Here is a 72,089-nt window from a genome sequence, read left to right on the forward strand (position 1 = left end):
TTCACACAGAGCCATCTTCTGAGAACTGTTGAGTTAATACAGTTTTTTAAAGTTCAGGCTTTCTCCTGTAGAGGAGTTTCAATTGGCGCAATATTTGAACAACCGGCGTGGAGGTGTACCGCCCGGTATAATAATAATAATAATAATAATAATAATAATAATAATAATAATAATAATAATAATAATGTGTTCTCGTGTTTTCTACTACCATCAAACTTAAATGACTACCAACTGTCCTGAGTTTCCATTCTGGAAATTGCAGATAATCTCTTAACCTGTTACGCTATGGTGTCATCCATCCTGTATTTACACGGTACTGAAACAACAGAAAACATTTGCGAGATGATCTATTCGACCACGTATATCTCCTGCATAGTTCCTCACCTTATTCTCAGAGTTAACAGTGTATCCTGCGATCATTCTGCCACGTGACATACAGTATCGCGTGGAATGAGGACCACAATGACGTGTTGTGGAAGTTCAAAAATCCTACATGTACTGGTCGCAGTTCGAATATCCATGATTAATGACAGGAAGAAGAAGTAAACTACGTATTTACTTGTTTTATAGTTTCTCTTCAGAATGCCGTGCATTTATTCATTTTTCTATCATGAATTCAGGTTTGAGGGACTGGAACGTAAACATAACATTATTAGCAGGAATTTAAACCACTAGCTGACTACTACTACTACTACTACTACTACTACTACTACCCTCCGCACCTCAAAAATAATTATTTATTTTTTTTGAAGGAAAACATAACGTGGCCAACGGTTATTACACATGTTATTAACATTTCTCAGTGAATAAGGCATTCACTGGCCAGGAAAGCAATGTTTTACTTACGCACCATGCGCTATTTATAACTACTGTAGTGAGTTATTACAGCGCGTGCCTGTTTTCTAGAAGTATCCTGCAATGAATAGATACGGAAGAGTCACAAGTTACGGTCACTATATATTACATAGATGGCTTCCTTCCGTACGTCGGATGTATTTCTGCATTTGTAGCCATTTCGCAGGCGTTCCGATGTAATGATTACGTATAAATAAATCAACAGCGTCGGAAACATTGTTGGACAGCTGCCAGCGTGCGAAGTGGTCCGCACCGGCGAGCTGTGCCATTCTGAGGCTTGTTTGAAACAGAATGAGAACTTCATTTTACTGCAAAACGTTTCGACTTTTCAGCGTCTTCGTCTACGGTTCTCGCAGTCCCTCGTTCGAATTCTGCCCGGGACGAGAAATTATAATCTTAAACGATTCATTTCTTAGATCCACCGGTCGGGTGTTTGTGTTGTTATAAACGTTCCTCTCATTCACACATCACTATCCTCACCACACTCATACACAATTTCACAAACACAGCAGATGCCACCCACTTTTGTAGGAGGGTCTGCCTTCCATGGGCTGCAACAGGTTAGGGATAGTCACAAAATTGTTTATATAACTGTATACTTTCAGTAACATTCACCAAAATCTAACAATTATAAAAACAAATATCGCATCTTGGGGAACCATATTCCCTGTGACATAGAGATCGCTGTGAATGGAAATGTTTTTGAGAATTAGTGGAGTCCACAGCCGCCTATTTCAATTAGGTCTCATAGTACAGGCGTTCCCAGAGAAGCACAAGAAAACTGTATTTTGTTTTGCAATGTAATTAGAGACCATCTAAACATAGACTCTCGAATGGGATATTTAATAACTGGTTCATCAGTTTAACCGGGATATTCAAAATTATTTTTTAGACGAAAGCCAAACAAATTTTTAATTTTTTATAAATCTTTCTTTGTTTCTTTCTTTCTTTCTTTCTTTTTTTGCTTCTTTCTTTATTCACTTACCGTCCAGGTTGGCTTCTCCCGCAGACTCAGAGAGGGATTCCATCCCTGTTGCCTCGAGGACAGTGTCCTGGAGCGTGAGACTCTGAATCAGGGATACAACTGGGGAGAAGGACCAGTGCCTCTTGAAGGCGGCCTCACCTGCTATGCTGAACAGCTGCCTTGTGGTTAATGGGAAGATAGAGACGGATAAGGAAGATAAAAGGGAGGAAGCAGCCGTGGTTTTAATTTGGGCATCATACCGGCATTTGCCACAAAGAGAAGCGGGAAATCACGGAAAATCACCTCGAGAATGGCGGAGGTAGTAATCGAAACCCGTCTACTCCAGTTTACCTCCCGAGGCTGAATGTGCCCCGTTCAAGTCCTCGTATCACTTTTCAAATTTTTTGGCAGAGCCGAGAATCGAACAAGATCCTCTGATCGTGGCAGCTAATCACACTAACCACTACATCTTAATTCCTACGAATCGGATATCTATACCATTCGCTTGTGCCCGAAGTATCACCCTAACTACTGTGGTGAAGATTTCAACCACAGTTGATTTTGTAATAGTTGTAGGTGCTCCTTGAACCCGTTACTGTGGGCAGTTCTTACTAGTTGCTCGAATCTCCACCCGTCGTGTGTTAGTGCGGTGGAAGATAGTGTAGTGTGTGTGGTAGGAAATTTTGAGACAGTAAAAATACCTAAGAGCCAAAAGAATTCAATGTTAAAGATTAAAATACTTCGATCGGCAGTATCCCTAGCCTCCTGAGACCCAACGTAGTGCAGGTTGAGAGATTTTGATAAAACTTGTTTATATATATTGAAATAGGTTAATAAAAAGTGTTGTGGAGTAATTTTTTATATTGATGGCCTAGGGCTTAAATGAGGACTGTCCATTTAAATAGACATTGTTTTTTTTCGGTAGAAAAGTAAGAGAACTTACTGATTTCTCAATTTGTATTATTCCACTATTTGTTGAATTTCAATAGATATTAATCAATTTACAGAAAATAAAAAGGAAATCGAGTGAATATACAGGCGCACAAAACGTCAAACACCAAAATGTGATACAAGACATTGGTCAAAATTTAAAGAAAAAGTTGGAAACAAGACATTGGAGTCACATAGTTGCTACAAATAATTGTTATTGTGACTTCCCCTCTTTTAGAGAACAATAATTGAACGAGAAATGCAACTATGCAAGCTAAGGGCGCCAATCTTTAAGTTGATGACTTAAAAACAAAAATTTATAATAAAGCTTGGACGGACTCTCATCACAGGAGAATTAGAAATCAAAAGGCTAATTAAGGCAGACTGATTAAAATGAACCAAGAGAATAACATTTATTATGCTGAATAAAAATGACGACGGTTTAACGAGAACTGAATTTAAAATAGGAAATTAATTTAACAAAAGAAATTGAATGACTCTACTTCGCGAAAACTTGCAATATTTTTAACTCTCTTGCTCACCATGTAGTCTTGTTCTGCTTGTCCTTAGAACGCCTCCATTCTTGTAGCTGGAACATCACCGGTCGTCTTTGAGATATCTTCATCTGCAGCTAAGTACCATTCCTGCCTTGCAAATTGCATCAACCACTAATTGGATGATGGCTTTGAAACTATCACTCCCAGTTATGCCCTATCCCATATATTGGAGATGAGCCCTAAATCATAGTTAGAAAAACCTCCTTGGGTTATGTGGAGAGGATACTCAATTAACAATCCTTCCAACTTTACTGAAAATGTGCACTGAAGTTTCATTTCTATCTAGTTTAATGCTACCTATTGTCTTAGATTGGTATAAACTGGTCTAATACAGAGCTGTTCGTACTTCCTGATGAGAGTGGCTATACACCCATCATTCAGAAATTCCTAAGTACCACGTCGTGGTAACGAAGTAATGAATGTAGAAGTGATAAACTATCACACTAGTCCACTATGGTACAACAACCATAAGACAAGTTATCAGACCTCAAGCGAAATACAAGATAGAAGAAAGAAGAATGATGCCAAGAGCTCCAACACGCCCTTTTATAACCTTTTCTGGCTCTAATTACAGGTCGCTACACGTGGTCCAATCAGTTGACACGTCTCTCCCCACTCCAGATATTAAAGTTGATGGGTCCCAACCATGATATCAACTGTTCTTCTATTAGCCCTTTCACTCAGTATCCATGGCAACATGACGCTCCTTCGAAAATATAGGCGGTGATCAGTTTGAATTATTCTGTTCGAAATACAGTAGCTGTGGTTACAACGCTTGAACACGTGCTCGCTTTTCCCAGAATTTGATGTCTAAATTTGTCCTTCCTTCTTCCTCGGTGATGTGGCAAGATAGAGGAAAATCTACTGCAAGTTAAATTTAAACGAATGTCGCAAGAATCTAAGTTAATATTAGGATATTCAGCCCTCGTTTACAAGTCGTAGTTCCAAAGTAATGAAATGATAGTGAGCAAATGATCAAACATGAATCATAATAAAATTACATACGAAGATAAATATCATGACGTTAAATTCCTGAATTAATTACACATAATAAAATTAACATAATTACGCTGTTACGTCTGGAACGTTACATTATCATAACGCGTACTTTAAAATAATGAATTAGAATATAAATACTGACCAACGAAAAGAACGAATATTACATGGAGCACACGATAATATGAGGTTTTATAACTTGACTTTTCCCTTCAATCAGTCATCACTTTTCGTGGAACTCTGAGAAATAGTCTTTTTTGTAGTGATGCAGAAGTACTTTTCACATCGCCGGCAGATTATTTTTTAGTATCATCTATTTATTGGGTTAAAATCTTACAATGGCTACTAAAGCATCAGAGTTCAGCATAAACGTTGAGATTATGGCAGAACAACAAATATCCACACCATGTCCCCTTGTCCAATAAAATGGAGAACCATTTTAATCTGTATTTTCATCAATTTACTGCATTCAAATCTCATAGTAATTACTAAAATATGCAGTTATTACTTTCATTTTATACCAAGAAAAGTATTTTAGAACCATTAATTTATTTTTAATTCCATAGAGGATATAGAATATTCACTATAATGATGATGCTCCATGGAAACACGTTATTCTTGGTTTGTATCATTTCATATTTCTTCAACAGATAGCACCACCATACAATCCATTTAGCTGGACACTGGGTCTCAGTGCCAATCCACGAATATTATGAATATTAGAAGGAATACGACGATTTCCATTAAAATGGACAGGAGGTCTCAGGAGGCTAGGGGCAAAAGCTAAGACCCTAACCTTTTATCCTTGGGGCCGACAATAGAACAAATTACGACTAGAAAATAGTGGTGGTGATGGCGATGGCGATAAATTGTTTTGAGGGGAAGGACAACTGAGCAATTCAGTTTCTTAACACGAACCAGGGGGTAGGATGAGTGCATCGGCAGAAGAATTAGAAGAGTCACAAATACTTCGCAAAACTAATACCGTCAGTGTAGAAGAGAATAAAAGCAAGATGAAAGCGAGGAACGTAGCACAAGTTGGTGAAAGCAAATCTGTATTTAGCTAAGGGTCCTGAGGTCTCCACCTTACGTTGAAACATTGTAACGTGTAAATTACTGAAATTCACATCTATATAAATGAAAACGTATTTCTGTCTGCAAATTTATAATTTAACCTAATACTTGGCTTTTACCCCGAACAGGACAAATAATAGCCTACGTTGGGTCCAGTTTCATTGTCAGTCTCTCAGTGTGACTGTCTGTTTATTTGCCTTTTACGGTATTATGGTAGAATGGATTGGTAAATTTCCATTGAACTTTGTATTTTTGTTTAGGATAAGGGAAAGCAGGGTCTTATGTATAATTTGTACAAAAAACAAATACAGCAGGAATGAACCATCACGTGGGGCCTCACACATAAAACTCGATATATCGCTTTTACAGGGAAATTGTTGAAGAAGAAATTTATTTTCAAACAACTATGTTCTGCACATTTCACCAATGATGTGAAAAATAAGAGATATATCAGTACCGATCGAGTGAAAATTTAAATCCTAGAACCGTTAACTACCTCTATGGGGAGTGACTACGGAAATCACCCTGGTAACGTAGAAAGGCTTTGCACATCTATCTATAGTCTACTTGCTGAATATTCACGTAACACTTGCTTTCTATACAAGAAGGAAGAGATCAAATGAAGTGCGGCGATAATGCATAAATGATGAAACTGCGAAGGGCCACTGAGAGCCAGGAGGTAATAATAATAATAATAATAATAATAATAATAATAATAATAGTGTATGGCTACCGGAGAGGCCTGGTGCGGGTCTTTTTCTCGTAGACGGTCTATTAGGCAACCTGCATGTCTGTGAAAATGAGGGCCCTATCTAGGATGATTTCTAAAGCTGAATACGCCACACACACTGAGCCCCCGAACCATTGGAATTAACTAATTAAATTTAAAATCCCCCACCCAGCCGGGAATCGAACTCAGGACTCTTTGGACTAAAGGCCATCACGCTAAGCATTTATCCATGGAGCCGGACAGGCAGGAGGTGACAATCCTAAGTAATGACAAATCGCTGATAGTCGCATGTCTACTTACGAGCCTCGCGAGCAACTTGGGGAGGTAGAAACAATGTAATCATGCACGTGCTAAATGATTGTCCCGTGATCGATGTGTTAACTTCTCTGACTCAAGGACTGTGTGTTTATTCTACCACACTGTTCTTCACATACAGACAATACTCTACACTACCAGCCGCTACACAAGCACGCAAAAGTGAATACATTCCTCTACATTGGGTTGGCGTCAGGAAGGGAAACCGGCACTAAAACAGGACCGATTCCATATGCGTGACACAGATCATACTTGCCTTTTCTGTTTACAAGTTACATAACATTGTATCGACACAGAGAGTTCTTCTGGGGACGATGGGATCAGAAAGGGATAGCAGAGTGAAGGAAGCAGACATGGCCTTAATTAACGTACAGCCTGCCTGGTGTGAAAATGCGAAACCACGGAAAACCAGTTTCAGGGCTACAGACACTGGGTTTGAATGAATGCTCACAGCTGAGGGCCCCTAACCCCACAGCCAACTCACTCGCTAGAGAGGTCGTACTTGAAACCCTCCTAAGGTGTGGAGAAAGTGGTAGAATAATAATAAAAAGAAGCTACTAAATGAAAAATCCGACATTCCGATGACATATATTTCAAATTAAATACTTCTTAAATAAACATACAGAAATATAAAACCTGTAAACATTTTAAATAAATAAATAAAACCATTTTATCTTCATTTTTAAACAAATGGCAGAAGTGTTTGTAACACGCTGCGTCTCTCACTAGAGCGACAACAACTAAACCTTTCACATAATCCGTTGAGTTTTAAGTGGAGCCGCTTATAAAATGTTTTCAAACATTTTATTTCAAAAAACATATTAGATAACTAAAAATATAGCATTTATTGTTGCTATATTTCTTCTTTTGTAAGCCCTTCCCCAGCAAAATGTCCTATCCCCGTTCCCTTAACCCCTACCGCCTGAAAAATAACATCCTGGTAAGGCCATGGCTTCCGTAATATTTAAACTCTGACTGTGTAGATTTAATTAACCACTGGTGTAGGAAGTTAATTAATGTTATTGGTTTTACGTCCCTCTAACTAGTTGTAAGGCTTTTGGAGACGCCAAGGGGCCAGAAATTGTCTCTAGGGAGACTACTTACGTGCCAGTAAATATAGCGACACGGAGTTGACATATTTGAACACCTTCAAATACCATCGGACTGAGTCAGGATCGAACCTGCCAACTCGTATTCAGAAACCTAGTGCTATAACCGCCTGAACACTCAGCTTGGCGGTAAATAAAAGTACCCAGTACTACACATGCGGAAGTAACCTAAAGTAGTGCTCAGTTATATACCTCCACACATGGTCCAAAATATTTGCTCAAAATTAAAAGACACTTTAATTTTTGAAATTACGCTGTTGTTTTATTAGAGTGGTAGAGAATGGAATATTCGTAAGGTGTGTAACTGGCCGTTATGAGGGATTTCGTTAGGTCAAGTGGGGTTACGTATAGCTCTTCACCTTTGGGGTGAAATCTCTACGAAATATTCAACAGAGAAGACTGGCAATAAAAGTGTACTCCACTCGCTTCTCTATCATTTCATCTAATGGTGAACTTCGCGACGCATAAAATTGGAGACATCTACGTCCACGAGATCTGGTTAGTCATCATAAACCGCTAAATTGTTTTGAGATAGAAATGCTGTGCCTTATGTTTGTTTTTCTCGAGTTTCCGTCTTCGATGTTCAAAATGCTGGGTGGTTTCATGGACAAGGCAGTAGGATGTTGTGTCCTCCCAGTTACGGGAACTGATTTGGCATTTTTAATCTTGCTTTTTATGACACATTTTTAGCAGACTCTGTCCTTATTGAGATCTTTGGAAGATGAAATTTTGACATACGAAAACGTGACCTGTTCTTCGGAGATGGCCTTTGATGATACTGGCAGTAGGTCAATTTGTTTCCACCAAGACACTAACGTATGTCCGCCAATCTTGCTACTTCATCCTAAAGGTTCTCCTCGAAGAACTCTGATGATATTCCTCCACGTAAAGAATGAAAGAATGTTCCAAGTAGCAAAATTCATAGTCATTAACTTTCTATTTGCTTTACGTCGCACCGACACAGATAGGTCTTATGGCGACGATGGGACAGGAAAGGCCTAGGAGTGGGGAGGAAGCGACCGTGGCCTTAATTATGGTACAGCCCCGGGATTTGCCTGGTGTGAAAATGGGAAACAACGGAAAACCACCTTCAGGGTTGCCGACAGTGAAGTTTGAACCCACTATCTCCCGGATGCAAGCTCACAGCTGCGCGACCCTAACCGCACGGCCAACTCACCCGGTTTATTAACATTCGATCGCACATTCTGTGCGCTAAGGGTGTCTAAAAAGAGACTGTCTAAATAAAATACACGTAGTTCCCAGTCACACCCTGTTAGTCGGCTCCAGAGAGCATGGCACGGAAGATTGGTTAGGAAAAAATAATAGAATATTTTTTAAAGAAGATTGTGTAAAAATTGAAAGAAGAAAGAAAGAAAGAAAGAAAGAAAGAAAGAAAGAAAGAAAGAAAGAAAGAAAGAAAGGAATTCACTTTGACCTGTACATTGTTACACTTACCAGTGAGCATCGTCAGCATACACACACAGATCTTCGCGTATGTGAAACTGTTCTGACGAGATACTAGTCTGAATCTCTTGTACGCAGTATCGATTTACCTAATCGCACCAACCTACGGTTTCTGCCGGAAGTCCTGAATAATATAGTGTTCGTCTCCCAAGGGTGCTCGTGACCCACTTCTCTGAGATTCCCAAAACTTAGAGTCAGTGGTCGTAATTATGACCCTTGAATATACACTGAATTCTCACCTTAACACGCTTAGTGCTAGGCCCGGGTGATCAGAGTATGCTAAGTGTGCCAAACAGATTTAGAGGATTTTGCAGGTTCTCACTCTCTGGGCTATATAGTTCACAAATATTATCACTATGACTTAAATTTTTTAATAAATGTTAACAAGAAGACACTATTACTGCTGAACTAAATTACTACACTAAAAATGCTATTGGGTACTTTGAAACAAAATGTTTTCCAAACAATTTTAGAACACAAAAAATTAAAAATCAGAAACAAAACAGAAAAACAATAAATATTGGTGGCTTCTCTGAAATGTCCCATTTCATTTGAATAAACATGTAAAGTTTCACATTTTTATCTTCAGTATTTTAAGAGTTCTGTGCAATGGTATCGTAATACACAATTGGCATATTCAACAATGGGATCGAACCTGGCACATGGGTTGTAGTCTGGGTGACCAGATGGTGATATATTATCATTGTTCACAAGATAAAATAATCTCAAGATCAATTGGAATCTGTTTCTTGAGAACATATTTCCAAACCAAACGTTATATTTAATGGGAGTTTTTGACCCAATAACAAAATATGCTCGGCCTTCTAGTTATCCTCATTTCCAACAAAACAGCAATGAAAGCCTTCATTTCAGTCAATGTAACAGGGCGCCACTGCTGTGTTCTGGCATGTGGTGACAAGACATGACTTCTCATTTCTGTTTTTCTCTGTAGTTATGAGGTTCCATGATTGAGCCGTGAAAAATATAAAAAAAATACGCGTCTGACCAAGGGGCGTGTTTCGGGCCAGGAGTATCATAATAATCAGGTGAGGGTTGGTTGCATCTTGAAATTATTAAATTTCACGGAAAACAGGAAATTGTTTCTGTTTGCTATTTTTACAGTCGTCATCATCAGCACTGTCACTCAGACGGTCACTGTTTACACTCGGACAATGAGCATGTGGGCGGGTGTTTACAGAAAATTCGCCGTTATCACTCCCAATAACACTTTCCCCTTCCTCTTCCTCACTTGTTGGAGGAATGAATTCCTCATCCGTGTCTTCATCATCCTCTTCTTCACTTAAATTTTTAACATATACACCCAGTTCGTCATTATTAACAAAATAACTTCTCCGCTAGTCGCCATTTTACGCACGCGGCATGGAGATCATACGTCGTAGATGAACACGGACTTGTATAAGTATAATGACCATTCTCTATGGACTCGACACATAAGATGTTGCCATTTGACGGCCCATAATAATAAATAAGTTGTACTATATGGGCTGAGTGAGAAAATGAATAATTTATTCATTACTATTTAATGTTAAATAACTCCAAATGTTAAACGACTTTTCACATCCTCTTGACGTTCAGAAAGTCTATATCTCATATGAATTAGTGTCCCTAAGTTCGATTCTTGATTCGTACAAGGGTTTTAATCCTGTATTGAGGGTTGGTGTCGGGTTCAGTGAGCATCGTGTGTTGAAATGTGGAGCTGCCTGATATAAGAGCCATCGGAGATGTTGAAGAACTGCAAGCAGAGCCAATAGTCGTCATGCTGACCAGACGGTACTCCAATACACCCAAGCAATCATAATGGCCAGCAGTGACGTGTGAAGTACTTAGTGTGCTCGATGTACAGTATTTTCAACTTAACCCTTTACTGCATGAATTATTTTTCGTTTTCGTTTGGTGAAGAAAATTTCAAGCTTCAATGTTCAACTTACGTTCAGTGTTTTAGATCTACCAGCAATTCTTGACTAGGGCTAATAGCTTAACACTCGTATGTGATGTGGATTGCCATAACGGGCTATATATACGATTTTTCACGATTTCACGCTAAGCTTTTAACATTCAAAGACCGAACATTACTGCCTACTGGCCATGGGTACGTATTGCAGGGCGCAAGTATACTTGCACAGGTACTCCTGAAGCCTGTGGTAATGTGATGGGGAGGGCCCACGGAAAACAAACGGTGGTTGGTACGCGTGGATGCTGACGGGGTGGAGGGAGTACCTTTGGTTGTAGGGCTGTTTTGTCTTATGTTATGTAAAAAAAAAAAAAACAAGGCATCTCTGGTATATGTCTTTAAATGACTGTAGGTTGAAGGTGTGCTGTAAAACTACCTCTGTCCACAATATATTTCCATTTATACAAGTGAAAAGTTGTATGTTGCCTAAGGGCAACAGTATGCAGTAAAGGGTTAAAGTAAGATTGTAGTCCACATTCATCAGCCTCTAACGAACACTGATGTACGAAGGTCCCTCCCAAATTCTTCCAGAATTCTCGATCCTTCGCCAGTTGTTGCTCCTAATCTCATTGACCCCATTTTGTAACATCTAAATCTAGGTCGATTATAAACGAATGAAATTCAATGTAGGACTTCCTCTGCCAATATACCGTCGGTTTGTCTTGCAGTATGAATGTCCAGCTTCACTTCCTCTTTATCCCAGTAACAGTGCCTTTCAAAAAGATTGAGATATTTTCCATACATTCGTTATTCTGTATTTTTGGTTGATCTGTAACGTAAATATTGCCTTTCTTCTACGGGCTACTCTCTCTTTTTTGGTAGGTGTAACAACCAGATCCCAAGTCTCCGATTCATGAGTCTCTGCAGTGAGGTCAGATTGATTGTATTCATGTTACAAGGGCTGAAAGGAAGGTTTTTTGTATGGCTAAAGATGCTAATTTCTCAACTAGCAACGTATAATATTTTAATCCATACTAGGAATGTTTTAAAACTAGCATGACGCCATCAAAATTCTATGGATTGCTTTTTGTCACAAATGACAGAAATAAACATGATATTAATTTTAATGCTAGAAGTACTAATATTTTTGTGTAACTGTTGATTAACCGATGCCATATTTATTTCACTCAATTCTCTTCTTAAAGCACTTCTTTAAGTACTAAACTGAGAGTAGCATGAACTTTAGGTACTGTTTTAACTTAAAATTATTGAATGAACGTACTTCAGCATAACTGACCATTAGTAAATACTAGGTTGCGTTCGAGATACCAACAGTTTCTGAAAATGTTATGTTTTTTATTTGAAAAAGTTGTTGTTGTTCATATGTTGTGTTAATTCTGGGAACTTACGTCAACATAGATCGTTATAATGTCATCAGAAGGAATGCCGCGATTAAATGAAAAGCCGCACATTTTCTCACTTTTAACGAACAAAGTTCTAGAGCTGGAACCTCTAATAGAGGTTCGGCATCTACGACACTGAAATCTTGAGGCTGGAAATATAAACATCGGAATGATTTCCCTGTGATCATCTTGAACATGAAGACGGCACTGTAGTGGGTAACTATCAAATAAATAAATAAATAAATAAATAAATAAATAAATAAATAAATAAATAAATAAATAAATAAATAAATAAATAAATAAATAAATAAATAAATAAACTGCTTTTGAAAGCCCTGAGGCCAAATAACTGACTTAAATGAAAAAATTATCAAACTGAGAATCATTCCATTTTTGGAGTGTAATTACAAACTCTATATCTGCAGTTTCTTTCAACATTCAAACAGCCCCTCTCCCACGATGGAAATTGCGAGTAGTTGAAAAGTTACCTTCACTTGCTCTCAAGTCATTATCGTTCTTGTTACTCTTTATGTGATTGTTCAAAATTTGTGTGTTCAGTTTGAAGGTGAGTTTCTTAAAGCACTAAACCAAAGAGAATTGGATTCAAATCTAGCTTTGAATTCAGATTTAATGAATGAAATATTCTGGGAAAGAAAATGTGGTGTTCACATTGCCCAAGTTAATTACACGACGACGACGTGAATTTCTCTTCTACTGTAATTATTGAGAAACTCATTACTTGAAAATATTTTCGTCTTGTAATTGTTGCTATTTGCTTTACGTCGCACCGACGATGAGACAGGAAAGGCCTAGGAATGGGAAGGAAGTGGCCGAGGCTGTACCTTAATTAACCATAATTGGTTCATTTCTCTGGCACGGGTACTGGGTGTATGTGTCGTCTTCATCATCATTGCATCCTCATCACGACACGCAGGTCGCTTACGGGTGTCAAATCGAAAGACCTGCATCTGGCGAGCCGAACTTGTCCTCCGATACTCCCGGCACTTAAAGCCATACGGCATTTCAAGTGAAGCTTGCATTTAATTTACATTATTGCGAACAGTGTATTTATTCTATGTGGCTGTGTGGTTTTGGTTGCATTAAACACATATACTATGTATTCACATGTTTTCTTCATTACTAATTTCAATTTACCTTAAATATTATGATTAACAGAGCATAACTTAAATATGTTAGAAGTAAATTATTATTAATATGATTAAATATGCTAATTTTGATATAGTTTTAAACATGTGTATAGGACTAATCTTAAACCTTCTTATTTGGATTTTCAGAGTTAATAGCAAGCAAATCATAGTTGCATGAAGTAAGTGATTAAGTCAATAAGTTTTCTAATCAATGGTAATATTTACTTTTTATAATCCAGAAATAAGGCATTTCCTTATCTTGAAACTATTCTCGAGTGGGCAACATTTGTATTACTACTCTTGGTAGGAGTGCCGCTGAGCGTACGGGCCTACTTATATAGGTGGCTTTCGTTATAATCGGGCACCGATACATACCAGCGGATAGACGTTGAGTTTTATATATGAAGGGAAGAGTATGCTAGAGATATGTAATTTAAAAATACTTAGTGTTATTAGTTTTACTTCCCACTAACTACTTTTTTCGAAGGCGCTGAGATACCGGAATCTTGTCCGACGGGAGTTCTTTTACGTGTCGGTGAAACTACCGACACGGGACTGACGTATTTGAGAACCTTCAAATTCTATCGAACTGAGCCAGGATCGAACCCAGATATGTAACTAACTATGCGTGTAACTAGGCGACCTGCAAGGTAAGCAAATTCGTGATAAATAATGACCTAAGAGCCGTGAATATAACTTCAGTTAAACGGCTTCGATTTATTTATTTATTTATTTATTTATTTATTTATTTATTTATTTACTTATTTATTTATTTATTTATTTGATAGTTACCCACTACAGTGCCATTTGTCTGTCACACTCGACCGCGTGTATATAAAAGTATGTAGAATTGACAATAAAACGTGTATTTCTTTCCACCTGAAGTCAGACTGACGAATATTCTCGTCTTGAATTTGACCACACGTCGTATGTTGACAGAAAACTCTAAGTTACTTTTAATTCTAAAACACTGAAAATTGCGGCTTTTAAAGAAACATTCACGAACTACAATAAAATGGCTTTAACCTAGGTGAGTTTCTTGTGTGATAGACATTGAACAACATATAACATTTTGCCTATCATGAGCACTAGATATCTGCCACATTCTTTAATCAGTAAAGTAAGGCCTTATTTATAATTTGATGCTTAAATATCGCCGCAGTGGCATAGCTGATAATTTTCCGTTGAATGGCCGAGATTCGAGTCTCGGTGGGTCCTAGAGTGGAACATTAACTTGAGAAATCAAATCGCGTCAGACTTCAAACTTCCAGTCAAAAATTCAAAATGGACCACGACGATTTCAGTGACTCAGAAATAACTGGAGAAATCAAAGAACAATTTTTTAAAATGTATATCACCCCAAAATGCATCGATATAAAGTGAAATAGCCAAGAAAGTGTGTTAAAGGCATCTGCATGATGCCTCAGGCAACCTCTCTGGTATCACGTAGCGCTGTAAGTAGCAGGAGGATATATGGAGTCCCTTGGAGCTGTGCTGAGGAAATGAAGTGGTCCCAGGAGACTTGCGATCGGATAACTTGTGATTACGTTAAACTTCGTACAAAGGGACAATCTAGTCTTTGTGGTTCGCAAAGCAGGGCATTCTCTTAAATACTACAAAATGCACTAAAAACATGTTAATGTTTTACCACGACAAGGCATTATTAAGAGTAGCACAACATTCTATAGAATTATACTAGTTCATTCGTAGGGTTATTACGAAAATTTCGCCTTCCACTTTAGGCTAATTTTATATGGACATCATGCCCATTTTTTTTCAATTTTTAAGTACATTGTAGATAGAATACAGAGATAACAGATACCTAAAGTATTATTTCGTATGATATTAATAATAATCGTACGGCCTCAGCTACCGTGTGCAGACATTTCAATTTGACGCCATCTGGCTGTCTGCTCGTCAATTTCGACGTTTCGTTTTACTCTAGGCCCACTAGATGGCAGACCGAGTAAACCCAAACTCTCTTGGGCGTCTATGGCTGATATTTAATGAATTTTGTCGGGTAAACACCAAATATGTCGCCAGAGATCTTTTACATGCCGACATCGTACAACATGGAGTGTCTAATGGACTTTTTTCCGCCCTTCAAAAATCCGACTACCCCTGCCGGGTTTGAACCCGCTATCTTGGGATCCGGACGCCGACACTCTACCAACTGATCCACAGAGGCAGGTATTTTGCATGAGCTTTTATTGCATGCACTGTAAATTAAATTTCCATTACTGGTCTCTTCACGAAGGAATGAGGTTCCTAAAACAACTGAAATTGCAGTAAGATGGACTGAATGTTGGGTACGTGTTTATAAATACTAAGGCAAGGATTCCAGCAGTGAAGACCCAACAGCGACAGATATTAGCTGGTATCAACTTATCCTACAGACGATGTGGTGTTGTCAAGCGATCTCAACTACAAAAAGTGAGTAAACATCTAATTACAATATTACAGAATAGGATATTTAGGAGGCAGCCATTTAGCCCTTCCTAAGACCAAAGCCCTGAAATTTCACATTAGTTTACTTACCAGACCAGTTTAGTACAAATATTATACATCACTGAACCATTCCTTAAGGAGGCTTCCGTTTTTCCTTCCTAGGGACAAAGCTCTCCACTGACACAGTAAATATACTTATAAGATCAGTTACAGCACATAGGTTGTACATAAGTGGACCTTTACATTAGTAATGAGCTTAGATTGCACAGAATCCGTCTGAAACGCTGACGAATGAGTTTTTCTTATAATAAGCACATTGCGCAATGTCCCAATCACTTCAATGTAAGTTTTCTGGAAGAATTTTCAGTGGCGTTAGCATTCATATAAGACAATATCATCCTGGTGTTCAACGCCTGAGAATTGTATCTCGTCAGACGAACACTTCTGCCAATGCTTCTGAATCGTCAACGTATTCCCCCTCTTCCTGGACGATTAAAGATAATCCTCCCTGTTCAAACTCGAATGTAAATCTATTAAAATCAGGTATTGGGGAATGGAAAAGGAAATTCGAGGAAAATATGGACGACAATCAGTTTTCAGGAAGAGTTATGAATTCACAAAATTTCATGCCCAAGTTATTTATATTCTTCCTGGACCTAAGCATGGACATGGGCAAAAATAGGAAGGACATAAATATTCAGAGGAATTATACACAATCATCAAACCCCTAAAGGCAAACAAAGCGCGATAGAACCAAGAGACAAGCAAAATACGAAGAGGAGAAAAGCAGTTCGTTGTGTTCATGGTAATAGTGGACAACAATGCACAATTCCTATTCAGGATACAGACAATCATATTTCTCATATTTTTCTGTCAGTAATGACTATATCAGAAGTTTCTCTCGAAAGCTATTACCTGATCTTCAGAGAATTATTCTAGATGATACATACCAGCACATCATTTCGAAAGAAGAAATTCTATCAGCAATTCAGGAAATAGCAGTTGATACGTCACCCGGACTTAATCACATGTTAATGAGAGTTGTCAGATAGGACATGGTTGCTGATGTAATTGCTCTTATAGCTACCCGTATGTTAGAGACATCACATGTACCTCATTGCTTCAACAAAGCAAAAACAGTACTCATAATTAAAATCTGGAGATGAGATGTCAAGCTCTAAATGGCGGCCAATCACAATTGTTTCAGATCTCAGAAGAGAGATAGAGCGAGTCCTGGGCCGGAGGTTAAGAGAATTCATAGTGTTTAATGAGCACCAAAGGTGTTTCGCAAATTAACCTGGCATAACACTGAACACATCCATATTTCAGTCGATATAACAATGTGCGAAGAATAGCAGCATTGCGACTATAATTTTTCCTGATATTCATAAGGCCTTCGACAACATAGGCCACGAACATCTTAGAAGAACACTAGAAAATTTCGCTGTTCCCTTAAAGCTTACTTATCTGTTTGTCTCATTACAAGAAAGAAATCAAACATGAATTGAGTGTAACCACTTCAAAACCAAGCCAATATCGCGCAGAAGAGGGGTTTTGCAGGGATATCCTTTATCTACAGCATTATACAATCTTACAACGGATCATATTTTGGAAGAACTCAGCGAGGAACCTGTGGCAACAGAATACGGATTTTCCGTAACACCTGACCTTAAGGCGTTAACTGCCTTAGGCTTCGCAGATGATACCTTCATAATCGTAAAAGATAAATAATCTTCCTGCGAACTTGCACGAATGGCAATTCAAGGATTCAATGAGATTAGTTTGCATATTATTTTGTTCAAGTTAGTATATATCAATACTGTTTAAGCTAAGCTCATTGGTGAAGATATTTCAACTTACGGAGGAGACGTCTAGAGTATCTCTCCGGGAGAATAATTAAAATATTTGGAAGTGAAATTTGAGAGTATTATCACATTCAACTATAAGGCTTCAATGATTAATCTAAAAAACAAGTTAGAATATAAGTCGTTCTCACCTCTTTTAAAAACTAATAAAAATGTCTGTATTCTAAGTACCTCAATTTGTTCATCTCTTATTTACCAGTTTCAAATAATTCCCTCTGAGCAAATTCCTGTAGAATTCCTCGAAGAATCAGATAATATGTTCAGATGCGCATTGAAATAAATGCCAGATACCATGCTATACAGTCCTAGGAAGTTTAAAAGACTAGGGATATTCCATACGCGTCGAGAGGTTGTTCTTCAATGCATTATTGCCCTTAGAATACTCTTTAATTCCAGAGATCCTTACATACTAAATACAAAGGAATCAAAAGAAGAAAGCCTCAACTCTTTGAGAAGACTTTGTCCAACACAAGATGACAGCGCATTGAATAAACATTTTTTTTTTACACCCCCGGGAAATTAAAAGCAAGTTGAGAGAAGCTGACTTTGCTAAGTGGTACGATCTCCTACAGAAAGGGAAAGGAATAGCTTTTCGTCAACATACTCCGACCAGTCAGTGGGTTAGTCGCCTTCAAGAATGATCTTGTAGCGAAGGCGTCATGCCGTTAAAATGACAGGCAACGTAATAGCTGTACGAGCTGTTCGAGGCAGGACCACGGACAATAAGGCTACGACCACAGTGCAGGCGGCGAGCGGAGCGTTGCCGCTATCGAAAAGTTGAAGAGTGGGGAGGAGAGAGCGGCTGTGTGGACATCTAGCGAGAGGCAGTCAGCGGCGCGACGTCTCCCTTGCACGTAGTGATTAGATGATGGCAGTTTCAATTTTCTCGTTTGTCTCTGCTTTTAGAAATGTTTTATCTAAATTGAAAAATTCGACGTAGGACTAGGAGAGAATTTTGTGATCATCCAGTAAATAAATTACGTGAAATGCATGGGGAATTTCATCATTTATATGGAGAACTGAATTGATTTCCTGTTAAGATGTTTCAAATAAACTTCTATGTCCATTCAAACTTGTGACTTCTTTCTAAAACTTAAGGCGCGACTGCAGAAGCAAGTCACCAACTTCCAGAGACCCATAAAAGTCAGATGTAGTACGAACACAAGTTTTCATATCGGCAGTATATGACAAAGGATAATAATATTAATTAAACAATGATAATAGGGCGTAAAATAATAATAATAATAATAATAATAATAATAATAATAATAATAATAATAATAATAATAATAATAATAATAATATGTTGCATTAAATAAAATATTGTCTATGTCCATAACCGTAATTGATTTTTAACTGAATTTATCTCGTATATTTAAGAACGTTTTAATCCCTTTCCAGTCTTCCCTTGTCACTAATAGGTTTTCGAAATTCGTCTCTCTGTCGTTCCATAGGAAAGTTCAGGTTTAAACTTCAGAAATTAGCACTTTCAACTCCTCCCTTATTAATTCACTAACAGTCATTGCGAGCGGCGCAGCTGAAATCTCAAACAGGAGCGAGCGGCTAGCGGCATGCAGCGTTGTCCTTGAGCCAACTTCCCCTCCAAAATGACGCGCCGCTGGCACTTTGGCCACATGCATTTGCTAACGCAGGTTTGAGTCTCATCTCTGCCGCCACACAACGCAACGCTCCGCTCGCCGCCTGCACTGTGGCCGAAGCCTAAGACTGGTCACGCCTTCCAGTCACATATTGATATGCAATCCATCAGAACAATTTTTGTTGAGTTCATTTTCCTATGCGCGTGTGTAAAGGAAAATGAACTTTACTGTAGCATACTGAAGGAATGTATGTTTGCATGACATTTACTCACTCCTAGAGTGTGATGTACACGCGCATAGGAATGAACTCAACGACAATTGTTCTAATGGACTGTATATCAATATGTGGCTGGGAGGCGTGACCAGTCTAAGGGGAAATAATGGATCAGAAGAGCATTGTAACATTCGCTGTTTTGCAACAGGGACGATATGAACAGACCATCCCAAGAATACCGGATAGATGATGTCGAAGTCATAGGATTCATGGTTGACGCTAGAGGAACCATTCCTCACTTTTTCGTCCAGTTCTGCAAATCATTTAACCTAAATCAGGCGTAAAATAACAGAAATTGCAGTGATTGCCTTGAAATATTCCATCCAAATGCTTAAGAACCATATCTCCCAAACTTTTTAATGCAGCAACTTACTCTATGTCAGATGTGCTAACCAACTCAAAATTACTTTAAATATTCATCTTGTCTTTCTGTATACTTTGTCCTCAGGGGCAATCTCCACTTGGGGAAAGTCGAAATAAATAAATAAATTGTATGTGGATATATTTTTCCCCCCTTTATTACTTTGATAGACCGGGCGAGTTGGCCGTGCGCGCAGAGGCGCGCGGCTGTGAGCTTGCATCCGGGAGATAGTAGGTTCGAATCCCACTATCGGCAGCCCTGAAGATGGTTTTCCGTGGTTTCCCATTTTCACACCAGGCAAATGCTGGGGCTGTACCTTAATTAAGGCCACGGCCGCTTCCTTCCAACTCCTAGGCCTTTCCCATCCCATCGTCGCCATAAGACCTATCTGTGTCGGTGCGACGTAAAGCCCCTAGCAAAAAAAAAAATACTTTGATAGTTTGAACTATTAACAACATATCGAAGGAAATCTGTCCCGAACATGGTAATATACCAGCCAGGAGAACTTTTCCGCGCCACCTTGTTGTACTAAGTTGTACGTCTACCGATCAAACACTGATAATCCCACTTTCTTGCCTTCAAACAATAATCACAAGAATATCATCGTCGTCATCATCATCTCATGTTCAGCTCTATTTATTTATTCATGCAAGCGTTCCAAGGAACTAAGGCCAAAGTAGAGCATTACGAATGGTTTTTTATAAACTTTATTGGAGACAATGACCATGGCATACACAGAAAGGAACAAAATTAATGAACCTCATTGACATAGTTGTGTCGATATTTCTTGTACCGATCGAGTTGGTCGTGCGTTTAGGTAGCAAAGCTGTGAGTTTGCATTCGGGAGATTGTGGGTTCGTATCCTACAATCGACAGCCCTGAAGATGGTCTTTTGCGGTATTCCATTTTAACACCAGGTAAATGCTGTAGCTGTACCTTAATTAAGGCCACGACCATTACCTTTCCAATCCTAACGCTTTCCCATACTTACGTCACGGAAAACCTTCGATGTGTTAGTGCAACGTTAAACCACTAGCAATAAAGGCCACGTTTCTCGTCGTGTACAGTTTATAGAATGATATCTTTCAAATGCTTGCTCGTATCGTTTGCATATGCCGTTAAATCTCGGATCATGGAATCCTTCCATTCTGCACCCTTCATTGTGAAATCCATGTGCAGCCCACCTGGTGGTCATATCCCTAAGTCATCTCTTGTTCGTGTCCATTCTCGGTTTATCAGCGCATTTACCTTGTAGAAATTGCTGCATACTGTAGCTTTCTTCGTAAGATTCTTGTCTAGTAGCTCCTTGTAGTTCACTGTAGAAGGCAAGAGAAATTGTCTTACATCTTCCACTGGAAATATTTCATTCCCAAGAGCATAAACCAGCCGGGATAGCGTGTAATTTGACGCATTCAAAACTCTTTTCAGGAACTGAAGAGAATTTAAACTGTTATTCTCAGTCAGTGTAGCAAACGTAACCCGTCAGTGAGGAATTATTTTCTGTAAATCAGTGATATCTTAACGGTCTCCAGATTCCAAGATTGTGAGTTCAAACCCAGCAGAGATAATCGGATATTTGAAAGGCAGAAATAAGACAATTAAGCACTCCATATCCTACGATGTGGCCATGTAACAGAACTCTGATGATTCATTAGATGTTTACCTGATTAATTAAGTTCAAACTCAGACATCACCTCCCTCTACAGGGTGATAGGAGACGAGTTGGTAAATTCACCCCAACGTGAAAATCTGCACCGAAGTGAGCATAATATTTATTTTAGACTACACAGAAAGTTAAGACCAACATCAAGTCACCTTGTGTACGTTATAGCCGAATAGTATAGTCTCCGGCTTCTGACAAAGGTTGCCATGGTACCAATTGTGGCCAATTCACATGATAAGTTTGAAATGGTAAGTCACATCCAGCCGTTTGGATTTCACATTGAAACTGGAAGTATTGAGGCTATGATTGCAATATCAGTAGTCACATAAAACTACAATCTTTATTTCTCGCTTGGTTACTTGCTTCGTCGCTTGCTTGATTGCTTATATTCTTGCTTGCTAGCATGTTTTACAATATGTCTTACTTCGTTCAAGTGGGACATTCGAATATTTCGGTACTTAGAAACTACTTGCAGCACTAGAGTATCCAGCAGTTTCATTAACCCTCTCGGATAATTACTTATCTACTGGGTATGTCATTTCAGTTCATAATTGCGGCTGTTTTTGAAAGACAACAGGTCAAATACCACGACTGATCGAAGCAAAGAATTGCTCATATGCGATACACTATTATTTCATTAAACGTAAATGTGTATCACAATTACAAAACATAGTTTTATAGAAGAAGGAACCCGTACGTTTCACTATACGTTCAAATCGCAGTGAGGAAGGAAGAAGTGCAATAAGAGTACATCATTGAGATAAGTTCAATATTCCCACATTTATCACGACGTAGTTCACGGAAATTTAACATAAATATATTTACACATGTTCACAATATTCGTGAATTCATAAAACTTACCAAATTAACAATAACAATTACAGTATTAAGAAGATGTGTTATTTGACAGAATCTGATTACGTTCTTTCAAAAACAAATGAAACATACCTTTATATTATTAACTGAATGTTATCTATTTGGCTGTATTCTGTTAATAATTATTTTTTCAGGAATGTTTTAGTTTAATTAATAGTGCATTAGTTTTGACAAACAAAAACTTCTCAACAGTATCATCCTCCTCCATGAAAATTCCAGAACGCATTTATCAGAGGCTGTACGGGGTAAACTTCAGTGTTGGTGGTGCGAAGTACTGGAATAACTCCCGTATTCACCGGACCTCTCCCAGGGAGATTCAGACCTCATCCACAAAGTGAAAACACCATTGCCCGGGAGATGGTTTAGGACATGAGAGGACATAGCCAACGCTGTGAAACATGAGACGCATTGTTAACAAAGTGTTGAGGACAGTCTAGGGTACCACTTCGAGGGTTTACCGTAAAGGTTACTGTATCTCTGAGAATAAAGATTATGTAGTACAAATATTTCATGGCTGAATTTTTCCTTGCTTGATATCATACACCCGGTAAACCTAATCGACATTATTCATACACAGCATCTTACGCTCTCCACTCCGATGTGCATATTTCATTTTGTCTGTTAGATCCCACATTCTTGCAAAAAAAAAAAAATGGTCTCCATGACTTATGCCCGAGGCCGACGAGAAGCCGTGGCACGCAATTCACTTATTGAACGTCACGTGACTGCCGGTCGGCCTAGAGCAGGGATGGCGAACCTTTTCCAGCTAGTGTGCCATTTTAAGTCTGGTTTATTATTCTCAACTGTTTTACTGTGCTACTTGTTATTTTCTTTTAAGGAATGGCTAACCCCCACCCCCCCTACCACATCCGATTCCTTTTCTTAATTCTCAGTTATGTTTCATAATATGTTATTTATTCATTTCGTAATTCACTTATTTATTTAATATATATATTGTAAATACATTTGATTACGTGTTTCCTAGTTGTATTTTGCAAATACATGAAAAATACATTTTTAAGTGTGTAAGTTTGGAGAATACCTAACATTACTTGTAAAATATATATATAATAAGCTCCCATTGTAACACACTTCGTCCTTACATATTATCAGATATAACAATTAAAATTACTAATATTGCTAATGGACTTTAAATGAAATATCGTTCTCACATTTAGTACCCATGCCATTTATATTAGGTTCACAACTTCTTATCTTCAATAACACACAAGAAGCACTTACGTCTGAACCAAGACGGCTTCTGATTGTTGACTTCATAACGTTCATTGTAGAAAACACCTGTTCATGGGCATATGATGACCCAAACAAAGTAAGTAATGCTGTAGCAAGTTTTTTCATCACCGAAAACTTTTGTGTGAGACTGTCCCATTGTTCAAGTATTAAGTTGTCTGACTTCTGGAGCACAGTCTATTTTCACCCATGCTTTACCAAGTTGTACGAATTCGTTCACCAATGTACTGCTTTCTTCACATTCAATCAAGTCCATTTCTAAATGGTCAGTAAGAAATTAACCTAATGTCACTCATTTGTGCAGTATGAGGTTTTGTAATAAACTGCAATGTTTTCTCCAAATATCGAACTTGGAAATTATTTGTTTTGAATTTTGTGAGACGTCCATATACACTACTTCTTACAAATACTTAAAAGTTAATTGATTTGCAAAATTTGACATCAGTTCAAGTTGTACTTAAAGTGAAGGAAAGTACTTAAAATTCTTTGTTTCAAAATCCCTGACGAATACCCGTTTTCTCTGGTTGATCTCAACCAATATATCTGCAGTATGTCCCATTCCTTGCAGTTCCTCAATATTAACCTTGTATACTGATGCAAAATCACGGAGAAACATCAATTCGCACAGCAAAATAGGTTCCGTGAGTTCTGGGAATTCTTCGTGCATCTCTATCATGAAGAAGGGAATTTCGTCCAAGAGCTCGACAAGCCTCTAGAGTACTTATCCTCGACTCAGCCAGCGAACATTATTGTACATTACAAGTACACCACAGTGAGATTCCACTTCGTGTGACATTTTCAAGAACTGGCGATTATTTAGAGCACGTGCAGGTATGGAGTTCACAATTTTAGTTACCACCGAGAGTACTCTTTCAAATGACTGCATACCTTCTTTCGCACATAGAGCTTCTTGGTGTAACATACGATGGAACTGTAAAATAGGGTATTTAACCTTTTCTTTAAGAAATTACACAAACCCATTATGAATACCCACCATACTTGAAGCAATATTCTGTAATTCAAACACCATTTTTAACACAAGTTCTTGCTTCACATCCTTCATTATATCTTTACCTATTGTCGTATTTCACAAACCCAACAATTTAACTAATTCCTCCCTCATCACATTTCCACAAGGAAATCAGACAAAGACAGCAATCCTTTCTTGAAAGGCCACATCCGTGCTTTCATCAACACATACTGAATACATCTGGGAGTTATCGAAATTAGCTTTCAATTGCTCCGAAGCATCTTCACTAATTCCTATTATTCTACCCTTGACAGTATTTCGGCTGGCATTTATTTAATTCTGTTAATTGTTTGTTAGGAAAGACTTCAATTAATGTATCGAACGTCAATAAGAAAGTCTCTTTCAAGAACTCACCGTCAGAAATCGGTTTCCTATGCTCTAATATGCAGTGAGACAGATGGAAACAACCTCACTGATATTATTCCTTGGCCTGAAAGATGATTAAAGAAGAACTAGTTTTTTGTGTATTGTTCGATTTTTTGTGAAACGAGTTCTCTTCTTTGTTGATTTGGCATGGAATGGGCATTTAAATGATTCGTCTCGAAATGGCGATTTAGGCCTACGTTAAATGTGCGAGACTTGACGGTTTACAAGCACAGGGAACACAAAGCTTTATTGCTTCTTTCTATCAGTCTGAATTCCCTTGTCCACTGGCATTGAAGAATACTGTTATTACCTGTTTCTGTTTTTTTCGGCACCGAAAACATGTTTGTGAGGTCCGTATGCAAACGATATTCAATAAACAGTAACACACAACGAATAATTACGCGCTACTGGCTACCACACACAAGTCAAACTTCACTCACTGACTGACGGCCAGGTTTTCGATATTTATTTCTTACACGTGAAACATTATGACTATACGATCCATGAGATATGTATAGTCTGTAGCACAAGATGTATATAATAACTTTACTGTGTTCATGTGGTGTGCCACCGAAATCGTGTTCGCGTGTCACCTAGTGACACGCGTGGGATACGTTCGCCATCCCTGGCCTAGATAATACATTCCGAGACTGACGGGAAAGACTAGAGTAGCGTGGTAAATAAAATACATTTCAACACATTTCAACCTACTGAAAGTATTCTGTTCAATTACAGATCAAATGAACATAGTGTGTCTTACAATTCTTGCTTGACAAAACCTAAAATCTTACTGCAGTAAGGATATGCACACTCATAGACAAAAATGTTGCTAATGTAACTGGTTAATATATTTACAGTACCATTTATGTTAGAAATAGTGAATCTTATTGAATCCGGGATGAAAGGTAGGCCTATTGTAAGCTATTTACAAGTCTTACATTTGTTTCACTCCATATCTGGCTTCAACATCATATTTAATTCTTAAGTTTTGCTACCTTCCTGGAAGTCATTTTGGAACCACACTATTCAGATAAAATCGAAAGAAGCATAATGTCTCTTACTATCCTTGTTTGAACAAAACCAAAAAATCCTGCGGTATGGATAGGCAGACTCATACACAGCAAATGTTGCTAATGTATCTATTAATGTACAAGTATATGTACTGTAAAATAACATTCATGTTACAAATATCTTATTGAATCCAGGATTAAAGGTATTTTAAGCTGCGTATACATATTTTTAAATAACTTGTTCAGATTTATATTTGTTCCACTTCATATCTGATTTCTACATCATATTTAACTCTCAAGTTTTTCTACTTTTTTGGAAGTTGCCTTGAAACAACATTTGAATTCTCAAAATTATTGAGTGGAATTTTGTTTGCACAGAGAGACAAATTTCCAAGTTCGTTTAACAGTGTGTTGTTAAGATAACACTTACATTCAGCATTATTTTTGTCTGATTTCTCTAATTCTGACATACTTATCTTTTCAGCAACAAAGAGCTATTTCCAACACGACATAAAATGCTGTACGAAATCTTTTACAAGTAAACAGACAGTATTGTACCCTGATGAGATATCCCCTAGTTTCATGATTTGATTTGGATATGAGAAATACAGATATATTGGAATATTAAATAAATACAGTGTCAGTTTTGTGTGGACGGGAGAATTTCAACATGATCGCGACAGTCCGGCGCCACGGTAAGCTTGTCATTAAGGGGAAGAAGGTTTCCTGGTCAAAAGATAAGAGGATTAAAATCTAGAGCTCACAACAACAGAATAATTACTACAAGGAAGTGAAAGAGTATATATTTCGGACCAAGGCCGAGCAGGTGTATCGCCAATACCGAGAATATGACGTACCGGGTATTTTCACGCCCGAGGCATTTGGTGTGGCCACGTTTAACAGGGAGAGATTTCAAACTAACCAAAGCGGTGTTGACCAATGAGAAAATTTATCGTAGGCCGCAGATGAACCAACATAAGAAAAACTCAGAGTGAACTCCAGTTAGCTTCTCCGATAACAATAATTAAATTATTCCAACCACATGATTGAATAGAGGGGATTTTTGTGATATCGTTCCCATGTTGAATAATGGTAATCGTAATAAATTAAAGTAATGAATTCGTGGAAATGACCCACGCTATCTCGCCATTGGTCGAGATGGGCACGCCATCAGGGACGCCGAGTTAGCGCGCGAAAGGTGGAGGACAGAAATTAAGTGATATTTCCATGATCACCGAACGATAGGAGTTCAGAATACGACACATGAATGTGTATCGCCAGTGTATTAAGTGGGATAAAGCAAGAGATCCAAATCCACCTGCATATGCCAATTTAGGAAACCAACCCCCCTCTCCAGGAAGTGACCGCGGATGACCCCGGCGGGAAATCATATCGTCCATAAAAGTCCAGTAGCGGACCTCACATCACAGCAGTTCCTACCAGTACTCAGTCGTTTGAAGTCACCAGTTGTGACCGAGCGGACCTCACATCACTCAGTTCTTACCAGTCACCAGTCGTTATCGGTCACCAGTCGTGTCAGTCGTAATGAAGTAGTTGAGACTCTGACATGTTGACTCTGTAAGTCAGTACCTCGGGACGTATTCGAAGTCAATTAGAGCTGAAAGTACGTGAATTATTAGGAGAATGAATACGAACAGTGAAATTATCCATAGTACCGAGTGTGTATAATCAGTACAATTGTATGTTGAAATTAATGAATGTCATGTGTTTAAATAATAACTAACTAACGGAACGCCGATAGTACCTTTGGAAGGCAGTGTGCGGAGCCTGAAGTAAACACCTCAAGATAGACGGTGAATAACTATCCGAGCAGGGAATTATAGGAGCTAGGCGATGATCAAGACGGCTTGAAAATAAACCAGGAAGTGCCGGTTGAAGACGCGATACGCGCCGGTTCAAATGAACGACATTTCGCCGTAATGTGTCACGACGTGTGTTTCGGGCGTATATGAAGAGTATATTGTGCGAGTGTCATGGGTCTAGGAGCACCTATAAGTGTTTTTTTTGTTATTAATATTTTTGTGTAAAATAGTGTAATAAGGTATTAATCATGGGTAGTCACCCAGAAGTGTTTTATTGTGTAAAATTTGTATTGTGCGACATGATGAACGAGTAAATCACTATGGGGCCGTAAGGCCTATATCTCCTCCGCTACGAGACAATGGAATTCTACACAGGAATGAGTACACAATTTTGATATTTAGGGGATGTTATCGCGACTAAACGGGGTTCAGTGTAAATTAATTATGGTTACTTAACATGGTCCGCTTCCCGAGTCCATGATTTTATTTTTTGTTAGACGGACGAACTAATTTATATTAACGTAATAATGGGTTAGATTAATTAATTTGAGCATTTGTTTGTTGTATATAATGTAAATATGGGATATATTTCTTTCAATTAATGCATGCTGTTTGTAATACTTTGAATTAAGTTCATTTCAAGTGTTAAATTCTTTTTTTTGTGCTAACCCATTTATTTGAATTTCATTCACTGAGGTGATCATTTGTAATTTAATTAGGAATAATTTCTATTAGACAGCCAGATTATGAAAGAGCCAGAGTATGGAAGATTTGTGTTGCGTACGGAAGGTCATTAAAATACTAATAATAATCATGTTTGTGAGTCGACGAAGGAAAGTAAAATAATAATAATAATAATAATATTTGGGCGTGTAGAAGTTAAAGTATATTAATAATAATGGCGGTGCTTTGCGAGTTAGCCAGTGCAGATATAATAATCAAAGTGGAGATGACATGTAGCGTTAAAGACTTTCATTCGCGTAGTCAGTTTGATTTTACGTAAATTTTTGATGTTACGTTTTTGGACTTTAATTTAACCATTAAAATTTTGTTTAAAAGCGATATAGGCACGTGAATTAGAATGGTCACGATATGTTAAAAGCCCAGAATGATTTGAGCCCATATTTAGAGTTGGAAGTCATGAGGGACGAATATCCGGCGTGAAATAAATTGAGCCGTATTGTTTGTAATGATGAAATAGATGAATCTCAAGGCCTAAGATGATATAAATGCATATGCCGGTGTTCTTAGTGGTAGAATCCACGCACCGAGGATTATTTTATGAATTAAATGTTTGAAGAGTTCCGATGAAAGGAAATGGACTTCAAATTTGAAGGAATAGTTTAGCAATCGCCGGCATTGGAGGTATTTGCCCAGCCGCGATGTGCCATAGGTTGTGAGATGTGTCTTGGGAGGACAGGTGTCCCCATATAAAATTAACGGCAGTGCGAAGTTGAAGGTACGGTCCCGAATACCGTATTGTCCCGACCGATATAAAGCAGATCTTAGTGGTTCATAACGGGATTTAACATATGTGACTAAATTCTAAAGAGTGGATATTAAAATATCATCTTTCCATTTTTAATAATAATAATAACAATAATCATACTCCAAGTGAATCTTGTCTTAAATCGAGTGCTTAGTGCCAAGATAAATCGGAATTGTAAAAGGGGTTATGCGTTAATCATATTAAGAGCGAACTACCGTGTAACAGGCGAATTTAAGTTTTTTTAAAAAAATAATAATAATAATAATAATAAAAACTAAGCTACTTTTTTTTTTTGAAGAATAATTTTTTTTTTATATTTTGGAAATAATAATGATGTTGGGAGATGAAATGAAAGATTTGAGATTTTTAACTAATAATAATAATAAATAAAATATTTGAAGAAGGAGAAGAAGAATAACCAATGAAGGTACTTTTTTATTTTATTTTTTTTTGATGAAAATAATAAGAGCGAGAAGTTGAAGTATTATAGAAAGGATGATTACGGGTTCCGATAATCACGATTTCCACTATTAATAATAATAATAATAATAATAATAATAAAAATATTTATGAGGAAGCTGATCATTATATTGTGCGGATAATTTAGGAGGAAGAACTAACCTTCGTTTGAAACGTCGGCAAGGGTTGGCATATAATCATCCCGGATGACAAATGATAATAATCAAATACCGGATTATAATTAAAATTAATGATAATAATAAATTAATTGATGGTAGTCAAAGTATATGCTAATGATCAGACAGAGAATGGTAATGATATTATCTAATAATAATAGGAGGATATGCTAGGGACAGTCATCCTGTGTCGAACTGCTCCGAACCACATGTTGGGTTTTCACGGGGAGATAGCGGTAGATCCGTAAATAACCCACGGACGGCACATGTTTGCAGGGTCAGAGCAGAGTAATGAACCTTTCCGTACGTCTTGTCGTATTGACAAGTGTAAATATTAAAGTAGCTTTTGAGTTAATGAACTCTACCTGGTGTGTTTGTGAATCTGGAAATAATAGGCTAGAGTTTGTCCGTATTATAAATTCCCGTTTTTTCGAGGCGATAACATTTTCTACGGTGGGTGTCCGGCTCACCAGAATGTACATACCGGAAGTGTCTCATGTCCAAACGGAACGAGGAGACGACAGTAAAAAGTTACTGTCGTGCCTTCGTCGCCGAAAGAATATCTCCAGCGGTGAAACGTCCAATCATACGGATGTGAATTCGATCCCCAGTAACCAATTGGGACGAATTCACCAGATGTTTTACACTACCAGAGTAGTGAGGTAAAATCCAAATATTATGTCATTTAATTTTCAGGATTAAAAGTGTCCCAATGTAAATTTGTCATCATGTGTAGTATGCAAAATAAGTGAATAAATTGCTCCTCATTGCAATTTCAATAGGAAACAGCTTCCATATCTTTTCATTGTAGTTAGTCCAGTATGCCCATGGAATTTAAGTTGTCACTTCCCAGTCCTATTGTGGAGTCAGAATTTTGTATCCATGAATGAGTCGTCCCCCGTAACCTTAAATTTTCATGCCCCGTTCATCCCTGTGTTCATTTGATGCGCCGATATATATAATTTTTTTTTGATATAAATTTTTTTTATTCGTTTTCGAACTGATCACCCCTGAGATAAATGCTAGTCTGGGACTCAGGAGGTGGGCGGGTGCAGTATGCCACACTAATCCAACTGGAAATTCAATTAACTAAGATGGCAAAGTTAGTTTGCCCCTATCCAGTTCATCTAATGATGAATCCACCTCAACTGCCTTAATTAAGTGAAGCCACAAACTGCATACTGTATATCACATTTAAACTTGTTTTAAAACTTTCTAGCTACATAACCTCCTATATACGTCAATATGGACAAAGTGTTACAAGAAAAAACATCCATTACAAATGCTTAACCCTGCTTTCCAAGTAGAAACTGCTTTGTAGTGATAAACTGACAGTTTTATAATTGAAAACGAATTTCTGTAAGGTAGGTAGGAGGATGCGGTATAAACATTAAATCACATTTACAAAGAGCATTGCACGTATATATATAAACAAGAGGCTACTATCATGGTTCTGTTATCATACTGTCAGTTATTTTTTGAGATCTGCGACACATATGTTGTTCAACAATAAATTCTTAACTAGTAATTCTCATCATAATTGGGAATAGTTTGTAAAAGTGGATAGTACAGTCAACCCTGTCCCCAATAGTAGGCACTATTTCTCACTTTTAACCTGGAGAGTTGGCCGTGCGCGTAGAGGCGCGTGGCTGTGAGCTTGCATCCGGGAGATAGTAGGTTCGAATCCCACTATCGGCAGCCCTGAAGATGGTTTTCCGTGGTTTCCCATTTTCACACCAGGCAAATGCTGGGGCTGTACCTTAATTAAGGCCACGGCCGATTCCTTCCAACTCCTAGGCCTTTCCTATCCCATCGTCGACATAAGACCTATCTGTGTCGGTGCGACGTAAAGCCCCTAGCAAAAAAAAATCTCACTTTTTGGCCTGTGGAATAATACTTCTTTAAGTGTTTATATAGTTCAATCTCGTAATGATTTTATAAGGAAGCATTTACACTGAAGTCATTACCAGTCTTTATGTTTACACTGAATGGCAAATCTTCAATTACAGTGATAAAGGAAATAACACGAGGCATTTCCTTATCAACTCCCAGGAGTCAAATAAGTAATTTCTCCTCATGCTTAATTACAGTCCATTTGTTGAAATAAACTTGTCGGGTTTCTAGAAAAGACGAAAAACTAATGTCATTCAGACGAAGTCCTCTGCAAGGTATATTTTATTGGATTCGATACTGTCCTGAATAGCTTTTCGATAATCCTCTTCTACATCAGCAAGACGTCTTACTTGACTTCGAACAATTTGAAGGTGTATACAAAAAATAGTTGGGACAGCATTTTCGGTAAGTTTTGGAATTATTCTAGCGAACTCTTTCAATTCTCCCTTAACCGTACCCCTATCTACTCGAATTATGTGCTAATTATCAAAAACTTTTTGCATTACTTACAATTGGGTTTTTAAGTTCAGAAAACTCCGCCGGAATATGTGAAGCGGCTTTCATCCGTCGGTAAAGAAAAGTTGGATGTTTATTCAGTTTCTGTGTCACAATTAGACCGACAGCCGAAGATACGAATACCGACAAGGCATTTTTAAGTTTTCACATATCTATAAATAAATAGGATATTAATGTGTTACCTCTAAAATCCACAGCCCTAAAGTTGTAATTTATCCAACTTTTCTGAAAATTCACGTATTGCAGCTTAACATTGCTGAATGAAGAAAACGTAGATGTTACATACACATTTTTGTTGATAAATATTTACTTACAACTCCATAAACAATACTGTCAATGTAAGGAACTGTCGCACAACACCAACATATCCATATAAACACAACATCTCCGTAACTTACTCCCATAATTCACAATAAAATAGCGATTACACCGCAAGAGTGCATGTGTTAACCGGCTTTACTCCGCCAAGCCCCAGACTGGCCCAGTCACAAGAATTTCCCGGGCAAGGGCTTGTCTTTCTCGTAAGCCTCGCTTATGTCTCAACCCTCACATATGTCTACATTTGTACATCGACACACTTAAACTTATGTTCATTAGTATAGATTGCCTCCTTACTATCCTGAAAATTTAACTTAAATATATTATTTTGATATTTAATTCGGTTCTTCTAGGAAACTAAGTAAGTTCGTGTCCTCGTATTTCTAAAGGTTATGCAACTTGTTTCAGGCACACCCTGAATGGAGGTGAGCTGCATGTACTATTCCTAATCACATACCAGCCTACCTCTGAATCTCGAAGTTCTGGCAGTACCGGGAATCGAACCCGGGCCTCAGAGGATGGCAGCTATTAACGCTGACTGTTCCGATCGATCAATCAATCAATCAATCAATCAATCAATCAATCAATCAATCAATCAATCAATCAATCAATCAATCAATCAATCAATCAATCAATCAATCAATCAATCACCATTGATCTGCATTTAAAGCAGTCACCCCGGCGGCAGATTCCCTGTCTGTTTTTTACCTAGTCTTTTCTTAAATAATTGCAAAGAATTTGGAAATTTATTGAACATCTCCCTTGGTAAAATATTTTAATCCCTAACTCCTCTTTCTATAAACGAATATTTTCCCCAGCGGGCGAGTTTGTCATGTGTTTAGGGGCGCGCAGCTGTGAGCTTGCATCCGGGTGATAGTGGGTTCGAGCCCCACTGTCACCAGCCCTGAAGATTGTTTTCCGTGCTTTCCTATTTTCACAAGAGACAAATGCGGGGCTGTATCTTAATTAAGGCCATGGCCGCTTCCTTCCTAATCCTAGGCATTTCCTATCCCATCGTCCCAATAAGACCTATCTGTGTAGGTTCGGCGTAAAGCAAATTGTAAATATATATAGATAGATAGAGATAGATAGATAGATAGATAGATAGATAGATAGATAGATAGATAGATAGATAGATAGATTTTCCCCAATTTCTCCTCTTGAACTCAAACTTCACCTTCATAGTGTGATCTTCCCTACTTTTAAAGACACCATTCAAACTTATTCGTCTACTAATGTCATTCCACACCATCTCTCCACTGACAGCTCGAAATACACCACTTAGTCGAGCAGCTCGTCTTCTTTCTCCCAAGTCCTCCCGGCCCAAACCGGCTATTATTTTGTCCGAAATCGCTCAGATCAAATAGAGCCGCTTTTCTTTGGGTATTTTCCAGTTTTGAATCAAGTAATCCTGGTGAGAGTCCCATGCACTGGAACCATACTCTAATTAGGGTCTTACCAGAGACTTATACGCCCTCTCTTTTACATTTTTACTACAACCTCCAAATACCCTCATAATCATAGCCTCGTGTTGGTAGATTTACTGGCACGTAAAAGAATTCCTGCGGGACGAAATTCCGGCACCTCGGCGTCTCCGAAAGCCGAAAACGCAGTTAGTGGGACGTATTATTATTATTATTATTATTATTATTATTATTATTATTATTATTATTATTATTATTATTATTATTATTAAGAATTCCGGAAAAAATTATGTCTATTAATTGAAGAAAGCATTCTCACAGTTATATAACTGTGCTTCTTTGCTTTCAAGCCCAAATTTAGAATCCCCAACTCAACCCCCTCCAGAAATGCATGGAATTTTATTGCTTTATACGGATCTTATTGAATTTTCTGGTAGGGACTTTTAATTCATTAGGTTAACGGGGAATGCATTATTAATTTATGCCTATTTTCATTTTTTTACCCACTTTTCTAGATCTTGGCACTTTGGCTTCCATTTATCGATAGAGATTTTGGATTTTTTAAGTTCTAATTTTGATATATAGTTGTTCAGCGCGGAATTACAAGTGTTTTTATGGTTTTATGTGATCATGTGTATAATATTTATTAGATATTTCCCCTAATATTATAAAATATTTAGTAATATGCTCGGTTTTATCATACATTGTTTTTTCAATGCATTCCTATTCATTCCGGTTCGTCCATACAATTTCCAAGTAATTGTCTGTTCCAAGTTGTGTCTCTTACCAGTGCCCCCTTCCTCCTCATCACGATTAGCAGTCGTTAGAATTGCTATTAACCCCTGTATAACATTGCACACTCTGAATGTGTAATAACTGCCAAATACAGGTGCTGTTCGCTATAAATGTAAATTGATAAATGAGTGTAATTCACAGTGGAACTTAGCACACTATTAGAACGCATTAGTGGAAATAATTATACTTCAAGCCATTGATATAACGGCAGCGAACATCAAGTGGTAGTTATAGGGATATTTTTAATTTACCTAGAAAAGTCCTAGCTATTCAGTAAATTATTATCGAATTAAGTACACGAACCTATGAAATCTTCCATGAATGGTTGTTTTTGACGTTATGAATCACTCGCTCTATCCTGAATTTTCAATGAAAACGTGAATTAACAATCCAATATATGGAAAGCTAGCAAGCTGATAATTTTACATGATCATGGGCGTCGTAATATTAACTGCTAATTCTTCCTCTTCTCCTGACGTTTCCTCACATGAATTTAGCGACCACTGTGGAGGGGTTATTCCGGTTTTATGCTAAAAACCATCTTCGTATCTGCCGACAGTCGGGTTCGAACCTGCTCTCTCCCAAGTGTGAGCCGACAGCGATGTGAACCAAACCTCGCGGTTACTATGTCTTCTTTTGCTTCGCGTATTAAGATTATCGTATTGTGGATATCGAACTACTATCAGAATTTCCGAATCCAGAATAACAATCTTTACCCACGCTTTCAATTATCAGATGTGTCTGGAGGCTGTATTAACTCCTCGCTGGTGACGTGGGCTACTCACGAGACATTAAGATTAAGGAACACGGAGAACCATAACACTTCACGACCAGCCAAAGCATTTTGTTCATTCTTAACAACGGAACAGTTGATATTACGTGGAATCCAAACCTCAGGGAAAGTAACTTCTTATTTCTAGCGAACTGGCTGAGATTCGCAAACCAAACGCCTTGCTGATAAGCCAGTAATGAAGTGACGTACGAGAAATCCATCCCACTTCGAATTCGGAAAGGCAAAGTGTTGCCAGTATCATTGAAAACCCAAAACAACACTTGTTTTCATGTGTAGCCACTCTTGAATAATGCATGTTGAATCAACACACTCAGCAAATATAATTATAGTGCATGGTTCAGGGCGCTGAAGAAGTACGCTTTTGATGTGAATGGAGATTTTTTTTAAATCTTCTAAGTAACTCATTCTTAATTCGCATCTCATGGCGTAAGTTATATGTTTGATTTGGTCAGTTTGCATAATCGTTTGATATACACTGTCTTCTATAATTAATTTGCTATGTTCTAAACGTGATCTTCTTCACGCAACACCAGCTACCCCGGTTTCCCTTGTATCAATTTCTCCGAGCAGACCAGCCAAACGAAGCTCGAGGCGGCGTTGCGAACGGAATCAGTAAGGACATCACTGCCAAACGTCATTATTGCCATTTCCCCGTTCTTATCAAGAATATTTATTAACATTAATATTTACACATACCCAATCATTTACTACTAATACCTTATATTTACCATCAGGCTATCATTCATTTTATGATTTTACTAAATACATTGATAATCAATTCCGAGAACATATAATAGTTGCGGACACTAATATCACGTCATGTGCCCCATTGGGTAAAACTAAATTTGATAATATTTGTGTAACGACCTCCGGAGGATGGACATTCCCGTTCCCTTCCCCACTCTACTACTAAACAATGTACACCAGATATTTTAATCATTTCACCGTCTTTCGCGAGCTCCTCAACAATAGATACAAAGGCCACTAGGAATGTTTTGCAATACGCAACAACGATTGACTGGACACCCCTGTTATGGTGAGGGATGAAAAGAGGGGTGAAAACTGGTCTAGAAGAAGAGCAAGGCGTGACCTTCACACCAGTTGTTACCAAGCAGTGGGATTGAAAGCAAGTTAAGATGTCAGTGTGGTCTAAAGGTGAATATCGCGCAATTATCCGCTACAATTTTGCTCGTGGATTAACTGTTGACCAGTGCCTGGAGGAAATGACTCCTGTGCTGGGGAAAGACTGTTCACATCGGACAACAATTTTCCGCTGGTACAAAGAGTTCCAGAGGGGAAATTTTGGGGTTGAAGACGATTCTCGTTCTGGGCAACATTGAAGCTGTGAGAAAAATGTTGCAGCAAGAGAGGCGGTTGATATATTGTGACAGTTTCGATAGGCCGGATGGCTCGAATATGTGAGACCGAGTGGCATATCTTGGAGTTAGTGCTCTTTGCATTCATATTGATTTCACCTGTGGATTTTGTATTCTTCTAATTAGTTGATTTAAGCCATAAGACTTCATACTTGTGTCGGTGGTTAGGAATGAGCCCGTTTGTGAAAGGAAGAGAAACACGCCTCGCAAGCGTAGATAAACCTGAAGGCTGTCACCGGCTGTGTCCAACTTAGCAAATGACTAATGATACTATTAAACAGCGTGTTGGAAAGGCAATGTGTATTAATATATTATTATCATTATTATTATTATTATTATTATTATTATTATTATTATTATTATTATTATTATTATTATAACATTTATGAATATTATCTGGCAAGCAAAACAAGTGTGGGATATTATTAACACAGTTGTGAATTCGATGAGGTTTCCGGTCTGAGCACGCGTGCGCAAGACTTTAAGGACTCTAGCTCGGCAGCTGATGTGGAAGTAGGTTACTGGGTCAGTGAGTCGCTGAACGTTTAGGCTTCGGCCACAGTGCAGGCGGCGAGCGGAGCGTAGCGTTGTGTGGCGGCAAAGATGAGACTCAAACCTGCGTTAGCAAATGCATGTGGCCATAGTGCCAGCGGCGCGTCATTTTGGAGGGGAAGTTGGCTCAAGGACAACGCTGCCTGCCGCCAGCCGCTCACTCCTGTTTGAGATTTCAGCTGCGCCGCTCGCAATGACTGTTCGTGAGTTAACAAGAGAGGAGATGTTAAGTGCTGATTTCTGAAGTTCAAACCTGAACTTTCCTATGGAACGACAGAGAGAAGAACGTCGAAAACCTAATAGTGACAAGGGAAGCCTGGAAAGAAATTGGAACGATCTTAAATATACCAGATAAATAGAGTTAAAAATCAATCACGGTTATGGACATAAACATTATTGTCTTTAATGCATCATATTATTATTATTATTATTATTATTATTATTATTATTATTATTATTATTATTATTATTATTATTATTATTATTATTATTATTATTATTCTACGCCCTATTATTATTGTTTAATTAATATTATTGTCCTTTATAATATATTGGCGATATGAAAAGTTGTGTTCGTCATTACATCTGACTTTAATGGGTCTCTGGAAGTTGGTGACTTGCTTCTCCAGTCGCGCCTTAAGTTTCAGAAAAAAGTCAAAAGTTTGAATGGACATAAAAGTATATTTGAAAAATCTTACCAGGAAATCGATTCAGTTCTCCATATAAATTGTGAAACTCCCCATGCATTTCACGTTATTTATTTACTGGATGATTACGAAATTCTCTCGTAGCCCTGCGTCGAATTCTTCAGTTTAGGTAAAAAATATTCTACAAGCAGAGACAAACGAGAAACCTTTGAAACTGCCATTATCTAATCACCTCGTTCAGGGGAGATGCCGCGCCGCTTACTGACTCTCGCTAGATGTCCACACAGGCGCTCTCTCCTCCCCACTCTTCAACTTTTCGATAGCGGCAACGCTCCGCTCGCCGCCTGCACTGTGGCCGAAGCCTAGTCTTCTTCGACGCGCCGATCAGGCGAAGGACTTGGTTTGATAGCGGACAGTTATACTTTCTGCGGATATGAAGAAGTAGAACTTTGTTTTGAAGTAACTGTATGCCTAACACATCTATATCACTTGGGCTATTCTGTCTTTCAACGCACATAATATAACAGACGTCAAAATAAGTCGAGTTTCCTACAGTACATATTCTTTGGACAATATTTCTAGGAATTGGTGGTGTGACAAATTTACTAATTATTATTGTACAAGTTTCAGCTTGAAATCCAAGAAGAGGACAGCTACAAATTTCACCATGGTGATGTTACCTAACGCCGTGTGTGTGAGTGCTGAGACGGAGGTGTAAACCATGAGACCGTAGCTGACAGCGATGGGTTGAGAGGAAGGCACATACAATATTATTGTACTATTGAGGACGACCAGCCGTCAGGCATCATGAATACATCGTAAAGCTAAGTCGACGCAGTCGTATAATAAATATATGTTCTGTTGTGGGATAGTTATGTAGTTATAACTGGTAAATGGTCTTGCATTTTGGTATAGTTGTGTAGTTGTAGTACTTTGCCATATAGTAGCATCAGTAGATGATCTTTACATACTTGTTTCCGTTAATAGGCTTAATATAATATTGAATGGTATATGTGATTTTAGAATTATGCTCGACGAATCAGTTGGTAATAATTCTCATGATTCCACTTTGTAAATTCGCTACAGACATGACTGCTGTAGAATGATGTCAGAATCTTCGAGTACGTAAATTAGATTTTCTCGGATGTACAGTCGTCGCACTGAAGCGGATCATAATTTCAAATGGTATCTGGTGGAATTTAATGGTATGTGATCTTTGAACTTAAGTCTTGAAAAATGATTCCGTTACTTTGAATCAGAACTCGTTAATGTAAATGCAGTATAACAATAGTTAAATCGAGACACGAGAACCGGTAGGTGGATTGGATATTCGAGAAATCGAATATAATTGTATACGCGTAGGACTTGTTGCGTGAGGCTATTGTGATGAATTTGTGACATCCCGGGGCGCATCACAAATGTACCGTCGTCTGATAAGAATCATTACAGTAAATTTCACTATTATTAAAGTGATAATTTTGTGTTTTCGAGAGAGATTAAATTGTAGTGCATAATAGATGTATTATGTCTTCGAGAGTAAAGTCACGCCATGATTATAGAAGACGATTATTGATGCATATGACAGTTACGTATTGTAATATGTTAAATATTTGTGTGATTTTGGACAATTAGAGTCTGCGTATATTTGATTTTGACTACGTATTCAATTAATTATGTCTAATTTGGTTCTATCCCGAGTTCTCCGTAATTTGTAACTTTAATATTTGCGTTAACTCACAGTGGTTCTGGATCAATCTTCGAGATCTTTCCCGAATTCGAGACCTTTCCTGAACGTCGAGGACTTTCATTCGGGTCATCTACATGAATATTAGAAACCTTGAGGTACACTTAACTATGATAGGAATATTCGACGGTATTCGGGCGTTAGGATCATCTTCCGTGTTGCCAAGTGTGTAGATATTGTAATATATTTTGTAGATCCTAGTGTACCATAGAATTATGGTCATGGTTATAGTAGTTTGAGATCATCTTGTATTTTATTGTCTCAGGTGTTATTGTGCTACGTGGGCAGTGTTACTTTCTTTGATATTCGCATCCAAGATTTTGATGTGGCGTTTCAGGAGTTAGATTTTGTGTTAGGCAGACCATTTAAAACGACTGAAATGATACTTTCAGACTGTAGTTTATTAATTTAATTTCGCTAATCCAGTAAGGAACTGGTAACTGAACAGATAGTTATTTCGTTGAGTAGATTAAGTTTAAAGGGAAATTATGGCATCAAATTATGTAACAATAGATTGGAATTTTGGGTAAATAATTGAGAATGTGATATAATTATCGCACAGACTTTAATTTTATTTCTCTCTTTGTTAATATTTCATATTGGGTCGTCAGGACCCAGATCTTTCAGTTAGTTAAATGAAAACTATTTACTTTGACACAATTATCGAAAACAATCTGTAACTGTGATTTGTTAGGGCAAGATAAGGCGATGAATCATGTACCACACCATTTGACAAGAGCTGCAGTTTAATTTTTATTAGCGATCATTTCCACAATCATAATTATTAAAGGATGACAATCTGATACTTTTTATGTTAATAAACCATGCCATATATGAATTTTACTCTGTATTTTCTTTATCACATGCCACAATATCAATTTATTTTCCTATGCATACCACATCCTTGGTTATTTTACTTAGGCGTCCTATTTTCGAACTGAGCACCCACTGAGGTATTTGAGTGTTCTTCGGCTGTTGCCTAGTATAACGGGTGCAATATCGGCAGGTAGAGGAGACCCTCCATATCCCTGCACCAACTATTCATTCTATTCTACACGACCATCTCCATGTTAGAAAGGTTTACTCCCTTTGTGTGCCCCATTCACTTTCAGAGGAACAAAGTGCACATCGAGTGAAATGGTGCCGAAAAATGCTAAAACAGTTTGAAAATGGGACTTCGCGTAACGTCAATAACATTGTTACAGGTGACGAAACTTGGCTTTATTATTACGATGTCCCAACAAAATCCCACAACAAGGTGAGGCTGTTTGAAGATGAGGGTACTCCTGTGACTGTGCGAAAGTCAAGGTCAGTGAAGAAAAGGATGATTGCAGTATTCTTCACTAAACGGGGCATCCTGACTCGAGTTGTGCTAGAAACACAAAAGTACAGTGAGACTTGTCTGTCTCAAGTCATCCAGGCTCTCAAGCTGCTCCGTCCAAGGTCACGGCTCAACACTTAGCTCTTGCATCACGACAATGCTCCAGCACATCGTGCTAATGTAACAATGGATTTTCCTGCCAGATCAAGGTTGACTGTGCTTGATGACCCTCCATAGAGTCCTGATCTTGTCCCATGTGACTTCGCACTCTTCCCGGAAGTGATGATGAAGCTGAAAGGGCAGTGTTTTGCATCCGAAGAGGAGCTTCTGACAGCATGGGATCAATAGTGTGAAAATGTAAACGAAGAAAAGTGGCGGAGTTGATTCAGTGACTGGTTTCGACGTATGGAGAAGTGTATTGAGTGTGGTGGAAATTATTTTGAAAAAGTCTAAAGCGTTCACTCACATTGCAAAACTTTCCTAGTGCCAAATTAACACCGATTGGTAGCAGTAACATGCCAGCCCTTATCACTATTTCCAAAATACTAATTGTTACGGTAATACCGTGGTGGACAAGGGTGAAAGAAGGTGCGGGCATAAATGGATGGATGTATAAAAGACGGAAGATTAATTTAAAACTTTGACATTTGTATTTCTTGCTTATATCTTTTTATTCTTTTCAGATTTTAAACAGGATTGGAAAATAATAATTAATCATCTACAAAATTTAGCTCTGAAGTTTGAGTAACAATTTTAGAGAGGTTTAGAGATAATTAGATAGCAATAATATAACAATATGAGCTTGAAGGTCTCTAAATACAAATTTTGCATGAGCACTACTACTCCTTTCAACCAACAGTCAAGGAGACCAATATCCCAATTTATTTTGCACCAGTAGGAAGAGCATCTTTGCTCTACAAATTTACACTTTCTAGGCCTCTCAAAGGCGCAACCTACATTTAACAAAATTAAACAGTACTCACTGTCTTAACTGCTGAACAGTCTGACTTACCTTAAAATGAAATGAACAAGGTTAACTGTAACAGGGGTAACAAGTACCCATTCTACCTGGCCTTTGGTAAAAACAAAAGGTTAAAGTTACTGGCCGAAAATCAAAAGGTTAAGAGGCGAACACTTGCATCCTTGAAATTTACATTAAATACATAAAACCCTAGGTGGGCTTATAGCCCGACGTTACAGAGGTTAAGCCTATACTACGGAGGTGACTAGATAGAGAGAAAGTCTACAAAATTAAGAGATAAATTTAAGGGTTACAAAATCGTAGTCACATCCATATCAAGTTGAGAGGGAATACAAGGGAGTTCCTCACTCTTTATTACCTAAGTTCTTTAGGCTTGTTTGAGAATTTACATTAAGAAATAAAAGTTAAAATGCGAAAGAAATTTGAAATCTTCCCCTCGAGATAGCTTTCAAAGACTATTACGTTGTTAAGCAGATTATGCCATTATCTTGAGCTGCTGGACCTCCCCAAGATGGACGAGGGAGCCCTTTCCCCCTGCCTCTGCTACGAACACACTCTAGACTTGAGTGATCACAAAGACAACATGGCCTGAAATGTCCCAGCTTTTATAGCGGAGAGGAAGGTTCGAGATTCATCCGGGTCGAAACCCTGACACACCCACAATTTTCATGGGACAATCAAATAAATATCAAAAACCGTGAGTAGTTACTTAAATAAATATGAAAAAAAATTCTCATTGGTAATTTGGCGGGAAGATATAGAAGTGTAGATAACTTTTGAACACCAAAAACAAACTGTAAACAATTCAGTTTAGGAAACTTTGAGGTACAAAATGACTTTGAAAATTAATAGTTCATCTTCGTCCCAGAGGGCGCAACATAAGTAGATAATAGCGACATCTGTCGAGAAATGACCAAACTTCTTGTATTAAACAATTTGACGACCAAGTTCTAGATGGCCTTATCAAAGGCGCTGAATGTAAATGCATGGGGCAGGTGTACCTTCGGCACAATAATAATAATAATAATAATAATAATAATAATAATAATAATAATACCCGTGTGGGGATTTACCGGTTACCTCCATCGGGCGCGTCCCATTGGAATTGGGGAAGCTCGCTGGCTCTGCCGCCAGCAGAGTCAGAGGGTAGTAGGGAAATAAAATACCTCCGTGAAAAAAAACTGTTCCCTTGCCGGGGTTACGGCGAAGACTGGTACATGACCAGAAGCCAGAAAACATCTTGAGGCAACATCTAGGGTAACAACACTAGTTGTAAAAGGATGGGCACCCGTCCAAAGCAAAGTCAAGTCAAAAAGCATGATGGTACAACATTTCAAGAAACATACCCCAGGGGGTAAATCTTCGGATAAATCCCTCGTCGTGAACGCCACGGCGCACGAGTCTCGTTCGGATTCTGGGGGAGACTCGACATCATGCAAGAGACGAGTCGGAGCGTCTCGGTGTACCCCGAAGAGTAAAAAACGCAGGCCAAAATCTAAAACCTTTCTAGCAACTTTCAACATAAATTCACTTACAAAAACTGGCAAGCTGAAAACTCTCACCAAAGCTCTTCACGAAAATCAGATATCCATAATGGCCCTACAGGAAACGAGGTACCCAGATGAAGAGATTTTTGAATCCGAAGGCTACCGATTTTTGAAGAGCAAAGCGCAAAGAGGAATCCTCAGTGGAGCTGTGATGCTTGGAACCGCGTTTGCTGTTAGAACCAAGATCCTTAAATCGGTTGCAAATTTCGAACCTGTGAATGACAGATTGTCTATACTCACAATTAAATGCGCGAACAAAACCTACGTCCTAGTTAACGCACATGCTCCTACAAACGATAAGAACAAGTCTGATCCAGACGAAGTTGATGATTTCTGGGACCTACTGGATGACAAATTAAACAAAATCACCAAACACCATGTCAAGCTTCTTTTGGGTGACTTCAATGCCCAACTAGGTCGTGAACAGAAGTACAAGAAAGTTATAGGAAATTACCCTGCTCACAAAAGAACCAATCCCAACGGCAGAAGACTGGTGTCCATTTGCGAAAATCACAACCTGCAGGTCATGTAGACACACTTTCGCCATCTATCTAGAAAGCAAATGACTTGGCGTTCTCCCGTCTAAGCTCTCGGAGAGTTCCAAATTGATCATGTTGCATTCTCCAGGAGTAACAGCCCTGAGATTAAGAATGTCAAGGTAAACAAAGGCATCAATGTGGCCTCAGATCATTATATGTCTCTTATCAAATTCAAACCAATTCCCGCAAACACAAGGAAGACAACCTAACAGATCACACGCTTCGACAATGATAAACTTCGGCAAAGGGTCGAGGAGTTCCAGGAGAAGGCTAGACCAAATGACTGTGGCTTTAACAACGCCAAAAGTCTCCTTGTGGAGGCCGCCAAAGACGTTGCAGAAATCAAGAGAAGCAAAAAGCATGCCTGGTGGAATGGTACCTGCGAATCAATCCTCCAAGAAAGACTCAATGCATGGAAACAGTACCACTCTACGAAATCAGAAAATGATTGGGAAACGTACAAAACCCAACGTACCCAAGCAGCTAGGGTGTTCAGAACTGAGAAATGTAAATACGAAAAATCTCTCATTGAAAAGATAGAACAAAACTTTAGGAAGAATGAAAGCAGAGAGTACTACAGAGCCTTCAAAAGCAAACTCACTGGCTATAAACCACCATATCTATGCTTTGAGCGAAAGGACGGCACACTGGCGACGTCAAATGAAGAAAATTGCAGCATTCTGGCAGATTACTTCAGGAATTTACTTAATTGCTCTAAACCGCAAAGCGCCATTGAGACCAAGGAACCCTTACTCAGGTATCCAGATTCCAGACCACCCGACAGAGATGAAATCAAGCGCCACATTGCCCGTCTCAAAAATAACAAAGCGCCGGGGGAACACTCAGTAGTAGCAGAACTATGGAAATATGCCCCAGAGGAATCACTTGATATCTTGCAAAAGCAAACAGAAGAAATTTGGAACAAGGAGACCCTACCCGAAGATTGGAGAATAGCTTTGATCCATCCATTACACAAAAAAGACAGCAAGAAGAACATAAAAAATACAGAGGAATATCTTTGCTACCCGTGACTTACAAAATTCTATCACTTGCCATCCTGGAGCGTTTGGAAGCACAAGTTGAACATCAAATAGGTGAATACCAAGGAGGGTTCAGAAAAGGTCGCTCAACAGCTGAACAGATCCAAAATCTCAAAACGATCATCAGATATTGTACACTAAGGTCCAAGCAGTATGTGTCTGTCTTTGTGGGCTTTAAGAAAGCGTACGACTCCATTGACCGGGAAGTCCTGCTAAACATCTTAAATGAATTTGGAGTTGATTTGAAACTGTTGGCATTAATTAGAGCCACCCTGACCGATACAAAATCCAAGGTGAAGTTCCACGGATGTCTCTCGCATCCCTTTGACATCAAAACAGGAGTCCGACAAGGTGATGGGCTATCCCCGATACCCTTCAACTGTGTTCTTGAAGAGATCATCAGAACCTGGGGGGTGAGATTACAGGAAACCAACTACAGTCCATTGAGAATAGGAACCAAATCCAAGGGGATCGCAACAGACTGCTTAGCATTTGCCGATGATATTGTTGTTCTCTCAAACGACATAGAAACCGCTAGAGCTCAAGTTGAAATTTTAAAGGAAATTGCCGAACAAACTGGTTTTCAGATATCGTTTGAGAAAACAGAAGTAATGACTAACATCAAAGAGGTTCCACCAAAACTCCATACCAAATACGGGGACATCACCCGAGTAGACAAATTCAAATACCTGGGTGAGATCATCATGAAAAATGGACTGGACAAAGAAGCACTAAAGGAGCGAGTACGCAAACTGGAAATAATCTACCATACATTCTGCACAATCTACAACAAAAAATGCCTTTCCCAAAACACCAAGATACGTCACTATGAAACAGTTCTGAAGCCAGTAGTTCTATATGCAGCCGAAACCCTGTCTCTAAATGCCAACAAAGGACTCCTTGAAGAACTGGAGAAAAGAAAACGAAAAATTGTGAGAAAATCTTGGGATCAAAGTACAGAAATGGAATCCATCAACAGAGATCCAACAAGGAAGTCTACAGCAAAATAGAGAAAATTACCGACACAATCAGAAAAAGACGGGCACGATCTTACGGTCATCTGAAAAGAATGGACGAAAGAAAGTTAACTAAAGAAACCTTTCACTTTTTTAAATTCAAACCCCAAAACCACAATTCCCTGTTTTAGAAATACCAAAGAAGACCTGCAAATGCTACATATCTCAGTTGAAGACGCCCTTAACAGAGATCTCTTCCGCAAGAAAATACTGACGAATGGGCTAAACCGAGACGAGCAACCGAAGAGAAGACACGGTGTCCCTTGGACAGAGGAGCGTAAGCAGGCCCACTCACAAAGAATGAGGGAAATTTGGGCTCTAAAGAAGGCCAAGTTCAGTGTCAAATGCAACAAGACTTAACGTGGTCCTTGATGGCCCCAGCGAATTATACACTGACTGACAGAGCAAATGCAACACCAAGAAGGAGTGGTCAGAACTTTATGCCAATTGCAGGGTAGACTGACGTCACTGAGGTATGCTCATGATGTGAAATGCGCCGCTGTGCTGCGCACGTAGCGAAAGATAAATGGGACACGGCGTTGGCGAATGGCCCACTTCGTACCGTGATTTCTCAGCCGACAGTCATTGTAGAACGTGTTGTCGTGTGCCACAGGACACATGTATAGCTAAGAATGCCAGAATGCCGTCAACGGAGGCATTTCCAGCAGACAGACGACTTTACGATGGGTATGGTGATCGGGCTGAGAAGGGCAGGTTGGTCGCTTCGTAAAATCGCAGCCGATACCCATAGGGATGTGTCCACGGTGCAGCGCCTGTGGCGAAGATGGTTGGCGCAGGGACATGTGGCACGTGCGAGGGGTCCAGGCGCAGCCCGAGTGACGTCAGCACGCGAGGATCGGCGCATCCTCCGCCAAGCGGTGGCAGCCCCGCACGCCACGTCAGCCGCCATTCTTCAGCATGTGCAAGACACCCTGGCTGTTCCAATATCGACCAGAACAATTTCCCGTCGATTGGTTGAAGGAGGCCTGCACTCCCGGCGTCCGCTCAGAAGACTACCATTGACTCCACAGCATAGACGTGCACGCCTGGCATGGTGCCGGGCTAGAGCGACTTGGATGAGGGAATGGCGGAACGTCGTGTTCTCCGATGAGTCACGCTTCTGTTCTGTCAGTGATAGTCACCGCAGACGAGTGTGGCATCGGCGTGGAGAAAGGTCAAATCCGGCAGTAACTGTGGAGCGCCCTACCGCTAGACAACGCGGCATCATGGTTTGGGGCGCTATTGCGTATGATTCCACGTCACCTCTAGTGCGTATTCAAGGCACGTTAAATGCCCACCGCTACGTGCAGCATATGCTGCGGCCGGTGGCACTCCCGTACCTTCAGGGGCTGCCCAATGCCCTGTTTCAGCAGGATAATGCCCGCCCACACACTGCTCGCATCTCCCAACAGGCTCTACGAGGTGTACAGATGCTTCCGTGGCCAGCGTACTCTCCGGATCTCTCACCAATCGAACACGTGTGCGATCTCATTGGACGCCGTTTGCAAAATCTGCCCCAGCATCGTACGGACGACCAACTGTGGCAAATGGCTGACAGAGAATGGAGAACCATCCCTCAGGACACCATCCGCATTCTTATTGACTCTGTACCTCGACGTGTTTCTGCTGCATCGCCGCTCGCGGTGGTCCTACATCCTACTGAGTCGATGCCGTGCGCATTGTGTAACCTGCATATCGGTTTGAAATAAACATCAATTATTCGTCCGTGCCGTCTCTGTTTTTTCCCCAACTTTCATCCCTTTCGAACCACTCCTCCTTGGTGTTGCATTGTCACTGTCAGTCAGTGTATATAATAATATTATTAATAATAATAATAATAAGAAGAAGAAGAAGAAGAAGAATTGCTTTACGTCCCTCTAACTGCTTTTAAGGTATTCAGAAAGGCCAGTTGCCGGAATTTTATCCCGCAGGAATTCTTTTACGTGCCAGTAAATCTACCGACACAAGGCTGACGTATTTGAGTAGCTTCATATACCATCGGACTGAGCCGGGATCGAACCAGCCGAGGTGGGGTCAGAAGTTCAGCGCACCAACCGTCTGAGCCACTCAGACCGGCCCGAAATCCTTAACAAATCTCGTAATCAAACATCACGCCCCCCACCCCCACAAACAGGACCATGTAACGAAGATGAATGGACCGTATGTCATGAGACCATCACAACTAACCTTAGATACGCTCCAACCGAGCTCGATAGCTGCAGTTGCTTAAGTGCGTTCAGTACCCAGTATTCGGGAGATAGTGGGCTCGAACGCCACTGTCGGCTGTGTAGAATATGGTTTTCCGTGGTTTCTCCTTTTCGCACCAGGCAAATGCTGGGACTGTACCTCAATTAAGGCCACAGCCGCTTCCTATCCACTCCTAGTCCTTTCCTATCCCATCGTCGCCATAAGACCTATCTATGTCGGTGCGACATAAAGTCAATTGTAAAAATATATATTGTATATATATTCTCCATATCCTACTTCCTACCATAATATTCAATCACTAATTAGTAAAACTGAACAATGTTTTAAAATAGCTGACAGTGAACACCTACTTTGTCATTGTTACCACCCCTCAAAACTCCCTACCACCTGAACTTTACAACTACTTGATTTAACGATTGATTTATGTCCGGAATATGTTACAACTCGTGGCCCTGCCACCTTAAATCAACATGGACGAGCGCTACGCCACACACACTCCTACATGAAAGCCATTAAACGTAACTATTGGACTGGTATTCGTTGCGTCCTTACCATTCAACACGAAGTAAGTCAATTTTTGACCACCTTTAAACGCCTGACTAAAAACAACAAAGCCCTTCCTACTTACCCAGTTAATTATTCCCCAAACCTTCCTACTACAGATAAAGAGAAATGAAACTCTTAGGATTTGATCAGTTCATTTTTGAGGGAAGTGTAGACGGTAAGAACGTAGCCTGAGAGCTGCATCAATAACATCAGATGTTAAATGCATCAATTTCCACATCCCTAAACCACATCCAATTGGTAGCAGAGTTGTAGTCAAACCAAGTCAACCAGGCAGCTGGAATGGTAATCTGTAGATACAGGAGGTAACCAAAAAAAATCTTTAGCACATATAACCAAATCTCACAATAAAATATTCGTGAAATGCCTTTCCATAAATAAGCGTTAGAAGTGTAACTGCAGAACACTTTGACTTTCCCGAGCATTCGAATTTGCACGTGCCCCAAACACGCACTGCTCCTAATACTCTAAATATTCGAAGAAGAAGACATCCGAATGTGCCAATTACTAGTGAAATTTATTGCTCAATGATATTCTAAATTCTAATTTAGCTCTTTTCTTTATTATAAGTGCGTCTGGGCACACAGAGCCTTTCAACATTTTCACCTCGCAAGGAATATTGTTTTCATGGGCAACATCCTGGTCATATTTTACATAAACTTATTTTTTTGAGTTGAAACAAGTTCCTTTTCATCCGGTAGATGAATCTGTGTCTCGATGGAGTGCGTACGAGGGAAGGAGATTGCGGTGTTAACAACGCACGGCTATTACTGTAATGGCTCGCCCCTCACGGCTCCCCAGGGACTTCGTCGTTACGAGTTTATCGACAAGTGACAACAGCGACATGACACGACATGCGATTACCACTTATCACTTTTGCTCCCATGTGCCCACCATCCGACTCGAAAATATTAAATTAGTTGTCGTGTGAAGGTCAACTAATATGCTGTGTTAAAACAAATTACGCAAACCATAAGGCTACGGTCGGTAAATCGTTGTCCATGGGTTCCGAAAGTAGCAGACTAGATTCCCGTTGAAGTCCTTGGCTTTTGAAAGTGCTTAGAAACGACAATCGGCGACTAGTGGTATTTTAAAGAACTTTTCGGGGGTGAAAAAACGACACGCCAAAATCTCTTAACCCTGAAACTGTATACCGGGACACTGAGTGCCCCAGGGAATTTTTAATTCCCAGAAATTTGTTGCTCGCAACCCCTATAGTCTCCTACCTCAGTGATTTTTTTGACCTTCGTTCTCTCTCAGCTAGTGTGCAATTCTAACTAATGACGACTGCTTGTACATCAAAACATATGTTTGGGGCATACAGTTAATGAAACTGTATATCTGAGTAGCACGTTTTGTTTATCATACTTTTGTAACACGTGCCTTTGTACTTTGTGTTAGAAGTGCTTGAAATAGTTTGTTTTGAAAGCGGTGAACTGATTTTACCATAGACACATACGTCTGAGCCTAATAACCTTGATGATATCATTGATGCTCTTGACGACGGAAGAAATAAACGTTGTTGAAGAAAATTATGTGATAGAACATTTTCCCTTAGTCTAAAGATGAACATATTTTCACGACAGAAGAAGAATTAATGAGATCGTGGGTAGGATGAGGACTGGAAATCCCTTGAACACGCAGAGAAATCCGCCTTTCTATTGTGTAAAACATGGTATTTACGATAGCCCGTCAGCCAACACCAGACAGTCTTAGGTCTGCAATATATAACGATTGTAAAAATTCATTGGCCGATATTCGTATCGGAGTGTACGTTTAGCGCCTCTTCCGTTAGTTCATCTATGACGGTGCCGTTGATGTCTTCGGCCAATCCTCGCATAGAACGTGCAGTCACACTTGTTGCACCTAATTCAAAGTGGAGGGCGTGGCTGGATCTGGCGAATTTTCCGTCTTTCTCGAGCATATGTTTCTTGTCTCCGACGTATATCTTCAAATGAGTTATACAACGTTCTGTCTGAACATGTCAGGTATTCGGATTTATGCCTGTATTTATTATGGTCTTCTTCAGCATATCTTTATAGTGCTTCAAAGGAGCACTACGAGGCCTTTTGCCAGTGTTAAGTTCACTGTACAAAATTTGTCGAGGTAAGCGTTTGTCATTCATGGAAATAAATTTACGTTTTCTCCTAGCAAAGTGACAGTACTAGTGTAAAAAGGGTGGTCGGAAATAGCTTTAAACGTATATATGAGCTTTAGAGTGGTCGTCATACTGATAAATAGGGCCCGGATGTTTATGCAGTAATAGGTTAGAATGCAAACTTACTGAAGCCAGTAACAAGTATAGTCTATTTGCACGACAGTAATGCTATGAGGTTTGCATAAACATTAGGGGTTCTAATGGGCCGAACCACTCAGAGCATTACTGTCGTGCAGGCAGACTATACTTGTTACTGGCTTCAGTACGTTCACATTCTAACCTATTACTGCATAAACATCCGGGCCCTACTGATAAATAATTTGAAAAAATAAATCGATATCTCAAGCTTTTGTATTTTTATCAGATGCTGAACTTAGCCAATCAGCGGTTCGTGGGTGAATATAAATGGGCGGTGTTACTAAATCTGAACGTGGCTTAAGAATGGCTTGAAAGCACCAGTCGAAGAAAATAAACTTCGCACGGAGCAGGACTGAAACACGGACCTCCGAGCTGACAGGATCGCGCAAGTGCACTACGGTGACACCGGTGTGTTTGTGTTTGATGCTGATTTCTTGGCATTACTCTCAAGCCAGTCTTAAGTCATGTGAAGATTTAGCAACACCGCCTCCCAAAGCACATTTGAATTCGCTCGCGAAGCGATCTGATTGGCTAAATTCAGAAGCTAATAACATAACAACGGCGTGAGATAGAGAATTATTTTATTCAAATTATTTATCAGTATGACCAATCATTTAACGCACATATACTCAGTTCACGTTGTTTCCTACCACCCTGCACTTGAACGCTGGTTTACGTAATCCATTTCAAAACTTCTGCCTCAAATGCAATCCATTTTCATTAAATATATATTGAAAGATTTTATATTAAGTACATTCTAATCTATTTACAACACTCTGACAAAACATTAATGTACTCATTTTTATTCAATACAGTTGAGTGTTTCCTTAAGTAGAACTCGACTCTTCTAGTACCCTGTCAGCATGGATAAATCTGTCTCTTTGCAATGGTAATAACCCCACAATTTCCTGCAATTATATGCGATGATTTATTTTCTTACGAACTGACGTTCCTTTCAGGAATACAGGGGAGCTCTTGAAGTATACTTATTGGCTATTAGGCAAGAGACCCTGTGAATGAAACATGGTGTGAAAGAAGTTACTTTTTTAAAGAATACATCGAGTTGAGCCTCTATGGACTGCGTGGTAACAACCAACTTCATTTTAGTGTCTAGGTCTTGTTCTTGTTCCGGCTTTGACTTCCTGCCAGTATCTTCTGAGCCCAGTGACGAGTGCCTGTTTATGCTCTTCAGGCAAAGGTCATTTCTGTGTTCTGGAAGTTGATGGCATTTTGAAACCTTGATAGTTGTTCACCAATCTTCTGAATGCGTTCCTGTCATGAATTTCTTGGTATGAAATACCAATCTGCTCAGATCTTTTTCGCATTCCTGGAACCATCTCGGCCTTGTTGTCTTAGATTGAATAAAATTCCATATTCTTTTTGTTAGTCGATCATCAGTCATCGTCAAGAGATGACCGTAGGATAGTAGCCGTCTCTTCTTAATTGACGCTGTGAAAGGTTCTCTCTTGCTGTACAAATCCAAATTTGGTCTCATTTGCCACTGTCCATCAACCCACCTATTACCTAGGTTTTTTCTTAGTAACCTGCGCTCTCTTTTTTTCCAGCCGGTCAGCTTGACCTTTACTACTTAAGGTCAAAGTTTCAGACGCATATAATCCCTCAGGTTTTACAACTGTGTTATAGTATCGGAACTTGGCCCCTATACTCATGGACATTTTATTATAGATATTCTTTGTCATTTGGTATGCCTGGTCTAACTTGCTCATCCTGACATTAATTGCTTCCTCTTCTAATCCATTCTGCTGGATGACTTCACCAAGATATCTGAAATTCTTGACACGACCGATTTTTTCAAGATTAGTGATCATCCATGCAGGTCCATCACAGATGTTTGTCATATATTTTGTCTTTGGAATAGAAATCTGGAGTCCTACCTTTTCAGCAACTTCTGAAAGCCTATTGATCTTGTTGACTACTTAATCTATGTTGTTAGCAAAAATGGCCAGATCATCCGCAAAGGCCAGGCAGTCAACATACACCCCTTTGTACTTAGGAGCAAGTCTGAACTGATCTTCCTTTGTTTCTTCTTGGTCTAACAACTTCCTCCACTCTCGAATGACTAATTCCAACACACAGTTGAAGAGGAGTGCGGATAGTCCATCTCCCTATCTGACACCCGTTCTGATTGTAAAAGGTTCTGAGATCTCACCCATAAATTTTACTTTCGACACTGTCTTGGTTAGAGTTTGTTTGATCAAATTTCTTGACGTATCGTCCACTCCAAACTCTTCCAAAATATTCATTAATGACTCGGGGTCAATGGAGTCATATGCTTTCTGAAAGTCAATAAACACAACCGCGTAGCTGTGTCCTCCTGTCTTCCTGTACCTCATGATACTCTTCAGGTTAAGTATCTGTTCTGGGCACGGACGGCTTTTTCTGAAGCTAGCCTGATATTCCCCAATCTGGTGGTCAAGGTGAGCTTCTATTCTGTTCTGAACTGCTTCGAAGAAAATCTTACAGAGAACAGATACTAATGAGATACCCTATAGTTCTTGACATTCTTTTTATCACCTTTCTTGTGCAAAGGGTGGATTAGTGCTGACAGCCATTCAGTTGGTATCATCCCAGTTCTCCCGATATCTTCAAAAAGCTTGACTAGTACATGTAGAGCTTCATCATTTGCCAGCTTCAGTAGTTCTGCAACTATCGAATATTCACCAGCTGCCTTATCATTCTTTAAGCTGTTCATAATCTGTTTGATCTCCTCTTTGCAAGGAGGGGTTGAGTTGGGTAGTTTGTGGATCGGGTCGCACACAGGGAGTCTTTCTTTTGGTTCATCACAATTAAGAAGGTTTTCAAAGTACCGAGATATGATCGTACAATTTTCTTTGTTGGTCAAGCCCAGCTTTCTATTTTCATCTCTAAAACAAAGGCGGGGGCTTGGTATCCTCTCAAATTAGTCTTGAATGTTTGATAGAAGTCTCTGGATTTGTTTTTTTCCGAAAATCCTGATCGATCTGTTCTAACGCTGTTTCTCATATTGTCGCTTGGCCCTTCGGAAAGTTCTGGCTGCTTCTTTCGAGCTTCACGGAACACATCGAAATCTTCAGATCTTCGGATCGAGTTCCACTTTTTCCAGGCCTTTGTTCTTTGGGTCAGCACTTCATCACAGACCTCATTCCACCACCTATGCTTTCTCTTCTTAGCTGTCAGGATTGTAGTATGAGCTGGTTGTTGGATCTTGGAGGCGATGTTCGTCCATTTATGAGATTCAAATGTCAGTTGCTGGTGGTATTGTTCTAAGACATTTTAACTGATTTTTAACTTTCTAAGATCGTATTTATAAATTATGTTTCCTGGTTTCAGGGTCTTATTGAGAGGAATGAAATTAATTTTGATCTGAATCAAATCAAACTGGGCACCTCTCTGCACTTTAACGTTCATTATTTCCTTAATCGCTCTCCTGGATATTGCTACATGATCAATCTGTTTCTCTCCACACACATTGCCTGGTGATCGCCAAGTTTTTTGTTTGCTTGGCTTGGGCCTGTAGAATGTTGACATTATCTGAAGATTGAAGGTATGACACAGGTTGACAAGTATTACACCATTTCGATTAGTCATTTTGTGAGCAGGATAGTTTCCAATTGTTGATCTGAATTGTAGTTCTATTCCCAGCTGAGCGTTAAAGTCGCCTAATAAGATCTTGATGTTATTAGATGGTATTTTCTCCAACTGTTCTTTAAGAAGTTCCCAAAACTGTTCGACTTTCTCAGGATTACGTCTATTGTCCTCATTGATCGGTGCATGCACATTGATCTGTGTGTATCCTTTGTTACCGCAGCTGAGAGTTGAATGGAAAGTCTCTCAGAGGGGCTGAAAAAGTCCACGATTGAACTGACAACCTTCTTATGAACAACAAAAGCTGTGCCAAGTAAAGGCATGTTCTTACCTATTTTCATAGCCCTTTTGCCTTTATAAATCCTATACCCCTCAATGTCCATTATGTCTTGATCTAGGTATATTGTTTCTTGCATGGCTAAGATGGTTATGTTGTGTTTGTCCATCATCATTATCGTCAATGCTTTTTGTTTTACCACTTTCAGTAGTGAATTGACATTCAGCGTCCCAAAGTAGTGTTTCTATTTCGTCTTGAATTTTTCACGTGTGGTAATGTTCTCAAAGCATCTTGGTTCAGGCTCCCCAGAATCCACAGGCCTGATTGCGCTCTTAGGAGCGGTAGATTCCCACAACGAGGTACTACCTGTGGTAGTGTCCTTTTCGTGACGACATTCCATGATGCTTGGTTGTTCAAACCAGTATGGGTCGGAAAACTCCTTCCCGGTAGTAGAACCAAGGTTGTAAGGCCTGGAGCTCAACAATAGGCCGCTCCTCTGGAGTCAGACGTCTTTCGCAGCCGCTTCACTGAGGAACAGACCGTGCTAAATGAAGATAGTTCATCCGCTTTATCCGCCGTTGGGACTTGGTTGTCGTCTTCCGCCTTATTGAATAAAAGCACATTTTTGTTTCGTTATATATAAAGTGATATGACACATTTCTAGAAGACAAAAAAGAGGAAATTTCTTCTGTTATATATAATTTTTGAACTTACACGGACATGTTACCTTTTGAATGACAGCTTCTCAAATTAAGTGTTTTCTCACGTAAGACTCTAACTTCAAATTTTAATGCCTCACTTCATTACCAGCATCACGATACCCTAAATAGGAATGTGCAAATTATCTTGAATATTTTCCAGTATTTGTTCTCCCTGAAGCACTTAACGTACGATGCGATCTCGCTTTTAATATTTAGCTGCCTTGGTTATAAAGGTTTGGTAGGAGGAAAGCAGCCTTGGTGAATGTCATATATTTATTCGAAACGTCGTTGGCGGTAGGTGGGAGTCTCAGTAAACAGAGGCTATGAGATAGGTTTGCTTGTGGAGAGCCGCAGTTTGCCACTCCACCTAGAATAAAAATGGAAAAGGTCTGTTGAATAAACGACCATTCCCTGGCCATGACACCTCCCATGGTGAGATATAAAGGTGTTATCTGCTTCCACAGACCATATCCTTGAAATATACGTCCCATTAGTCACTGAGCTAACTTCCTACTGCTCTCTCTCGGTATTAATGCACTATATATCTATTATCAGCAAAATAGCCCTAGAGGTTGAAAAACACACGGCTTGATTCCTATGATGGCTTTATGAGGTCTTTCGTGACGGTCGAAATGATGTAAATTCATTTAAAGTATAAAATTGATATTTTATAGGAATACAGTTCGGAACCAGCATTCGTTGCCAGGTAGTTATCGTACATCAGTAAATATAAGGACTTTCTTTACTCGCATACTTCTCATAATTTATTCCCTGAAAATCCGAGTTCATAAATCTAGGTGCGAGATTCATGAGTGAATTAAGAAATCAAACCTTAAAACTAACACACTATTTTAAGGGAGGACCAACACCTTTTGATCGGCCAAAAATGCGATTTTTCAATTCATTTTTAAAATTGAACTTTTTTTTATAACAGTGCAAAATTTTCCTTAACACGAAGAATGTTTTTTTTTAAGTAAGGAGCGTTTTTAAATATGGCCGTTGAGCGCTTCTATCGTTCTTCAGAGAATACGCGCTCAGTAGCCTACGTAAATCTGTAGGCTAACCACAAACGCCATTGCGGAAGCATTCGCCCTTATTTACATCTGTTTGTGCGTATTGAAAATGCCTCTGACAAGTAACGGTCCCGCCGAGTGTGAAGTACGCGCTGTTATTCGATTTTTAAATGGAAAAGGGGTGAAAGCTGTTGAAGTTCATCGGCAGATTTGTGAAGTGTGTGGAGAACACAGTATGAGCAAAGGAATGTTTTAAGAAAATGGGTTAGAGCATTTAAAGCAGGCCGTACTAATGTCCACACGAGAAACGTAGTGGACGACCGTCTGTCAATACTGAAAACTTGGTGCAAAGGTTCGAGAAAACAGATGCTTTATGATTTCGTCATTAAGTTATGAGTTGCCTGATATTTAAGGAGTGTTGTTTATGAAATTGTGTCAGGACGCTTAGATTATCGGAAGTTGTGCTCACGTAATCCAGAACAAACGGCTTGTCATGCTCACAAGGGGGATTCCTTTGCTTCATCAGAATGTGCGACCTCACACGGCTGATCGAACCCGAGACCTCGTCGCTTCATTTGGTTGGGGACAATTCGACCATCCTCCATATAGTCGTGACGTAGTGTCTAGCGACTACCACTTGTTCCTGCGCCTGAAAAAGGATTTAGGAAGTCAAGGCTACGATGACGATGATGACCTAAAAACGACCGCGGGGCAGCAGCTGACACATCAGGCGGCAGATCTCGATGCACATGGAATCCAGAAGCTGGATTCACGATATGACAAGTGCTTTAATATGCCTGGAACTTACGTCGAGAAGTAGTTAAAATTACAGGCTTACATGTAAAAAAAAAAGAAATTGTTTAAATTTTGCATTACTTATTTTCTATACCAAAACGGTACTTACTTAAAAATCACGCCTCGTATCTCCAAAACTTTCGGAGTTATGACCAAAAACGTGAAGCCCTTTATTGGTAAGTTTGTTGCTCGTTTCTAGTATTTTTTGTTTTTTAATAATCGTTTCCCTAATCACTCTGAAAGAGTTTGAGATATTAAGATGAAATTATGCATGTATATTTCATACAGGATAAGAAGCTAACCAATGAATCAAGTTCAATAATTCTTTTATACTTGATGGAATTCACTGGTTCTAGTATGGATTGTAGCCATAACATATAATAAAGATAAATCATACAAAAATATTCATGTGTTTGGAAATTATAAGGGAAACGGCAAAATTGTGGCCATGATATTCCGCCATTTTGAATAATTAATTATATATAATGGCATAGGTTTATATGATTTATAAAAATGTAGGCATATTAAAAGTGAATTTGCTTTTCATGCTAAGTTTCCTTTTAATATTCATTTGTATTTCTGCGGGAAAAGTTTAATACACCCCATTTTTCTATGTTCAAAGGTGAAAGTTCTACCTTAAAATACACTGATTTAGCAAATGGCATGGGATAGTCACCTAATAGCGTGTGAGGCCTCCTCTGGCCCTGCGAACTGCAGTGAGATGCCGTGGAAGTAAGTCGACAGTCCCTGTAGTCCTCCGTACGCAGCTGACACCAAATCGTTTGCAGAGCGGCTGCCAATGCTGGTACGTTCGTGGGTGCAGGATCCATGGCACGGACCCTGCGTTCCAGGACATCCCAGCTATGCTCAGTAGGGTTCATATCGGGGCTCCTGGGTGGCCAAGGCAGTCGTTGGACCTCCGCTGCATGTTCCTGGAACCATTCCCGGGCGACATGGGAGCGATGTGACGGCGCGTTATCATCTTGAAACACCGCAGAACCGTCTGGGCGCTGGAATGCCAAAAATGGGTGGAGATGGTCTCCGAGCAGCTCAACATACCACGTACCATTTTAAGTCTCTTCCAGAACAACTAGGGGCCCCATTCCATACCAGAAAAATGCACCCCAGACCATAACAGAGACACCAGCGCCATGGACCACACCTTCGAGGCAGGCGGGATCCATCGCTTCATGTGGTCTGCGCCATACACGGTGCCTCCCATCGGCATGGTGCAGTTGAAATCGTGATTCGTCCGACTATAACACGTTTCGCCATTGTTCCAGTGTCCATCCCTGGTGACTGGCTACAAATGCGCGTCGTTGTGCCCCATGACGTTGGGTTAACAGTGGCACCCGTGTGCGGCGCCGGCTCCCATACTCCATAGAACCCATGTTCCTACGGATTGTCCACAGGGAGACGTGTCTAGCACGGCCTGTGTTGAATTGAGCCGTGATTTGTTGCACGGTTGCCCGTCTGTCACTACTGACAATCTGTCTCAGATGTCGCCGGTCACTGTCATCCAGGGTGGCTGGACGGTCGGTCGTTCGTCTGTTGTGGACGGTGACACCCGCATTCAACCATTCACGATACACCCTGGACACGGTTGATCGTGTGAAGCTGAATTCCCGCACCACTTCCGAAATCGCACTTCCCATCCGTCGGGCACCGACCACCATAACCCGTTCGAACGGTGTCAGCTCACGACGACGTTCCATGTTACACCTGTCACGTGCACAGCCACTGCTCACAAGGTCTCCTATACAACTGCCGCTGGCACAGGGGGCGTGTGGTGCGCAGACAACACACCTACGCAGCAGTGCTCCGCTATCCCATGACATTTGCTCAGTTAGTTTATACCGAGCATCCCTCTTACAGACATAACCATTTTATTACGTTCGATATAGACATTGTCTCCATCGAAGTAAGGAGCCTTGAAGTAGTAAACATCTTTTCTTACCTTGAAAGCTTCCACTCATCAAGCACGAATATAGATTCGAAAATCCAGTTTTGATTCAACCGCGCTGGAGCATCCTTTGTCAAACTAAGATCTCGAATATTTGACAATCATGATGTCAATGTTGGAACAAAGGTCTTCGTAAATAAGTCATATTACTATGTGGATCTTAATTCTCGACATACTATAGACGACATTTCAAAAAGCTGGAACAATATATCCAGCGATGTTTAAAAATCATTCTGCATATAACCTGGCAAGATAGATAGACAAATATCACTGTACTTGAAGACGCACAGACCAACAGTATAGAAGAAATGGTTTTAAGACTTCAGCTACGATGGTCAGGGCATGCCCGATAATCTCATTGCTAAGCAAGTGTTTTACTCCGGGTTAACAGTGTGTAAACGTTGTTTGGGAGGTCAGAGGAAGCGATTTAAGGATGTAATTAAGGCTAATATGAAGATGTGTGCCACAACCTTCAGCTGGAAGTCCTCAGACCTTAACCGTTCATAGTCAAGATCATTAGTTCATCGCGGCACACTACTTTTCGAAGGGAACCGGAGACAAAGCAGTGAACGAACAGGAAACATAGAAAAGGCAAAAGTACGAAATAGGAGGACAGTGGGACTACCTGCCATTTCTGCGCCAAATTGTGTACCTCTAAGTATCGGACTGTACAATCACTTACGGACTCGCGGATGAAGTGGACTTCTGCTTGGAAGACCAATATACTGGATTTCGAGCGTTTCCTATTGTATCATATTACGTTCAGGGACTTCCAGGGTTCATTTCTCAGCCTTCTAGTTCATTAAGCCAGGGAATATCCAAGTATCTTGCAATACTTTAAATACCTACCTTATTTTCCCAACAATGCGAGACGGGTAAGACTTGAACTGTGCGTAGCAAGTAGCATGCATGTCACAAGGTGTCGTCGTCGTGTCGTTTCGCGCCTCTTCCGTTAGTTCATCTATGACGGTGCCGTTGAAGTCTTCGGCCAATCCTCGCAAGGAACGTGCGGGCTCACATGTTGCACCTAATTCAAGGTGGAGGGCGTGGCTGGATCTGGTGAGTATCTGTATCTCGTCTTCGAAGCATATTTTCAAATGAATTGTACAACACCAGATGAGTGATCATCTGTCTGTCGGTCTGAACACGCCAGGTATTCGGATTTATGCCTGTGGTTATTATGGTCTTCTTCAGCATATTACTGTAGCGTTTCAAAGGAGCACCACGAGGCCTCTTTCTAGTGCCAAGTTCACTGTACAAGATTTGTCGAGGTAAGCGTTTGTCATTCATGCGTTGGATGTGACTAGTCTATCTGAGCTGATGGCGGATGATGGAGCCTATTATTCTGTCAATCTGTACTCTTTCAAAAAATTGACACAATATATTATGTAATCCTCCCATCTAATGGAAATAATGGTCTTTAGCATTTGCTGGTCAAAGCCTTCTAATTTCTTGATGTCGCGGTGGTAGAGAGTCCAGGTTCACACCTATGCAGGAAACTTGAAACGACAATAGCCTGATACATACCCTCAGACCTTTATTTAGGTAAAGCCAACGTCAAGACGTCCCAAAGCTACATCGGCAGCACGGATTCCGATTTCCACATTCTTCTCTGAACTGCACCGTATCGATGGAGTGTTTTACTTGTTCCACAGACGTAGTTTATAAACTGATCTATTCAAAATTAGTTTAGACAGGCTGAAGGAGCTAACAGTTACGAAGACAGTTTGATTGGATACATCACGTTCTGTAGTAACCAAGAACGTCGATTTTCTCCCTGCAGTGTTACCTTCAGGAGCTTCCTGGCCGAGGCTGTAAAGGCGTGCTCGGTTTGCCCGGAAGGACGTGGGTTCGAATCCCCATCAGGAAGAAGTAAAATTTAAGAAACGAGATTTCCAGTTCCGGTGGTGCATATGGCATTGAGGTTCACTCAGCCTACACCAAATATGAGTACCAGATTAATTCATGGGGGCAAAGGCGGCCGGGCGTAGAGATAACCACTCTACCCCATCACGTGCCGCTGTTAATAATGGTGGAAGTCTTTACCTTCCACTCCTGAAACGGCCTTCATGGCCTGTACGGAGGAGACTTTGTCTTTTAGTGTTACCTTCAGTGCACATTTGAGCCTATAGTTGGAGGAGATTGTAATTATGGCCTGTAGATTAGAACGTGGGCAGCCCGTGAAGGCTGTCATCAGTATTACGTGTTGTTCTGAAACATCTTGGTGCATAGACATCATTACTTTGACTTAGGCGTACACGTCGGACAACTTTTCTTCTTGAAAATCATTTTGACTCAGTCATTTTGTAGACACGATCAAATATCTGCATTGTCCGTCTTTCATTTGAACTTCTAGTACACTGTTCAGAAATACTTGTTACCATTTGATTGTTTGATGGTTAATTTTGTTTTACGGTTTCTAACACCCAGGTCATTGACCCATAAGAGCCTCAGTGGCTCAGGCGGCAGCGCGCTGTCCTCTCACTGATGGGTTCCCTGGTTCAAATCTCGGTCACTCCATATGAGATTTTTGCTGGACAAAGCGGAGGCGGGACAGGTTTTTCTCCGGGTACTCCGGTTTCCCCTGTCATACTTAATTCCAGCAACACTCTCCAGTATCATTTCGTTTCATCTGTTGTTCATTAATCATTTCCACAGAGGAGTGCTACAGGCTTCGGCAGCCGGCACAATTCTTATCCTTTCCGCTAGATGTGGGCTTTATTCATTCCATTCCTGACCCGGTCGAATGACTCGAAACAGGCTGTGGATTTTCATTTCTTTCTGACCATAGGTAGGATTGCATATAGATATTGCTATACTTTGAAAACATTAAGGGTAGGCTTTATTGTCAGCTTGTAAACATTCAAGATAACAACACAGTGACTATTTACCAGGGTGATGAAATATTAGCTTTTTATTAATCTCAAGTTGATAAGTGTAGCAAACGAAATAATTTCATATAGAGTTCTAGTTCCAATTTGTAGTGTTGTGGTGGGTTATAGGGATCCTAAAAATAAAATCACTAGGTGGCGCCTGTAAGCTATGATCGTTAATGCGCAGAGTCTATATGGTCTGTCACCCTTGTTAGCCGGTTCGAGTCCCGTTGGTTGAAAAATATTTCACGATCAGAATGTAGGCCGAGAGTATAGGTGAGGTGGTGGTATACAATTCCCAATTACTACATTAGGTGCGCAAAGCTTGGATTTAATTCCAAATCTTTCCACAGTGTCCATGTGGAGTGAGGGCATATGACGCTGTTAATGGTGATTCTTTCTTCGGATGGGGACGTTATGCCTTTAGCAGACCCCGACAGGAGTAGGCTGCATGCCAACACCGTGTTTCACCTCTTCCTTCCTACTATCATATATCACGTCATCCATGTCATCTCATTAACTCATCTTATGAGGATGATGTCAGTAAGGGCATCCAGTCGTTAAACCTGTTACGAATATTCATCTTACTTCATACCCGAACCCATAGTGAAAAGGGATAATAGTTGGACAATAACAACAAAAAGTAAAATGACTAGACAGACAGACAGACAGACAGACAGACAGACAGACAGACAGACAGACAGACAGACAGACAGACAGACAGACAGACAGACAGACAGACAGACAGACAGACAGAGTGTTGTACTATCCATTACATTTAGTCAACTATTATTTTTCAGGTTAATGAGATTAGCGCAGAATAGAGTGATATGGAGAGCTTCATTAAACCAGACTATAGACTGAAGGCTCGAAAAAGTTCACTTGCGTTTTAGTCTTCCATCCGACACCTTTTTTTACTCACAATCACACACACACACACACACACACACACACACACGCGCGCGCGCGCGCGCGCGCACGCACACACACAAACGCAGCTACTACTGCTCTCCACGCGCAAAATACAGTGCAGTGTTGTTCCAGAACAATTCAAAATAGCAACGCTCATTGAACTACGCGTAGCCGACTGATGGATACGCGACTGTCTGTGATTGACTCACTTGAGACTGACTCTAGACCAATGGCGTGGGCCAGAGGCGCTCTTTATAACAGCCCGTAGAAGATTCCAGTAGTTCCTATTTCCAAATCATTCTGGACACATGATCCGTTGTTAATCAGCTTCCAGCTTCTTCAAGGAGCGTCTTTACTGCGAACCTAAACTACTGTATTTGCCGGCGCAATTGTTTTGCCTGCTGCCAGCCCTATCTACAATGTCACCGATACGTAGCAATTATTGTTTCCCGCTAGCATTATTGCAGGTCGCCTTTCACTTGGCCACCATCGTCACAGAATTTTTTATAATTGAAGTCAATATCGTCCAGTATGTATTGCACCCATTGAAGCAATTTTTAAAATGTTCATGCAGAAGAGTTTTCCTTCTCATTTGTTGTAAACTATTGCCCTTACCAGGGGCTTATTTAAAATTATAATGTTAGCTATTTAAATTCTCTGTGTTGATAAAAAGAAGTGTACGATTGAGGGAAATGTAAAGTAAGGTCAAAATTGTATTGGATTTGTTCTCGAAAATTACTGTTCTAAATATCCCCATACTTTCACGTGGTAATAGTGTCTCCAGCTACTTCCAACGGGAAATGTCATTTAGTACCGGTATTCATTCAGGCAGTATTGTACTGGTCTACAGCGTTTGGCTTCTATTAAAGTTTTCTACAATCATTCTTTCTTCTTAATCTGCTTACACTCCAGGGTTGGTTTCTCCCTCGGACTCAGCGAGGGATCCCACCTCTACCACCTCGAGGGCAGTGTCCTGGAGTGGCTGACATTGGGTCGGGGGATACAACTGGAGAGGATGACTAGTACTTCTCCCGCGCGGCCACACCTGCTATGCTGAACAGGGGCCTTGGTGGGGGATGGGAAGATTGGAAGGAATAGACGATGATAAAGATATTGATTCCCATAGGGAACCTGAAATATTTGTTCCGAATGAGTAAGTTTATATTACAAGTATAGTGTACTAGGGACATTATAAATTTTCCAGTTAACTCATTCCTGGTTGCCAGTGTTTCGCCCCCAGTGTGCTAAGTTGGGCTCATCAGTTGGTAAATAACACACCCACCAAGACGCATGGCTAGTACACACCGTGGAGACCACTGCATAGGCTACTTGGAGCCACCGGCAGTGCCAATGCTCTATGAGACACTTTGTCTCATTTTCAAAAATTGACGCCAGCCTAGCCATCAGATGATAACGATATTGATTCCCGTAGGGATAGACAAGGAAGAAGGAAGGAAGCGGCCGTGGCCTGAAGTTAGGTACCATCCCGGCATTTGGTTGAAGTGGGAAACCACGGAAAACCACTTCCGGGATGGCTGAGGTGGGAATCGAACCAACCTCTACTCAGTTGATCTTCCGAGGCTCAGTGAATCCCGTTCCAGCCCTCGTACCAGTTTTCAAATTTCGTGGCAGAGCCGGGAATCGGCGGGTCTTCGGGGGTGGTAGCTAATCACACTAACCACTACACCACAGAGGCAGACGGAAAATACATTTGATCACTCAAATATAGATGTGAATATTAGAAATAAGACTGAAGGCATTTCATTGGAAATTAAACATGGCTATCAAGCAGCATAGAAAGAACAAGAATAGAGGATGTTCAAATGTTGAGTTACAGAAGAATGCTGAAGGTGGGATGGGTAGTGTTGATCAGAAATGAAGACATACTGAATTCCGTTGGTAAGAGGAGACTCCAGGACACTGCCCTTGAGGCGGTAGAGGTGGGATCCCTCGCTGAGTTCGAGGGAAAAAACCGACCCTGGTGGGTAAACAGATAAATTAGAAGAAGAAGAAGAAGAAGAGAACGATTTGCCGAAACTTGACCAGAAGAAGAATTTATAGACTGAGAGGAGACTTCTTCAGACACCCGGGACTTATTCACTTAGTTCTGAGTGGGGTGTATGCGATAATAACGGTAGGGATAATTCAAACTATGAATATGACAAATATATTACAGGAGACTTAGGATGTCGTTGTTACGTAGACATGAAAAGATTAACCCAGAATATAGCGATATGGATGGCTGCATTAAATCACTCTATGGACTGATGATTCGAGCATCAACCCATGAATCAGTGTTAAGAAAAAATATTAGGTAGTCAGGGTGACCTATGTAACATCTTAGAGATACTTGACGGAAGCGGAAGTAGACTACAAACAAGGTTGGGATGTTGTCAATGATCCGGCTTGTGGGCGAAGCTGAGCAAAGCCCTGGTGTAGCCATGACCCCACTTAAGATGCTTTTAGCAGCGGTGACAGGATAAGCGGGGAGGCTCACTCGCACAAGCATCGATTGTGTTAAAGAGCTTTGAACACAGGTGGAGTGGTAGCCATCAGTTATATTTAGCAGCTAATGTGTCCAGCTCCTTGGGGGAACTCGCCCCGGAGGCTCGCATGTCCTTCCTTTTACACGGCAAACATCTTAAGTGGAACCTTTATGCCGAGGATGAACAGACTTAAAGTTTATGAAATGTTTTGTCTCAAAATCTCGTAGCTCCAGCTTCTCTTTATTCAGGGTGATCCCTTAAGTCCAAATTCTCTAGCAGCATCGCCGCATATACAGGCATGGAAGGAATAGATTTCTGAGACGAGTTCATCTAAATGATTAAGCTATATACAGTATGTGATGTCATAACAACACAAATGGGCGGCAGCACATTTTATTCTATTGGTTGAAGGTTGGGAAAGCAAGAGTCGCATATTTCCTCAGCCAGTGTCACAGGAACATTTCCGACTCCCTGAAGTGAATGCTCTGCTAGTGGCTTCTTTCTACTTCCACGTTCTGTGCTGCTTTGTGACATTAGGTACAGTGCCCATATAGCAGACGAAAATATGTGATATCCACTTACCATTCGTTTTGTGTGGTGTTCTTTAATTGACGGTTACGTCAATATCAAAAATTTAAAACATTCGTCGCAATTCTGCAACCTCGTCTGATAAATTGTATGCAACTACACCAATGTCATCGCAGTCCGTAGAGTACCTAGCGAAAACCAAAAGGTCCATCATCATGATTACAATGAGAAATAGGCTCCTCAGAGTCAGGAACACTATTCCCGAGTGCCTAAAGAAATGCATTGGATTTGAAGTGTTATGAAGAAGTGCCCTGTCTGCTATGTGAAGGTCCTAGCAAACGTATAAAAAGCTACTATGAAAAACACGACTTAGTCATGAACTCTACAATAACATTTGAAAGAGACAGTGCGCAAGGGGGAGAGGCTTTAGGATGGAAAAATAAATCGCTCTGAAGGTTGCGTCAAATATCTGGAATGTACTGTATGTCCGACCCTTGTTCCATTTTTCTACGGTTCCGGGTGTGTAGTGAGAAGTATAAATAAAATCTAGGAACTTAGAGGTATTTTGCTTGGTGCTCCTAATTTTTAATTTAATTTTAATTTATCCAAATTACAAGAAATAACCCTAAGTACGAAGGGACACTGCACATTGTAAGCCATCACCTCTTCGTTTCAATGAAAGGTAGGTAGCTGCCTTTGGATTTCGCTTTTTTAACTAAGCAAAATTTACCTTTAAACTATAGCTGTTTATTGAAGATTTTCTCTCTCTAGTATTCTTGTATTTCATTTCAGTCATTTTGTTCTTGAAAGGCCAGAAGATATCCTGCCATTTGATTACAATATTGTAGAATAGTATTCGACCATCAGCCGTTGACTATTCTGGCAACATGGCCCTTTAAGTCATCTGACTTTCACAATCCCAAGTACGTCAGCATCCTGGCAAATTTCCTCAAGTTCTGTGTTTACATTTATTCTACATTTTCCGTTGTCCTAAAATTTCACAAAACCATAAAAGCTCCTAAAATTCATTAAATACTATAACCATTTAAAAAATTAAGAATCAGAGTTTTATACATTATAATTTTGAAATTTTAGTGTTAAGCAGAATATGCGTAGGAAATAGTTGAGACTGAAGTTTACGGGGCTGTTAAGCGTGATTTTATCACTCCTCCTACTGATCTCGTATTTTCTTACCAACAATGACACTCGCTCTTCAAATTACTCTTCTACTACTGCTACTAATATTACTACAAGTTTTCATTCCTTCCCTGATGGGGACGGTGGGACTTCTGGACAGTAACGCCGACTCTCAAGCCAGAGAGCTTTGTTTCGGCGAAAGAGATGTTCGGACAAAGTGAGGGAGTTGCCAGCCGTGACCTACACTAGGAACCATCCCTGGATTCACCTTAGTGCAGGAGAATGGAAAACCATGGAAAAACATTTTCAGGACAGCCGACGGTGGCGCCAAACCCTCCAGTCCCTTGAACGCAGAGCTGTAAAGACGAGGTAAAGTCTTGGCCACCGGTAAGCCGAAACTCACTCTCCTCAGTTGGTCGGTCGGAATGTAGAGCTGTAGAGTCACGGTACGACTGAATTAGATTCTGCATCCGCCGACGAAGAAAACTGTTCTACTCTTCTGTGGCACTTGTTGAAACGGTTCCTCACTTACGGAGATTCGCTGCAATGTCCTTAATTCAGCAAAGACATATACGAACGGCGTGTTTTAGGAAGAAACTTTTCCGTATATTTCTGGTGTAGCACTGCGATTGCGATGTTAAGCATACGCAACAGCTTCCTTGATCTCTTGATATGTCACATGCAACGTTGGAGACATTCACGAATTGTGAACATCTTGCACTGATGGTTTAAAATGTACAAGACAATAGATCAACCCAAGGACACTGAAATACGGGCCAAAATTCAGTTCTTGAATACAAGAAACATTCAGCCAACTAACATTCATCGCCAGATGTGTGAGGTGTTTGGAGAAAGTGCAATGATTGATTAAATGGCAAGGAAATGGGTTCGAATGTTCAATGAAAGTCGTCACCGTGTGCATGCGTCCTGCGGAGTGGCCTACCGTCTATCATCACAGATTAGTTGGTGTGTGTGGTTGAAGCAAAAGTTTCTGAGGACAAGCAGTACACAATTTCACTATACTCTCGGTTTTGGATGGCTTCCGTCACAGGCGGCATTATTCTATGACGAAGGCGTACAAAAATTGGTGCACCGTTATGACAAATGCCTGTACAATAGAGAAGGTTGTGTGGAGAATTAGGTGAAAGTGTGTAGAATCAAAAGAAAATATGTTTTCAATATAATGTTATATTTAATTGAAAAAATATCGGTACTCAAAAACGCACCTCTCTGCTTTAATTGTAACTTATTTTATGCTTCCAAGATTGATCGACTTTGCTGCCTTTTAGATATATGCCGAGTAAAAAGGGATGAATGCTTCATCAAGCCCCTGCTTCACTTCCTAAGAAGAAACCACGGCTGCTCTACGAATGTCTAACGGTTTGAATGAAATATCACTGTTGCTCGGTTAGTGATAGATTACACTTTATTATTTTGTCAGGGTACGGATAACTGTGTACTTCTTGATGACATAATGCATGGAAGTTTTATATCTCCTCAGAAGCAATAATAAACGGCTGGTGTAAAATACCAAGAACAAATTATAAGGTCTTTAGACTGATTTATTTTCTCGCTGATGGTATGATAAATTAACAATCTAACTTAACAATCTAACACGGGGTAGTAAAGAAGGAATTCCACCCCTTTTTGAAGCTTTAAATTTCGGGGAAAGAAGATGAATACGAAATATATAATATGAGATATAGTAATAGAGTAAAAATTATTACAATTTTCCGTAAGAGTTAAACCATAAAATAAATTATTATTATTATTATTATTATTATTATTATTATTATTATTATTATTATTATTATTATTATCATTCAAGAGATGTAGGAAAGGGCTCAAGATAACAGGAGGTTCTTCTTCTTCTCCTTCATCTGGAAAGTGTTTAAAGGTAATTGCACTTATACGGAATAAAACATACAAAACCGCGAGCTCGATAGTTACAGTCTCTGAAGTGTGGCCAGTAACAGTATTCGGGAGATAGTGGGTTCGAACCCCACTGCCGGTAGCCCTGAAGATGGTTTCCGGCGGTTCCCCATTTTCATACCAGGCAAATGCTGGAGCTGTACCTTAATTAAGGCCACGACTGCTTCCTTACATCTCATAGCCCCTTCCTGTCCCATCGTCGCTATAAGACCTATCTGCATCGGTGCAATGTAAAGCAACTGGCAAAAAACAAACATACACATCTCTATTCACTATATTTGGAGATCCTGTTCCTTAATTCAGAAGACATTCCTGAAGACGCATTATGGAGTCTATCTAACGAGACAGGAAATAAGCTCAGTGGACTCTCCCACAAAGTGCTCTACAGTTTGCAAAAGTCGCAGGGAGGATAGTAAGTAAACTACAATGATGCACAAACGAGGCGCTCCTGTCAGCACGACATCGGATACAATACAGTTTGGACAGAGTACGGTAGAGTGCTCCACGTGAACACGTTATCTGATTTCTTTGCAGAGTCCCTGTTCTTCTCGACACTTCCAGAATGTGATTCGACCTAAATTTGCCTCTAAGTTTTCATGGGGTTGGACTGAGAAGATTTGAGTTTATTAGCCGTTTCCCATGCTAGTTTTGTGCTACTTCGGTCTGGTAAGGAACTACAGTTATCATGCTGAATAAGAAGTGCTTCCTTGAATTCGACAGTTCACATAAAGCGACAACAATCTGATCTTTTCTAAAGTGGTGTAATACATTACTCATTGCGGGTAACCATAAGAAATTAGTCCATATCTAGGAAAATTGAAATCAAGTCCATGGAGGAACAAATACATTGCTCAATTTTCTGCCATAGCATTCCTCCCACTTTATACTTTCACTTTTCTACTTGTCTTCAGTCGCACCGAGTTAGATTTTTCCTAGGAGGATTAGTGGTACAGTGTCAGCTTCTGGTTCCTAAGATCGCGAGTTCAAATACACCAGAGGTAGCCGGATTTTTGAAGGGCAGAAAAATCCCATTCGACACTTCATCCCAAACGATGTCTGCATGCAAAAGATCGCTGGTGACACATTTGGTGTTTACCAAAGAAAACCCATTAACATTCAGCAATAGATGCCCGATGTGATTTTCTCTGCCAAAATAAAATGCCTGAACATAGTAGCTGAGGCCAAACGCTTATTATTATTCTTGCTGTTATTATTATTAATAATGTAAATAATAATATTTGCTTTACGTCCCACTAACTACTTTTGCGGTTTTCGGAGGCGCTGAGGTGCCGGAATTTAGTCCCGCGGGGTTTCATTTATGTGCCAGTAAATCTACCGACACGAGGCTGGCGTATTTGAGCACCTTCTAATACCATCGGACTGAGCCAGGATCGAACCTGCGAAGTTGGGGTCAGAAAGTCAGCGTCTCAACCGCCTAAGCCAATCAGCCCGGCATTATTATTATTATTATTATTATTATTATTATTATTATTATTATTATTATTATTATTATTATTATTATTATTATTATTATTATTAGGCAGGTATAAGTAAAAGGCGCCTGACCTTTTACGGACACTTGGCCCGTCTGGATTCCGAAAGACTCACCAACAGGGTATTCACAGTAACAGGAGGAGGCAAGGCTTCTAAGAACAAATGGATCACGTCAGTTAAGTCGGATATGGAACAACTAGGCATCCCACTGGGACAAACTCATGACCGAATACTGTTCCGTCAAGCCATCCGACACGGTGTTTTCCCAACGTCCCTTACAATTAAGAAGATTACAGGAACTAAGTGGACAGAAGAGAGAAAGCTGGCTCATAGTCAGCAAATGAAGGAGTATTGGAAGAAAGCAACAACTTTACCGAAGAATAGATACGAGCCCCGTGGTCCTCAGTAGGCCTAAACGACAAAGAAGAATAGGCAGGTATAACGACGACGTGATAAGACAAGGCTAGAACTGGGAAGGAAGCACCATGGCCTTAAGATGCAGCCATAGTATTTGCCAGGTTTGAAAATGGAAAACTTTATTTTGTTGACACTGTATTATTCTCAATCCATCAAACACAATATCGGGTAAGATTTTGGCTAACGTGTAGGATGGTTGCCTAGTTGTAGTTCCCTTAAAACAATAATCACCAGCAACACCAGAGCATCATACGACTTC

Source organism: Anabrus simplex, chromosome 4, assembly GCF_040414725.1.
Source record: "Anabrus simplex isolate iqAnaSimp1 chromosome 4, ASM4041472v1, whole genome shotgun sequence".
Lineage (NCBI taxonomy): Eukaryota > Metazoa > Arthropoda > Insecta > Orthoptera > Tettigoniidae > Anabrus > Anabrus simplex.